The sequence below is a fragment of the Ischnura elegans genome (assembly GCF_921293095.1).
Source record: "Ischnura elegans chromosome 13 unlocalized genomic scaffold, ioIscEleg1.1 SUPER_13_unloc_1, whole genome shotgun sequence".
Lineage (NCBI taxonomy): Eukaryota > Metazoa > Arthropoda > Insecta > Odonata > Coenagrionidae > Ischnura > Ischnura elegans.
The window spans coordinates 6,273,274-6,334,221 of NW_025791657.1; the positions used below are offsets into that span (position 1 = coordinate 6,273,274).

At 36.8% G+C, this 60,948-nt stretch overlaps 4 protein-coding genes across 4 annotated transcripts in view; 2 read left to right on the plus strand and 2 right to left on the minus strand.

The window, feature by feature from the left end:
• Nucleotides 1-12,591, minus strand: part of LOC124172528 (zinc finger protein 2 homolog) — a 20,585-nt gene extending 7,994 nt beyond the window's left edge. Inside the window, exons 1-7 of the mRNA XM_046551975.1 lie at nucleotides 12,520-12,591; nucleotides 9,599-9,709; nucleotides 8,755-8,874; nucleotides 7,552-7,683; nucleotides 6,256-6,387; nucleotides 4,675-4,800; nucleotides 3,590-3,662 (exon numbers count right to left, since the gene is read on the minus strand). Coding sequence (XP_046407931.1) covers nucleotides 3,590-3,662; nucleotides 4,675-4,800; nucleotides 6,256-6,387; nucleotides 7,552-7,683; nucleotides 8,755-8,874; nucleotides 9,599-9,709; nucleotides 12,520-12,591 — 766 coding nt within the window. The remainder of the gene's footprint in view (nucleotides 1-3,589; nucleotides 3,663-4,674; nucleotides 4,801-6,255; nucleotides 6,388-7,551; nucleotides 7,684-8,754; nucleotides 8,875-9,598; nucleotides 9,710-12,519) is intronic.
• Nucleotides 12,592-24,157: 11,566 nt separating this feature from the next.
• Nucleotides 24,158-43,876, plus strand: LOC124172529 (zinc finger protein 852-like; the record flags this gene model as incomplete). Its single annotated transcript, XM_046551976.1, has 6 exons — nucleotides 24,158-24,220; nucleotides 26,753-26,908; nucleotides 30,206-30,373; nucleotides 34,144-34,263; nucleotides 39,556-39,628; nucleotides 41,952-43,876. Coding segments are annotated over exons 1-6 (2,505 nt in total), but the record flags the coding sequence as incomplete, so codon positions are not given.
• A 9,255-nt stretch (nucleotides 43,877-53,131) lies between these two features.
• On the minus strand, nucleotides 53,132-55,962 carry LOC124172394. Its single transcript, XM_046551848.1, has 7 exons — nucleotides 55,858-55,962; nucleotides 55,456-55,593; nucleotides 54,946-55,330; nucleotides 54,772-54,848; nucleotides 53,978-54,197; nucleotides 53,677-53,833; nucleotides 53,132-53,419 (listed from the first exon to the last, which is right to left on the minus strand). The coding sequence occupies exons 2-7, from the start codon at nucleotides 55,522-55,524 to the stop codon at nucleotides 53,404-53,406; spliced, it is 924 nt and encodes a 307-aa protein (XP_046407804.1). The 5' UTR covers nucleotides 55,525-55,593; nucleotides 55,858-55,962; the 3' UTR covers nucleotides 53,132-53,403.
• Nucleotides 55,963-56,211: 249 nt separating this feature from the next.
• Nucleotides 56,212-59,075, plus strand: LOC124172398. Its single transcript, XM_046551853.1, has 4 exons — nucleotides 56,212-56,496; nucleotides 56,728-56,844; nucleotides 57,065-57,181; nucleotides 57,751-59,075. The coding sequence occupies exons 1-4, from the start codon at nucleotides 56,311-56,313 to the stop codon at nucleotides 58,114-58,116; spliced, it is 786 nt and encodes a 261-aa protein (XP_046407809.1). The 5' UTR covers nucleotides 56,212-56,310; the 3' UTR covers nucleotides 58,117-59,075.
• The last annotated feature ends 1,873 nt before the right edge of the window (nucleotides 59,076-60,948 follow it).

A 60,948-nucleotide genomic window follows, 5' to 3' on the forward strand; every position in this document is an offset into this window, starting at 1 on the left:
CTATTGTAGACATGGTAAGATGCTTATTATTTCAGTCAGGTTTGCCTACATCATTTTGGTGTGAAGCTGCCAACACAGCATGTTTCATATGCAATTTAAGTCCTTCACGAGCGACAAATAATAGAATCCCTTTTCAATAGTGGAAGGGACAGAGAGTGGATAAAGAGTTGAGCAGACAAAGAATATTTGGGTGTGCTGCCTGGTTAGCAAAAAAACAGGGTAAATTCCTACCCAGAGCAGTGCAATGTGTATTCTTAGGATATGAGAACCATGTTAAAGGTTACAGATTGTATAATTGAATGTTAAATTCCAAGAAAACAAGTTTCCCTTCAAAGAAAGGACTACATCAAAAGACAGAATGATGGTTTATGATTGTGACTATGATGATGAGAATTTAGATGTGATTGCAGATGATGATTTTGTGAATGAATTTGGAGATGTGATTGCAGATGATGATTTTGTGAATGAAGTTGGGGATAGGAATGAGGTCATAACTGAAGTTGGGGCCAATGAGAATGATTTGGTTAGTGGCATGGATGATGAAGGTGAGGATTTAGATATTGCCCCATTACGTAGAAGTGAAAGGGAACATAAGGTAAAAAATGTTCTTGTTGCAATTTCTCAGCATTAATATCTGATTTTATTGAGGAACCCTTAAGCCCAGTAGAAGCTTTAAGTGGAGAATATGCTGATGAGTGGAGGGCAGCTATGGAGAGTGAGTTAGAAAGTATTAGAGCTGCAGGTACTTATGTATTGGTAGATAGACCTGTTGATAAGAACATTCTAGGATGCAAGTGGGTTCTGAAACTAAAGAAAAATCCAGATGGCAGTGTGAATAGGTTCAAGGCCAGATTGGTGGCACAGGGGTTTAAGCAAGTACAGAGTGTAGATTTTCATGATACTTATGCCCCAGTTATCAAAAAAAAAGACAATTAGGCTGATGATGGCACTGGCAGTTCAAAACAATTGGGTGGAAGAACACATTGACGTTCTTACAGCGTACTTGCACAGAGAACTTTCTGAAGAAGTGTAAATGGACCAACCAAGGTTCTTTACAATAGATAAGGGAAAGGTGTGGAAACTTTTAAAAAGCTTATATGGTTTAAAACAAAGCGCTAGGGAGTGGCATGTGACTTTGCATAACGTCTTGAATGATTTGGGTTTGAAGAAGCTGGTAAAGGATCCATGCCTGTATGTGAATGAGAGTAGAGATCAATGTATTGGTATTTACGTTGATGATTTGGCATGTTGGGGGAAGATTGAACAAGTAGAACGTTTTAAGAAAGAATTAGGATGCAAACTCGAGATTAGAGTCCTAGGGAAGATGACACATTTTTTGTCAATGAGTATCAAGTATGGGAACCATGAGATGTTTATTCACCAAACTCCTTACATACAACAAATACTAAAGGAATTCAGACTTGAAGAAGGGAAGGGAGGTCGTCTCCATTAGAGATAGATAGAAATGACAGACATTATGATCAAGAATCCAAAAGGTTCAATGAGTATGTGTACAGGAAAGCTGTTGGTATGTTGTTATATGTAGCCACTACTACAAGGCCTGACATATATTCTGCTGTATGTTAAGCTCGTCAAAGCAATAGTAATCCATCTAATAGAAACTGGCAAGATGTAAAGCACATTATGTTTTACTTGAAAAGGACTTCGGATGTAAAATTGAAATTTTGTCGTTCAGAATGTCCTATTTTGCTGTTTTGTGATGCAGATTTTGCCAATTCCTTGGAGAGAAAATCTGTTACTGTTTACATATCTATGTTTGCAAATGCTCCAGTGAGTTGGAATAGCAAATTACCCAAGAAGTCAGACACTGTATCAGCATCTACTTGCGAAGCAGAGTATGTATCTAAAGCTGATAACATGAGTGCAATGTGGCTTGCTAAGCATTATGGGGATACAGAGCTGTCTAAGCATTTGTAAATAAAGTACAACTTATGTAGAGATTATGTTAAAAAGGGTATTTTAAGATATGAATATATATGTAGTAGTGATAACGTGTCAGATGAATTTCTTATGAAGTTACATCAATATTCAAGAGTGGAATATTGAAAGAATTTTTTTTGTGTGGACCATTTTTTTGTTTATGATTGTTTGTATTGCGTAAATGATGTCACAGCAAAGGAGGGAGTTTTGTAATGTTTGTTTTTTCTGTGACATCATCTTGGCCAATTGCCGCGGTGCATTTTGTTATTCTTTTTTTTTAACATCTTCTCCCTGCTGGTTGTATATGACATGTAAGTATTTTTTCGGAAGTCCAGATTAAAGTCAACCTCGTAGAAGTAAGAATGTGTGTAATTCCATGCAAAATTCACCATGAACAATAAGCTATACCTGGCGTTAGGTGTATGGCATGAAAATGCCCGTTGGCTCCGACCCACGTTTGACATGAAAGTGTTAAAAGGGGAAAGTGACTGCCCCTGAATTTACATCCTGCAGTGAGATAGATAAAACTTACAGCTAGAATCATTACCTTACTAACCAAAGTTAGCATGACACCCACTATCAATACTATGCTGTTTTATAACACCAAAATCCTACAATTAAGGGAATGAAACGAAGTTTGGTTGTTCTTAGCCATACTGATTCCATTACTGGCGCATTACTATCGATTTTATATTATGTAAACAGTATTTTCTCCACCAAGGAAGCTTCATGCTTGGCTCTCTGTAAAACCTAAAAAAGCACCATAGCCTATTGTAGGGAAAGAAGGGCGAAAAGGAATGCGCCCATTTAAAATATTTTCCATAATTTTCCCACTAACTTAAAATGGGCCAAAAGCAAAGATAATTTTTCCATTCACATGACCAGTTTCCATATTCACATTTTCAATTAAGAATTTTCAATACTCGATTCTCAAGCCAAGTGCTCCTTTATGGTGATATGTTTCTATTTTTTTTCAATAAACTGGTCTCAAAACATGGCTGGTTAAATGTTAAAAATTTCAATACAACAAAAAATTTTGTCAGGCATTAAAAATGATACAGATGACCACAAAAGCAAGTAAAGGCAACTCTTCTTCCCTATCAATTTGACACTTAAACCAAAGAAAACAAAAAATATGGATGGATGAATAATAAGTCACAAGAAGGCCACTTTCAGGAAATATGACATCACAGTACCATCCCCCATTCACGGCATGGCATCATGAAATCTAGCAAGGCGTCACATTTGAAATCGGCATCAATTTTTGGGCCCGTTCATGGTGCCAATGGCACGGTTCCATTCCGGAATGAAATGGGTGCTGCGGAGACCATGGTATAATTAGACTCATCTGAAGGCATCCATAGAGACATATGGTTATTTGAAAGCATGCTGGCACACAGGATAGTGGCCAGTGAAAAGACATCCCATCAGAAAGCAGCCTAAGCCTTATCTATATACCGCTATTTGTAGCCCTTGAGAGCACTAACCCACTGATTCCATTGCAGACTCATCGGCCACTATCGCATTCTCAACTATGTCCCTCGTAACAGCAACAGTTGACAAAATAAAAGCATAAACATGTACATCCTCTACATGAACATCATTTCCTCCATGTATAGAGTTATTTGCAATCCTAAACAGTACTCACCAAATGCCTTCGTAGCGGAATCATGGGCAATAGTTGATCTCTCAATTGGGTCCCCATCCTCGCCTAAAGTAAGCTGTAAGTAATCATCAACAAATGAATCATGTATGCACAAAGGATTCAGAAATTTTTTTAAGGATTCACTAAAACTACTTCATGCATCATATTGCATCAAAAGTTGGTATTCCTAACAAATATTTTCCACTCACAATAAATCCTTTTTCAACACTCTCAGCCAATTGAATATATTCGCATTTCTTTCAACATCAAAGTGGTCTTTGATTTATGTTATGCCGGCTTTAAAATATTATCTTTATTAGTTAACTCTGCAATTGATGTCATTTTATTTTCATAGGATAATATAAAAAAATTAAAGTTTCTTTGGTAATCACAGAACCAAAATAACATATTTGAAATTAGGCATCCGTGTCAAAAAATGGGATAAAACCTAACGCAGCCACATTGCACAAGAAGATACCGACACTGAAAACTAAATTTTTCAGTGAAAATCATGGAGCCAATAATAAACATATAATATTTGTAAAATGAAAAGTAGGAATTAATTATGAAAAGTGCTCCATGTGAAAATTGAACCTAGAAGTTCCAGGTAGTAGCCACACATCATAACCGCGGGGCTATCGCTCCTACATGAAGGCAGACCATTTATGAGGGAGTAAAATAGACCTGTAAATGTTGACCCCCTTTTCTTGTTTTAGCCATTGGTTATGTAAACCTACATTTGGGTGATTTGTGGGCAGCTTCTAACATATTATATCACTAAAAAGTTTGATTTGAATGTAAGACCTGATATTCTTAATGAGATGATTAATACCAGCATTTTCTTTCGTAAAATATAAGGAAAGCATTATATAACACATAAATAAAACATAAAAAGGAATGAAAACGGTTTCTTTTGAGATATGAATACTACTTCAGGAATTAGAAAATTTGAATCAAATGGGTAACCTTAACAGCTGTGCAGAAAGCTAAACGTCCTACCATTTACAATGAAAAATGTTTACATTTTTACCTACTACATATCGCCATCATCAATTAATTAAATTCCATAGCAAGAATTCCTAATATACCTGGGCATTCTCTTCTAGAGATGATTCCTTCTTTACCCCAATCAGCGTCCACTCCAGGTCTACCACTACGGCTCCTGTGCCCTGAGTTTCCACCTTTTCACCTTGGGAAGCAGTTAAGGTTATGGGCTGCAACATTATGCCAAATCATCATCATACATGATTTAGATACAAAAAAAAGAAATGCTTTTGAGAATTTGTCTTTCGAATAAAATTAAAGTTCATTCAAGATGGATACATTCTTCATGCTACCCTGCAAGCATCCTCAAAGTAAATAATGTCAGCATTTTATATTGTTTATGCTTATGTTTATTAAAGTTACCACTTTAATACAGACTTAAAACCTCTTTTTTGCATTGCAAAATCCCTTCTAAAGCCACATAATGATCCTCAGGGCAATGGTTTCTGGAAATGTTAAACTCCAGATGTAATCCTATTCTTATTAGAAACCTATTTTATGGGAGAAATTTCCATGAGAGTCCAGAGCACAAATGTAATAACACACATTCATGAAAAATTAATAGGGTCAATAAAGGAGAATAATTTATGGTGCTTTGCTAAAGAAGTCAGTTTGTCAAACATTTTGATTAATAAAAATAAGTTACTCAGACTAGATATAACAGGAGGCAATTCCAAGTTAATGAAGAAAGTTATATATACATGAACTCCTTATAGGACAAGAGATGCTTAACTTCAATGGGAAAATATGAAGGTTTATGTTACCCTGGACAAACAATTGATGAGTGGTGTGTAATTGAGCTGTTCTTACTTCCAGGGACTAAATGAAAATTACATAATGTATATTCAAGTAGAACGTCATCAGTTTTCCCAGAAATAACTGAACCTTTAACAACATATTTGCTCAGAAGGTATACAACAGTGCTTTCAAGGATGTGAAAAATTTTTCTGGTATAAATGCAATATATCCGTGATAAATATGAACAACAAAAGACAACTGGAAATGTATACCTCCACTACTGACCATGGTTTCATCACTATCTCATTTTCACTTCACATAACCTTAAAAACTGACAGACATGTTATACTAAGGGAAGCAGAATAACCAGTGATGGATGAAGCGGGAAAGAAATAGTAAGTAGAATAGCACAGGTACAGAGAGCATTCTACAAAAAAAGAATAATCTACTCAGAGCTGAGAATTGAAATACAGCTGTAAGGAAACAATTCATCAAACACTACATATGGAACATATTTATAAATAGTAGCAAGGTTTCAAAATTGACAGCTGAAGAAAAGTCAAAAGAAGAGTGGGAGATAAGATGACTTCTAAAAATCTTAACTTAATCGGCTACATCATGAGATATGATGGCCTAGTAAGAAGAATAGACAGACAACGAGGAGGACAGGTGGACTGAAAGTAGGGAAAAAATGGCTCAATGTTTTAATAAGTCAGGTTATTAAGGATACACAAAAAGAAGAGCATTAACATGAAAAGATAAGCAGATGTTAGTTAAGATTTGAGGACTCTATGAAATGAATTTTAGGAACGTGGGTTTATGATGGCAACATAGTTCATATGCAATTCAAGTTCACTGGAAAATAAATAGTTCATAAATAGTATTACCTGAATAGAAGAGTCTTGATGCACCTGTTTGCTTGTAAAACCATCAGAGCAATCATTCAACACATATTCTTCTTCATCATCGCTTATCTCATCATTTTTAACAGAGGAGCACTCGTACGTTACCAGATCACTCTATTGGAAAGAGGAACACACTTTGATACACATTTTCATCTATTGGTGCACAAGCATAAGTGATCATGAACGAAGCTTGAATTACAGGGTGTCTGTAGTAAACAAGTAATCCCTGATCAAGTATTCTGGCCTATTTGTAAAAAACAGAGTAACTTAATTGACTAACAAGATTCAGCCAGTTAACTTATTCTTCCTTCTCATACAATCCAATAAAAGCCTTAAGAAAAGGGAGAAACGACTTCATTGGGTACATAATGAGAATGAATATCTTTTAAAAGTGGGGACTTCCCCTATCATTGTAGTTAACTTCCCAAAAGCAGCAGAGCAAAGAGCACTGAGCTTTTAAGAAGAATGTCATTATCTTGCACGAAAATAACTGAAACCTTTACATACATATTTGCTCAAAAGCTATACAACAGTGCTTTCAAGTGTATGAAATTGTTTCAGGTGTAAATACAATTATTATCTATGATAAAATATGAACAACAAATGATAACTTCCACACTTTCACATATATCTCCACTCCTGACCATGGTTTCAACAGTGTCATTTTCATGTCTCATAACCTTAAAAGCACACAAGCTACATGAGGCCTAGTTATCAGTGATGGATGAAGCAAGAAAGAAATAGTGAATAGAATAGCTTCGGCACAAAGAGAACTCTAAAGAAAACGGGAATCTCCACACAGCTGAGAGTAATAATACTAAAATATGGAAAATATTCATTGGACACTACATTCTGAGCATATTTAAAAATGATAGCAAGATTCTAAATCGACGGCCGCATGAAAGTCAAAAGTGAAAGAATTGAAAATGTGTTGCTCATGGATAATGTAGAAGGTAAAAGGGATCGAATGAGGAAGTACCAAGGAAGTACAGAAAATAGATGGAGAAGTCTTCGAAAAAACAAAACTTCATCAGCCACAGCATGAGATATGATACACTTATAAAGACATTAGTCAAAAGGGAAATGGAGAAATGGATGGGAAGAAGGGATAAGAATGCTTCTAGATGTACATATATCATTAGTTAGATTAATAAGGATTTATAACAGAAAAAGAAAATAAATATTTAAAGATAAGAAAAACCAATTTTAGGAAGATGCCAATCAGTTTATGTTTAACTCAAGGTCAACAGACAATACATAGTTCATAAATAGTATTACCTGACCAGAAATGTCTTGATGAATCAGTTTGCTTGATGCACCATCAGTGCAATCATTGAGTCTATATCTATCTTCATCATCGCTGATATGATCTTCTTTAACAGAAGGGCACTTGTATGTTACCGCATTGCTCTATTGGAAAAAGGAACCTCCATTGATACATAATATAATCAATTGGTACAAGAAGCAAAAGTGATCATGAAGAATGCTTTAATTACAGGATGTCGGTACAAAATAAATTATTCCCAATGAACGATTCTTGCCTCTTAGCAGAAATAGATTTACTTAATCAACCAACAACATTTGGATAATAATGTTCTTATTGTTTCAATATAATCTAATGAAATTCTTAGTGAGAAGAAGGAACCCCTTTATTGGGAATATCTTGAGAGTAAATAGTTCTTAAAATTGCAGACTTCCCCTGGCATTAAATTAATTTTCAAAAATGAGCAAGGCAAAGAGCACTGATTTCTAAGAAAATAATATAAATCCAAGAATAAGCAAAATATTAATATTACATTAATAGTGGAAGAGTTTCAAGACTATGAACAACAACAGCAGAAAATTGAGTCAAAGTAAATAAAAATCAGTTCATCTCACTAAAATTTGATGTCTTTTGGTAACGGATTTGCATTGCCAACGTGCAACACCCCATTCAAAAATGGTAAAGGACAAATCCCTAGTCCTTGTTATATATTCCTATTCACTTTCATCACGAACTCCATATCTGATCTGATTCCTGTGAATATCAATCTCTCATAAGGAACGAGCTATGTTGTTCGACCGGGCTAGCAGCTGCATCATGATGTCATGGTCATGCTATTAAACTGTTCCAAACTCAACAGTACTCCTCTCAACTCTCAATTCCTAATCACCCTTCCAATCTGTCAAAACCAGATTTAAATACTGTGTTACACTATCAAAACATTAATAACTGCTCAGTGATGTAATGGCAGTGCTCTCACTTGCTCAGTAAATAAATTTGTGCTGTCAGTTTTGCATAAAAAAGCAAAAAAAAGGTTCATTACAATAAATAATTCATTTAAAATTATTCATTCATGAAATGTATGCTGTAGCTGGTCATTATTGATCAGGAGTAGGAGAATGCTTTACGTTTGTTCTAAGAGGTGTTGGGAATAATCCACTAAGGAATGATATTGTGCCGTAGAAAATTAGAACTATAAAAGGCAAAAGTCAACTCACCAATTCATCAGTGGCCAATGGGTCTGACACATCAGTTGAAATTCCTGCTGGATCTGATGTGTACAGCATAGGATAAATCCCTTCACTGAGGTTACCTTCATCCTCGCCCTTCACTTGAAACTGGAAGATAGTAATAGGCTTCACTCAATTAAAGAAAAAACAATACTAAGCCCATTCGATCATAAAAAATACTCATTTTCTTGAAATCATTCCAGCTGGCCAATGTACTCATGATATTTTTGCGACTCCGGCATAATACTCCAGAATATCAACGTTCAACTAGGGAGGGAGAGTTATGTCACAAAGGGCGTGTGATTTGAATGAGAGTTTTGGCCACTTACAGCAGAGGCAAAATAGCTGAAACGACAGATTGAGGTTCCACTGTACATTGAATTGTCTTAATATTTTCTTTACCCATGCTTGTAATGAGGTGTCACAACAGTTAAAGCTGGATCCTTCATTGAAATTAAGGAGAAACATGGCTTAAAACAAAGAGAGGGCAATAATGAGACACTCCCCAATTATAGCCAAGACAAATGACTTAAACAGACATTTCACATCGTTATCTACAAGCCTACTCCATCAGATACAAGTAATTTCTATCAGGAGATTACCAGTGTTGTACAGGTGAAATTGACTGAAAAATATTAGTGTGGTTCAGTTTTCTGCCTCATATGTTACAACTAGAAAATCCCTCAACTGACGGTGGCATTACTTTGAGTGACTTCCCATAAATATACTTATATTTATGACAGACACACCGTCTTCTTTATTGCTACGGAGAAATTTGTATAACTGAAGGTGGTTCAAATCAGGTTTCACTGTGTACTAGAACATAACTTACCAACTCATTTTCCCTGGGCAGTACCAGGTCTGGCACAGGAATGTATATTTCAGTGGTTTGGGCTGAGCATGTGAGCTGTGAATTCTTTTCAATCACATCTTGAGTGCAACCCTTAGTCTCCACAGAAGGCCCCGAATTGTCATCAGCTGCCCCTCCTCCTTCAAAACTCTGCAGAAAAGGTAACAGTGAAAAAACACTCATCTCCTTAAAAATACATGCATGGGATGCTCTGAAGTAATACCAAGATGAATGTTAAACATACTGTCTATGTTTTCATATAAAAATGGAGTGGTGTCAGCATGCTTGTTAATCACGTTTTGGGTCTGGTAAATATGGATCTCTGTGGTCGAATAGGTGATGTCTTAGTTGGCGGGACAAAAAACATGTTTGTGGTTGTTGATGATTATTCCATGAAGCCATTTTGCTATTTTTTTGAAATCCAGAAGTGAAACATTTGATAGATTCAATGAATTTAAAGCTTGGGCTGAGAACAGGACAGATCTAAGGATTAAGGTTGTAAGATCTGACAATGGTCTTGAATTACCTAATCAAAAGTTTGATTCTTTGAAAGGTTACATGGAATAGACCATCAGACTAGCACCCCATACACCCCAGAACAGAATGGTGTGGCAGAATGTGCTAATCGCACAATATGTGTACAGACTAGATGTACATTGTTTGATTCAGGCTTACCAAAGGGCTATTGGGTGGAGACCTGTAACACTGCAGTCCACATTAAAAACTATGTACCACATAGAGCTATTCAAGGTAAGACTCCGCAAGAGTTGTGGGGAGGAAAAATGTCATCATTCAAACATTTAAGGGTTTTTCGGAGTCCTGCATATGATCTTGTTCCAGATCAGAAAAGAAGTAAGTGTGATGCTAAGGGAAAAAGGTTAATTTTGTTGGGTATTGTGAAACAAGAAAATGTTAAAGACAAATTGATCCACATAATCCCACAAAAGTCATTAATGCAAGAAATGTTTTCTTAGAAAATTATGAGAGGCCTAATGTAAGGAATGAAAGTGTACCAAATAAGGGTAAGAATGGTGCAGTGTACCATTTTTTATCATTTTATTCTAGGAATGAATCTAGTTTGCCTTTAAATAATGTTAAGTCAATTGGGTTTAATGAGATTAGAATGGAAGGACCAATGACAGAAAGTCAAGATTGTGTTTTGGATGGGGAAGTAGACTCCAATAACGATGTCCTTGGTATTGAAAATTGTGGTGAATCCATTGAAGTCGGGGAATCCAGTAGTGTGAGAGAGAGAAAATACCCTTTAAGAAATAGGACCCCTAAGCTTTACCCTGACTTTGTACCTTCATTTTAGCTTCGAGTAGTTCTGAAAGTGGCAAGGATCATATTTCCATCGATGAGGCCTTGGCTGGCCCAGAAAGGTCATACTGGAAAAGGGCACTGGATCAGGAAATGCAGTCCTCTAAGTGTAACAAAGTGTGGGACCTGGTGACCTTGCCAGATGAAGTAAAAGCTAAAGCTTGTTGAAACTCATCTCATATTATGGCTTTGTCACAAAATCCTTGGAGCCAGGAGAAGGCCTTCAAATTGTCCCATTCACAGAAAATTCTCGTTACCCCTGGAATATCATGCTCATACAAAGTATCCTAACATCCTTCTTTTCAAGTTACAAGCTTGTACTTTAAATAGAGATTTAGGGTAACAATTATCACTGTTTAATGAACAAAAAAACTAAGTTTTGTAATGCTGAACTTGTATCTGCAATAATAATTGTCAGAGAAGTTGCGTTTATAAGGATAAAATCACTAACTAATAATTTTACACAGTGGTGTCTCAGAAACTGAAGTGGATGTGTTTATTTTGTTGATGACCTCTTTACATATGTAAACATGTCATATTGAAGAAAATATTCGGTCTAACATGAAGACATTTAGGTTCTAAATAGATTAGTCTCCGATTACCATAGCCTTACTCCATACGGCATGTGATATTTCTGACAGAAGATAAGCAGTTTTGTGAAGCTAGGATTTGCTTAAAGGAGAATAGGTAAGCATGGCTATGCTTTTTGCCTTTTACGATATTTACGTGTTTTAAACGATAGTTACAGTAGAGAAATATTAAAAAACTCAAATGTTGAAAAAAAAAAATTGTACTGACATTGTAAAACATAAGAACCTGACAACATAACATTGATCAAGGGTAAATTCCACTATAAAAAAGCTTTTCAAAGCAAAGAAAATTGATAATAAACAACAATAACTCCTTGCATGAACAATGAAACTACCAAAAAACATAATGATTTGGATAGAGACCATAAACCAGTTCTTAGTTTCATACACAGATCTACCTACTCGTGAGAGCATTTAATTCATTTAAAAAATCATTTATAACGTATCATTATATGAATACAGCATTACGTTTCCTTAGATTTCTCTAATGAAATGAATCAAGTAAGAGTTCCTTTACATTATTCAAATAGACTTTGCTCCATTGAAGTTAAATCACTTCTTATAACTGTATAAAACAGAAGTTAATCATTAAAAGCCGTTGACAAAAATAGGAGATAACAATGCAGATTACAATTATGAGGAAACAAGATTTGTAAAAATTATGTTATGTTAATGTCGACTATGGCTGTTTAATGAAAGCATAGTTAATTGATTTCAAATAAAAAATGGGATCCCCTGAGGCAACCTGATATCAACATTAAGTATCTCTTACAGTCTCATGGAGGTTTTGTGCAAGTGATGTCAAGAAAGAAGATGACACCTTTTCTATTTGAAAGTAGACAATTAGATATGAATACTGTTGAAGGGTTTTGTCCATACACGCCCGGGTTTGAGGGAAAAAAGCATTTAAAATTAAAAAATACAATCACATTGAATATAATTAAATAGTTTGGCTCATTGTTTCAAAGCCAGTTTGGCCTAGTGGTAGCGTACCGCACTTTCATTTTGAAGGACCAGGGTTCGAGACTCTGAGAGAGTAAATTTTTTCCAGTCTGCCGCCGCCATTTTTTGTCATCTTTTCCATCTTATTCAGATTTGTGGCTTTCAGACGTTTCACATTTTTTTACTTGACTGCTTCTTGAGAATAAGCCCTGTATTGACACTGATATCGCCAAGATTCATCCAAGCAGGAGTGGTAAAACTGTGGTACTGGCATCAAAATGAAGGGAACTTATTTCCAGAGCAAAAGATTTGAAACATACTGTCTTTGAAGAGTTGCCCAGTTTCCATGTGGGAGAAAGACATAAAATCAGGGAGAATGAAAATTGACAATCTTGAAGTGATCGACAGATGGGTATACGATCGCTTTGTGGAAGCCAGGAACAGGAATGAACTGGTGATGATGCGGACTTCACAAGAATAGGCTATTTAAGGGTAATTTCAGCTCATGTCTCCAGGACTTGACTTCTAAGCCAGTGCTTAATGGGTTGCATCTTTCAAGAAGAGATACCGAAACGTGCAATGCAAAATTACATGTCAACGAGCGAGCGTCTGCTGAAGAAATATTGCACAAAGCAAAGTAACACACTCATACACAACACAGTATGATATTTTGGCCTCAGAAAAACGGCTTTCTAAAGTTTTTATTGTGTGTGTTATAACCTGGTGGTGATTTTGAAAAGACAGCCATTAAAATTATAATGCCAGCTATCCCAAAAATATACAAGGAAAGAAGACTTTCCAATTCAAGTAGTACATTCCAGTTTCTACTCCAACAATTTTTCCATGCACTTCAAATTCATTAAACAAAATAGATCTGTAAAATGAAATACATCCCATTCCCTACGCCATGAAGCTATTTGCAAAAACATTATGTCTACAAACAATAAGAATATTCAAAAAAATTAACCGAAAAAATACACGATGAATCAAAACCATCACCTCATATTTTTAAGGCCTGTTTACACCACACAATATCATTAAACTTGATTGTTTCTGGCTTTACTTTGTGAAAATCCATTCTTAATAATAAAACGTTATTGTACTTTTCCACACGATTTAATTAATACGACCGGTTTCGTCGCAGAGGCGACATCATCAGGTACAGAATCCGTTATAATAACAGTTATTTTGTTCTTGTTTATCTGGTTGCTATTACGTTGGTAGGGGAGGGTTGCGTTGGGGTTGGAGCGTCACTCAGCCTCAGGGGAATCTCCAAGAGTGGGGAATAGTTTACAAAAATATTTTCATTTGCTAAAATGAAAATATTTTTGATATGGAATTTTAGCAAATGAAAATATTTTTGTAAACTATTCCCCGCTCTTGGAGATTCCCCTGAGGCTGAGTGACGCTCCAACCCCAACGCAACCCTCCCCTACCAACGTAATAGCAACCAGATAAACAAGAACAAAATAACTGTTATTATAACGGATTCTGTACCTGATGATGTCGCCTCTGCGACGAAACCGGTCGTATTAATTAAATCGTGTGGAAAAGTACAATAACGTTTTATTATTAACACAATATCATACTTAAGTTAATGTGTGAATGCATGAATAATGAATGCAAGGACCAAATCAGAAAGGTTCTATTTTCTATTCATGCATTCACACAAGTTGGGTGTGTTACCCAATGCATTCTTGTGTACATTTCTGGATTCATTTATTTAGACAATAACTAGCACAGGTAAATTCATGGAGTAGACAGGCCTTTACGCAAGAACCGTAATGCAACAACCCCTACCGATTTAAAAAGCAATACAGTGTTCAATATCCCCAGCCACAATTATGACGATTCTTACATGGGAAAAACATCTCAATACATAAAAATTAGTATTTCACAATGAAAAACATCTCTTAAAATTAGGATACCTTTAAAAATGTACCCATTTTTACAGTGTAATAACTAAAAACCAAACTCTCACGAAATAAAAACCACACTCTCAATAAATAGAAAACACACTTTTGTGTACATGATTTTGGATAGTACCAAAATCATGTACACAAAATGTTATTATTGAAGAATTGTATGAATTAACGGTTTATATAAGCAAAGACATAAAACATTTGATAAACAGCTGACAAAGATAATTTTAGCAAATAATATTGTTATCAAATCAATCAGATATGTTACAAATAAAAAAATGCATAGGCTTAATATTGTAACATTGCAACGAACAATTAGACTAAATAGCCAGGTATGTATAATAAATTTTCTTAACCTGTTCTAAACATTTTCGATCGATTTGTTGACATATTTCATTGGATATATCTTCGTGTATTAAAACTTAAAAATGGTAAATAAACTTCTTAAAGTCCGCAAGTACGATTCTATAAATTATCTTAACTGTAAGTGTTGGAATTTAAAACCAAACAGGAGGTAAAAAGCAAAAGAAATACATCGAAAACATATTCCACAAAAATGTTCATATTCATTGATATCTTTTTTGAGTTAGTCATTCATGAATTCAAATGATTCACTTTTTTGGCTATGATTGAATTGCAAACAGGTATACAAAAAGAAAAAAACGACTTCACTCGTCACCATTGAGAAACCAAATGCGAGTTAACTAATACCTCGTCAGGATTAACTAATTCGGAAACACTATGTGGGATATTGGACTCTTTTCACTGCTCAGTTGATCATGCACAAGGGCCTTTAGCACCATCTACTGTGGTTCATTACTAAATTTAATACCCCATTAACTTTTGATGCCTAATCAAAGCGATTTTTAACAAACGTTGCACGTACCATTTTGTTGCAGTCATAAAGCATTATACTTTGCCCGTCGTGGCAAGTGATTCATCAAATACACAATTAAGTTACTTTTTCAAGTTACTGGTATAACCAGTTCTACCAACAAATACAAACATCTTGCTATATTTTTCATTCTCGTTGATATGAACTTAAAACTACTAATACCGGGCAGCACGGTACATAATCACGAACAAGTTTGCGAGAATGATTTAACATCATGTGGATGTTACACGAGGCTTCCAATGAAAAAAAAATAAGAAGCACTCACCCTGAAGTTATTTCTGGACGAAATTTTTCTCAGTTCTGCGTCCGATTCATGACAAATATTCCTGAAATCGTAGAATTTGATGAGCTTTTTTAAGCACAGTGGACATAAAGTTGCAGGCAGGCCATCTCCCACAACAACCTAAGAAAGGAATGAAAAAAATTGCAAGACATTTCAGACGTACCGTGGAAAATATGTTCATAGAACGGAATAAAACAAGAGGCAAGGAAATCGATAACATGTAACCCGCCACTTACTTTTAAGTCGACTAAATCATATAAGGCATCCTCCACAGTTGTCTGGCTAGCTACAATAGAAGTGAATATGTTATAATAATAATCATTTTTCTTCATGCAAAGTCTGCACGGGGTGCCCTCGGAAATCCTGTCTAAAGACTCTAAGTAATTCCCAGTGGTAGCACTCATGTTTTCTCAGCAATAACTAATTATTAGTCTCTAAACCAGTTCACTCCTCAAGCTAAGCATCCACACAGCACTCAGTGATTACTAAATTACGATCATTGCCATGAAGTACACCAATGTAAATACATTGGAATTATTAAGAAATAGGGCGTTTTTAAGCTCACATTAAAATATGACCTCAAAAAGAAATCACATCGCAGCAGAGTAATCAGCAAATATTTCAACGAATTCCATGTTTATTGACGCACTACATTATAATAGACCAGATAAGCAAGATTTAGCTCAGATACCGAACTTAAGTTGCATCTTTTAGCGCTAGAGGATAACGTACGCAGTAGGCCTACAATCGATAGATGAGGTATTTGCAACGATGAGTGATAAATTATTGAGCTTAATTGCATTTTTTTAGACAGGAATGTTTCAATAATTTTTATAATACATTGTTAAAGATATTTTGTACCCTTTTCCATTTGTAAAGACCGTAAATGTACTGTTACCGTGTGGAAGCTGAAGTCGGCCTTAAATTCAGTTTCTAGCCTAAGCATTGAATAATAATCCAATATAAACTATAATACTACCATTAATTGAAATAAAATTGACGAATATAAATTAAATGTCCTTTTATTTTTTCAAATGGAAAGAAAATTGTCTTGAAACTCGGATGTCTGGCCTGTTCTATAGGTGTGCTCTTTGCGGATAAAATTGCTACTAGGTATCATCGATTCCATGTTGAGGCTTGATTGCATGTTCTTGTATTAACAAATAAACGTTGCGGATCGATCTTTGTCGTGCAAGTTGTGTTCGTAAGATTTATTATCATGTCAGAAATTGTTGGAAATATTCTCAGCCCATGCTATTGAGTGGTGAAATATCTCTCAGGTGACTGTTGTTTGTTGTGTGCGCTGTTGGTCCTTTCGTTGAGCATAATAATCATAAGTATTTTCATTTTTAAACATCAACGTAGTGAATGTAGTTTCCTTGTGAGATTTTGAGATCTTTGTCAGTGAGTAGATGATGTCTTTGACGATATAACTGATTTAAACAGTGAATGAGATTTTTAAGTGAAAACATGAGTCGCACCAGCGGGATTTTCACGGAATCTTCAGGGAGGAATTGCAGACTTTGTACGAAGGATCATGATTATTATTATAACATATTCACTTCGAATGTAGCATGCAATATAGCGGTAAAGGATGCCATACATGATTTAGTGGGCTTACATGTGAGTGGCATGTCAAATGCAATCGATCTACTTTGTTGCTTACTTCATTTTGCTTTTTCCAAGATAATTACGACTTCTGTTGACGCATCATTTGTTTATTAATATCTCAGATTGCTGTGGGAGATGGCCTGCCCACTACCATGTGTCCACTGTGTTTGAAGAAACTTACGGAATTCAGTGTCTTCAAAAAGATTTGTTTAGAATCAGACGCATTTCTTAGAAAATGTTTGCCGAGTAATTGCTGCAGGGTGAGTACTTCTTCTTTTTTCTTATTTGATGACTGGCGTAGTATAAGTATGGCACAGTTAAAGGTGACACTCTTCGGTTTTTGTCGACAACAGTAGGAATTTAGATAGATAAATTTTGCGGACTGAAATAGTTATGGTATGAAGTTTTGAGGATAAACTCTATATTGTAATCGATTAACTTCTTGGTGACACATTTGGAGAAATATAATGTTGTAGACCTACCGGTGGCCATTAAATCGAATACTAACTAAAAAGGTACGTCGATTAACGGTCAATAGATAATTTAGCATACATTTTGTTAATCTACAATAAAAGGGTACATGAAAGGCCCTCGTCCTTGGTAAACGGAAAAGTCTAATTTCCCTGAAACGGTTTTTCCCTATATGTGAGCCCTTGGCAAGATGCTATTTATGTTGCAGTTGGTTTTTCAGTGTCAAAGACTGAAGACATGTCGTCTTTTGGCAAAACTTAGTGTTTACTAGACAATAATATTCAGGAAGAATGAGATTTAAATTCACCATTTATTGACTTAGAAAGGTAATCCACACACTTGGCTCTTGGTGATTCCATTTCAACTCAACCAGGCCATGACACCCACCGATTCGGATTTTCTTGAAACTTGCCATGGTCATGCATTCAATATTCACTGCATGAATTGCTTCATGCAGTGAATATTTAATGATAATCGTGGGATCATTATGGGACACTTAGCTTTAGGAAAAAATCTTGCCTTTTCATCTCACAAGAATGGAGTTATGGATGAAAATAAAAAATCACCATGTGTTGCACGTTGCGGCACTTAAGGTGTCACTCCTAAATTGCAATTGCTCATATTTCATTAACAATTGAAAATTGGAGGCAAATGTTGTACACAATTTCTAATTATACCAGGAAGTATGGAAAGTTTCAGGAAAATCTGAGTCGTTGAGTGTCATTTGGACAAAATATTGGTTGATTTGACATGGAATGACTCCTCTACCATACTCCTTGTTTTAAGAACAAAGAATTCCCTGACCTATGCTGTTAAATAATAAAATGTGAGAGAACTTGAAAATAGTTTGTTGGTCGGTTGTTAAATATAGTCCCGAGTGCATGCAAACATATTATATTTCTTTTTGCTGACCTCTTTTTTAGATTTAACTATGATCTTATGAGGCTAAGGTTATGTACAACTAAAAACATCTTAGCAACATTTGAGAAATTGGTTGTTTATTTTCAATTCATCTTACATGAATAGATGGTGGGTACAATGAAGGGGTAGCGATTTACTACACTGAATAATACTTCTGTACGCTAAATGACGAACTTGTGTCATTTCCATTATGAATCAATTATTCTCACTTCGTAGTACAGACTCAACCAACTGAATCATTGTTGGCCGAGATCGCTTGTTTATATACTACGGCAAACGCGGAACGCTGCTTTGGGAGTTCCTGGAATATTCCCAATTTTCTCTACTGCGTGTTGTGGTGGATATTGCGCCACAAAGGCAAGATTTGGCAAAGTATAAGAAATTAATTTTAGTGCGCCAAAATTATCCATGAAAATAATTTCATCAAAATAGTAAAAATTAGAAAGAAATCAGGAATTTTGATGTGATGTATCTTTTCTATAGCTGATTAGTTAATTTGTAAATACTACTTTCTAATATTTGAATATAAATTTAATATTCACAACAATTTTGATTGATTACATCCCAAATATATATGGCTAAATACATAGATAAGATTCATTCCTGTTCATGCCTTTTATGAAATTATTTGTTTCTGTAAATAATTTAAAAGATGAACACTATCCTCTTTTAAAAATGCATCATAATTTGTGAAAGTATTCTATTAATATTGTTGTTAACAAGTTTATTTTATATATTATGTTAAATTATATTGTGGTTAAAGTTTAAATATGACCTCAGTATTAATAAGTTACCTGTACCTTGGTTGTTACCATTGTTGGGAAATACATTTTTTAGGTACTGCGATGCTTATCCTACATAACAGCCTTAAAAATCTTGGCTAAGGATATGGTGTGCAGAGGGTTACCCAGGAATTACACGGGGCCAGATTCTTCAACTCAATTTTCTATGAACCAGTTGCCCAGGTGCCCTGATGACGATGGGCAACTTGTTCATCGAAACTTTGGCTGATTGTTATATGGAGTTTGATAACCTGACCCAGTGGAATTCCCGACTTACGTTACACAGTACTATACACTGGGAAAACGTGTGATAATTCTTTATATGCTATGCATGCCTGACAGGTTAATTGCATTCTTAATTTTTCTTGGGCTACCAATTTGAAGGGTGTGTACGGAACGGAGCAATAATAATAATAAACGGAGCAAATAATAATCAGATGGTACAATGTCTGTGGAATTTGACTGGTGCGTTCAGCCTTTGTTTTACAGTGTTTCCAAATAGGTTTTCATGTTTAATGTTTTAGGTTTTCTAACATTAGCTCAAGCATTTTATGCTGTGGAATCACTATAGAATCATTGGGAACCCAAGTTTCTCGCTTAATATTTGATTCCCAACACATGCAATCACTAGGAAATGGCTTGGTTGGTAACTCCAACTAAAAAGCAAACTCTTCTTGAGTTTAGCATTGATCTTCCTCAAGAAATGTCTCCAATAATGACTCTTTGAAGGTGTTTGGCCTTCCTTTACGTGGACAGTTGTAGTCATTGAAATTACTGTCGTTGAAGCAGTGATACCAATCATGTCACATTGTCTCTCTTAGATCAGCATCATGGTTAAATTTATAGGGCTCTTGATGCACTTTATCCCGTTTTATTTAAATGACAGAAGGAAATCAACTGCTCATGCAAATGATGGTTAATTGGCTCAAACCCAGAAATTTTCTCACAACACTAAGTATCCATTGCCAAGACAAATTCATCATGGTCGTCGAGCAGCTTGTTTTCCAAATGCCTAGGCTTAAGTAATGATGCTACTAATATTTCAAAATCGACCATCTGTCAGTGCGATATCCATCTATTTACTAACAGCAGGAACTTTGTTTAGAGGGTAATACATAATTGTTGCATGATTGTTTTTGCAAGTTTTAAGGATAATAATATCAGGGTTATTTAAAAACAGTTTCATGAAATGGTTTTGTAAGAGAAGATGATTTTAAGGTTTCTTTTCTTCTACATAACCCAGTACCTATTGCAACGAGTATTCTCTTCCAGAGTTAATATTTAAATGTTAGCAGAAGGTCTAGAATGTAATAAATACATTGACATTATGTTCACCATGTTTTTTCCTCTACTTCTCTTTCGAGAAAAGAATAAATTGACATTTCAGCCTTTTAGAAGCCACTTATACAAAAAGTATGACTTCAGAAGAAAGAATCAGAAGTATAAAAATCAAAAACTGTGTCATTTTATTTTCTGAACGGCAAAAATTTTAAATCCTCATTCTCTAATTTGATTTTGTGTAATTTGAAAAAAAAACTGAAAATAATACCGCTGGATGATCCCCATTCTCTATCGTATATTTTGCAGTGAAGGACCAGCTACTATGGTCCCAAATAAATTTAAAATAGGCACAGCAGTAACTCAGAATATTAGGGATCTACCTGCGAGAATTTGTTTCATTCAGAAAGATAGATTTTCAGTGATTGATTAACAGGCAGGCAGACACCACTCTATTTTTATATGAAAGCATGGACAGTATGTTGAACATCCTTCTTCATATTGCTTAAGAGCATCCCATATATTTATTTTTAAGGAGATAATTGTTTTTTCTATTACTTTTTCTGCAGAGTTTTAAAGAACGAGGGGCAGGTGATGACCATTCGGGGCCTTATGTGGAGACTAAGGGCTGCATTCAAGATGTGATTGAAAACAATTCACAGCTCACTTGCTCATCCCAAACCACTGAAATATACCTTCCTGTGCCAGACTTGGTACTGCCCAGGGACAATGAGTTGGTAAGTTATGGTGTAGTACACAGTGAAACCTGATTTGAACCACCTTCAGTTATACAAATTTCTCAGTTGCAATAAGAAAGAGAGTATGCCTGTTATAAAAATGAGTATATTTATGGGAAGTTACTCACAGTAATGCCACTGTCAGTTGAGGTCTTTTCCAGTTGTAATGTATGAGGCAGAAAGCTGAACCGCACTAAATTTTTCTGTCAATATCACTTGTACAACACCGGAAATCCTCGGATAGAGTATCTGATGGAGTAGACTTGTTGATAACTATGTGAAATGTCTGCTTAAGCCATTTGTCTTAGCTATAAGTGGGCTTTGTCTCATTATTGCCCTGTCTTTGTTTTAAGCCACCTTCCTCCTTCATTTCAATGAAGGATCCAGCTCTAACTCTTGTGGCACCTCTTTATAAGACTGAGTAACAAAAGATGAAGACAATTAAATGTACAGTGGAACATTGATTTATCGTTCCAGCTGTTTTACCTCTGCTCTAAGTGACCATAACTCTCATTCAAACCGCATTCCCTTTGTGGTATAACTCCCCCTCCTTAGATGAACGTTGATATTCTGGAGTTTGATCTGTGAGTGGCAAGAATCTCATGACTACATGTGGTGGTTTCAAGCAAAAGAGGATTTTTTATTATTGAATTAGGTTCTTATTGTTTTCCTTTTATTGAGTGAAGCCCATTATTCTGTCCTAGTTTCATGTGAAAGACGAGGACGAAGGTAACCTCAGTGAAGGGAATTATCCTGTGCTGTACACATCAGATCCAACAGGAATTTCAACTGATGTGTCAGATCCATTAGCCACTGATGAATTGGTGAGTTTACTTGTGCCTTGTACAGTTCTATTTTTCTACTGCATAATATCATTCCTTTGTGGAATATTCGCAACACCTCTCAGCAGAAACGGAAACCATTCTCCCTCAGCTGATCAATAATGACCAACTACAGAATAATTTTACGAGTGAGTCATTTAAAATTAATTAATCGTAATAATGAACGTTTTTTTTGCTAAAGTGACACTTCAAATTTGTTTACTAAGCGAGTGAGCACACTGTCTTCACATTGGTGAGCAGTTATTGTTCTCTTGATTATATAACACAGTTTTCACTTCTGTTCATGACAGAGTAGATGTGTGATTAGGAATTGAGAGTTAAGCGGATTACTGTTGAGTTTGGAACAGTTTAATAGCATGACCATGACATCATGATGCAGCTGCTAGCCCGGTCTAACAACATAGCTTGTTCCTTATGAGAGATTGATATTCACAGGAATCAGATCAGGTTTGGATATTTTGATGAAAGTGAACAGGAGTTTAAAACAAGGACTAGGGATTTGTCCTTCTTTACCACTTTTGTATGGGGTGTTGTACGTTTTGCAATTCAAATGGATTACCAAAAGACGTCAAAAGTTAGTGACATTAACTAATTTTTATATACTTTGACTCAATTTTCTGCTGCTGTTGTTCATAGTCTTGAGACTCTTCCACTATGATTTTAATATTTTGCTTATTGTTGGATATTTATTAGACATTTTTGTACACACTCATCTTTCATTCCTGGCATAAGGCCGGAATATCCTTCATTTTGGTAAAATGACTGAACTGAGTCCACAGTAGTTTGTTCTATGTTTTTGCCCCTCCTTGGATCTGGTATAGCATTCCATATTCACTAACATTAAATCTGGTGGCTACGTTTTTTGTGCTCCACAAAGTAGGAGCTAGTGTTAGTATCTGAATTATCTCTCCCCGACTGCCTGCTGTCACCAGTTTTTCTTTTAGTAACCCCACTGGCACATCCATATCACTTGCTTTATCAACAACTTTTAATTCATGCTCTGGAAGGAAATCTTTATCCAATAGTTTGCAAGCCTTTTTGTTCAGAGTAGAAGTTGCAACATTCAGTTACCTTTAGGAGACATTGATTTGCTGTGAGATGCAACTGCATGGAGATTCAAAGGAGATGCATCCATTTCCTTGAACGATGAATTCATTTCCTCCAATACTTTTCTTTCGATGAATCTTTGTCAAAATCTACTATGCTATCATCACTGCCAGCAATTGGGATTAGCTCTTAAATGCCAGTTTTCTTCAATATGTATGGTGTATGTATTTATCCACTTTTTCTCTACATGAATCACGTATCTTTTGTCCCGGAATTTCTTTTAACAGTTTCTAGTATGCTACTTATCATGAATGAAAATGCTGGTTTACAGGCTGAATAAAAATGCTGGAAAATGCTGGCTGTTTGTAGTGATTTACTCCTTTTTTTTATGACATTTCAATGGATCACAGCAAATTATTTAATACGTTTTACATTTTTCTAAGAAGTAGGTTTTTTGGTGCTCAGAATTACTCAAAAGAAGTCCAGAACTTATTCCATGCCTGTGTTCACTCATTTCTCTTTCCAGTGTACTTAATTCTTCAAATTTTAGGAGATTCACTTAGTGTAGCTAGTTTATGGTACTCTGTACCACTAATTGTAAGTTCTCCTCAACTACAGTTACCAGGCTCTTGATACTGGGCCATTATAAAGACATCAGTCTGAATGATAAATCAATATATGAGAGTGAAAAATTATTGTTAACTGAGACAGAAAAAACAAATTTTGTCAAAATATTTTCCATAAGGCTTACATACCTGGTTTCTAGAGATGGACACAAATATTAACTACAGAACTTGTTGGAAAAAAACTTGATGATCACAATGCCAAAGTTGGAGGGCAACTGGGGAAGACAAAGGGTAAACAATAGTTATCTTCCGAGAGAAAAACTACATTGTAGAAATGGTGAAAGTGGCAGGCCTTACTCAGCTCATTTTCACTTTCTGTTCAATGAACCCTGTTCAGGTAAAAAAAATGTGGTTACATTGCTGCCATATTCCAATGTAATCTGATCATTTTCTAAGCTCCACTATGAAGTTAAAAAGTATCATTTCTTCAAAGGAGATACAGCAACAAGTTAATATCTAATCCTCATTAGAGTAAATGCTTGTCAAGGTTAGACAATGTATCTTCTCACATTATTCTTATAAGTTGCACTTCATTCATAAAGTAAAACATATTGGTGAAGTTTTTGTCAATACAAAATGGAGAAAGTTAACTTGTACTGACATGTATCCAGTATTTTGATGTGTTCTATAAAGCAACGATCAAGTTATCCCCAGCAATGATGGGTAAGTGCTATGAATTCCTTAAAATATCCTGTTTCTAAAGTATATTTCTCTTATCGGGAGAAAAGCAACGTGCACATAAAAAATGGTTTAATGATGGAACTTATTATGTGCAAGATTCATGTCATAAATATTTACTTAGATAAAGAAAACAGTTAACACAAGCATTTCATCACACTTGAAGTAGAACCCAACACAGACTGCCAGAGTTGTGAAAATGGATTTATTTTAAATAATTTTTTTAACAACAAAACAAGCAAAAAGCCATGAATTTTATTTTTATAGGTGGTGGGTCATACATTAAGGAATATTAGAAAAATAACATAGCTCTATTCAAATATTGCCTCAGGTCAAAGTAGAACCATATTTTTTTAGGAAAAAATTTCTAAAATCTTATGAAACATGAGTTTAGAGAATTTCCTTTATTCCTTAGGATATTTTCAATTGGTTTTTGGAATCCTCATGACTTCTACAGTAAACCTGTAAATGTTCATAGTGAATCAGATGAAAAATATGGCTGAGGCAAATTATTTCCCTGTGTAGGTACTATCATTTGCAAAAGTTGTGTAACAAATCGAGCAAATTGGAAAGTAGAATATTAGTCACATTAGCTTCCTTAATGTTGACAAACAAACATTTATCACACTATGGCGGAACAAAACTATGGCTTTGGACTTACTTATCAATGCTACTTTTAGTCTACAGTTGTTAGGGCATCTGCTGCGAGGTCATCATTGTCTAGATCTTCTATTTAATCATCCAAATATAATTGTGTTGTCTTTCTCCTCTACCAAGTTCTCTTGTGCCATTGTTATGACTACATACATTGTTGGTTCATTGGCTCTAGAGTATATTGTGTCTCTCACAGTATGCAGTTTTTATCCTTTCCATGCAGAATATCACTTTACATTTAGGTTTCTTCATTCTTAGGATATTTTTCAATTAGTTTTTGTAATCCTCATGACTTCTATAGTAAACCTGTAAATTTTCATAGTGAATCTGATGAAAAATATGGCTGAGACAAATTATTTCCCTCTGGAGGTACAAGTGCCTCTGGAGACCGCATTCATTGAAAAACTGCAGTTTCACCCAAACTTCAGATAGTCGCGAAAGAACTATAAGAGAAAGACAAGAAATATTTTACACTGTTTTATTCCTACATGGAAGGATGAAAATTTTCAAGTGTCATCAAAATACGAGTCGGTGGGTGTCATGCCTGGATGAACTGACCCAATGATGATTTAAGTTTCAATTACCCGGTTTCACTGCTCTGCGACTCCACTCAAACGACCCTTCTTAATGAATTAGCTGCAAAAAAGCTCTGTACGAAGGGGACTGAAGAGCCTCTTTGGGCTCAATGTAGCAGTAATGCTATGGCGAAAACTCCACCATCTGGAAATGGTTGAAGGTTGAATGAATATTTATTTTCCTTAATAATCTTTTGTACTGTTATGGCAGGTTAGCAGAAGAAAGTATTTTTAATGTGAGGCAGGTGACATGATAATTTGAGGTATTGCTGATGGAGTATTCAGAATGTAATTTGAAGTTATTTCCCACCAGCTTTATTTCTATAGCTTCCTTTGTGAGGCCGGCGCAAGGGTAGTTGGACCCCATGGTCAGCGCACGATAAACTTTTTGAAAAATATGTAAAATTACTGCAAAAATACATTTTTAATACATAATTTTATTTTTACCTACACCAAAAAGAAATAATGAGAAATTAATAATTTTACAGAAAAAAAATTCAATGAATTTGACTTTGATTTTGTGCAATGAAACCTTCTTTCCCTTCTTTCATACACAAATCTAACACATACTTTTGACCTTATACACGCAACAATGCGAAATATCCGCTAGAATATTTCACCTCTTTCAAAAAACATTGATCCAAATTCTACTTATAATCCACAGATTCTCTCAAAATCATGCTCAAACGTTTTATAAATGGGTCACTTTGATAATAAATCCGAGATTTGTTGAAAATAATGAGGTAACCATGAGGTAACTGGGGGATATGAAGCTTTAAAATTAGTCAAACACAGAGAAGAAACCTATCGAGAAAATGGTTCTAGAAACCGCCGCCAATCCACCAATGGTCGCATAAGGGGTTCCAACTCCGTTTCACCCGTGAGGCAATCCCAAAAACCTTTGGTGTGGTCTTTGAACTCGTTGAACTTTAATAAATGCTGAATACCTTGTGCATTGACAGGCCCTTGAAGGTTGTGCGGAGGCGGATGGACCTGAAGGTGATCTTCCTGAGAAGCAGCAATCTCAGGAAGACGATGAGGAGAGCTTCTGTCCAAAGCTGGAGAGCGATTTGGATGAAGGGGATGAGTGCAGAAATAGTGATGCCGGAACCAGTGTGGTGAGTTGGGGATACTCCCTGATCAACGGTTTTTTAGTAGACTAAGTACAGCAGACTTGTGATTATCCGGCCTCGAATTATCCATGCATGATTTTCACTCTCGCTCAGTATTCAATGAAATAAAATGCATTTGTATCCAAAAATATCCGATCCAAAAGATCCGGCTCCGAGAATCAAGAATTTGATCTGAATCTGGATAAGAAAAAAATCCTGGATCGGTCCATCCATGATTAAAAGCATGGCGTTACAGTTTGCTATTAGCGTCCATACTTTTTCTTTGGCAGAAAGACAGTTCTGTAGATGATTAGAGGGACGGAAAAGGGGCATGTCGAGTGACAGAAAAAGGAATGCGTACAAGGAGGTTGTAAATGCAACAGACTCCCGATTATCCGGCTGCAGTATCTGTGTTGTGGATTACGTGCGTGATTTCACACTTGCTCAATATTTTTAGCGACCTTTTTAAAAAAAGAAAATTGGATGCAAAATCATTGGAATAACTTCATTAATACTAGGATACACCAAGCATATTATTTCTGTTGGAATCCCCTTCGAAATGGAAGCAATAGTGAGCTAGCTGCATTCACGGGTGTACCGTGTTCCTGCTTTCCAAGCCTTGCAGCGCACGACCGCGCTCCGTGATCATGGATACAAGTCCCGCTGCAATTGCAAGCAGGGAAACTTGTGTGATAGGCGACTACGTGGCGTGGTGTCTGACAGTGTAATTACAGACATCGAGCAGTGGTTTTGAAGCATTAGTTCAAACCACTTTTCTGTATCCTTGATCACACAGCCACGGATGTATGGTATTCACAACCATATATAGCATTATATGGAGCATTAATAACTCGAGCACAACCATGTTATCACTGCTAAAAAGATCGCGAACTGGCGAAGAAAGCTGTAATTGTGTCAAGGGAGCACTTTAAAATAGCGGAATTATGTCATTAATAATAATATATTTTGTGTTTTGATGTAAAGTATGAAAATAACAATACATTGAAGTGAAAGTTTGGGTTATCCGTGTTCTCCGATTATTCGTGCCGTCTCTTCCCATCAGTTGTATGTCCCCTTTTGCGTTTCCTTATGGCTGCATGGATCACAACCAAAGCAGACAGAAAGGTGCATAGCATGTGCCCGAGCCCCCTAGTGCAACTTTTGGTTGCGTCTTGACACATCTTTTGCGTCGTTATCTCATTACCCTTTGTTACATCACATCGCACAATTTCTGGTAATCCAGACACGTAGGCACACCTCTTGACACGCTCAAAGACGAATGAAACATTTAAATCCTATATGATCGAGGAGGTTATTAATATCTGGAGGCTAAGACATGCATAGGATTAAGTACTATGCAAATGTTAGAGATTTTCTAAAACATTTTTTCCTCCATTAGATATGATGTCTAATCATAATTTAAATGGCAAAAGTAAAATATTTTGTAATGGACGATATACAGTATCCTTGATGTATTGTGTAGCAGCTTTGTTTGTTTTCCTTCCAACAAACAGCACAAATATCTTTATCCTTCTCAGCACTGCTCAACCCATTAACAACCTTATCTAATATTTCCATGTTTTCATAACTAAGGTGAGCCCTTCTTCTATGCTTAAGTACAGTACTTGAAGTACCTGTTTAAGTATTCCCTATTCCAAGCTTGTCATTGTCTTTTTTCTTAGACATCATTAGTTTCCAAGGTGGCTTATTGATTGTGTCAATTCAATTTATTCCTAGAATTCTTGATAATTTACTGGATGTAGTGTAGATGAATGGGAGGCAAGCCCTCACGACTGGTTTCCTTTTTTTTTTGTTCTATTAATGATGGACATATTTTCATCATAGGGTTTCTTAAGAGCAGGATGGATGTCCCTTTCACAACTGAAACTTTTATTTCACTTTGCTATCACAAAGGACTACATAATGTGTAAAAATCGTGTATTTTTATCCAGTCCCATCTGAGATATGCAGCCTCAAACTTAACAAAAATTTAAAAAAACCAAATTTTAAAAATTCATTAACAATTAACGAGTGAGTTGTCAATTCTTATACTCTATAAAATGTGTGTACCCAATGATATCTTACTATAAAAAAATGTTAACTCTGATAAATTTCTCCTTAATGGTTTTTTTTAATTTCTAAAGAGTGGAATTCTTCAATTTTCGACCCCCTACTTTGGAGACCATTTAGACAGGTAAGATTTGCATGGGGAATTATGGCTATGAAACACTATTGTATGGAAGAAAGTACTGAAAAAAACGATGCCAGTTTCGATCTTATAGCATGATGCAGTCCAGGGATAATCAATTGAACACAAACGTCTTCAAAGGAAAAAAACGCTCCGTGATTCAAAACAAAAATGACCACCCCATGTAAACGGTGTAAAATGAAATTTTTTTAAATCGGTTTTGAACTTCCCATTTGTGTAGTAAAAACATATTAAAAAATTAAAAATATGAAAAATGGTTAAGCAACCTACCTTGGATCACTTCAAATGGATTGACCATTAGGGTGCCTCGTTTTGCCATTTTTTTTAGGAGCGAATCGTAATACCCGGGTAAGTTGCGTACCCGGGTGGGTATTACAGATATGATTTTTTTTCAAAATCGGTTATTATCTTCTGTTTGCCATTTTGTCTTGAAATTTCGAATTTTTAACAAAAAACGTTAAAAATGTAAATAATTTAAATTTGGTTTTGGCAAGCACTCATTTTTTCCAATTGTGTATAACATTGGTCTTTCGTTGATATTTTAGACCAAACGCGGCAGCTCTATTCCTTCTAATTATCGAGAAAATGACCTTTTCTCGTGTCCCCGAAAGCAGTTTTGAAGGTAGGCAACCCGCAACAAACCCTCTCATTTTACGCTATGCATGCGATAAACGACGCGAAATAGAGATGTTTTTCAGTTAAAAACGTGTAATGAATGTAAAACGATGAATCAATTCCTCGGTGTCGATGTCAATTCTGCGGTCCCTCACGAGGCCCTTAAGTCACCTACCTCTCTTCTAATTCACAGCACTATTATTTCACACACTGCACTACAACTACGCACACTGCACCTACAAATTCGCTCAGATAATTATTGACTTAAGTCGCATTGGACTACTAGATGTCCCTGTGCAGCTATATAATATCGTCGTGTGAGCACCAAGCGAGCATAAAGTATCTATTTAATTTTTTTCATTTTGGGGAGGATCAATCCCCCTTGATCCCCTCCCTTGCTACGGCCTTGCCTGATGATACTGACTAATTTGTTAATTTTGATGTAGGTGACTTGTTTACCACTTTTACTTTCTGCACAGATCATCAAAGAGGAGGAGGCAGCTAATGACAGTGCGGGATCTTCTGCTGGCACAAAAGAATGTATTCGAGATGCGATTGAAGAAACTTCACAGTTTGCATGCTCCGTTCAAATGACTGAAATATACATTCCTGTTCAAGACTGCCAATTACCCGGAGCCAATATTGTGGTAAGTTTTATTCTCATCTAGGAGTAGCATGGCCTTTATTTGAGTAAAATTCTTAGTTGTATGACAAAATTAGGATTGCGTTGAGTGTATGTATGCGTTTGTATGGGATGTCACCCTCAAATGTGCGAGTTTCTGTTGTGCAACTTTTCCAGTTGTACAATATAATACAAAACCATTGAGATCTTTATCGATTTTCATGTAAATCAATCCTTTTTGTACAGCATCACTATTCTTCTGACAGAAAAGTGTTTCAATCCATTGAGTACTCCAGTGGTGAACTTTATTTTGTCTACTTTCAAGGTAAAAGTCTTTGCTATGTCAGAGAGCCTAAACACGAATCTTTTTCACCTGATTAGATCCTTGTTGTAAAATCCTGCTAATTTTCTCATAGAAAGGTGATGCTTCCCATTCCTTTAATTATGTTTTGCTCTGGTTGAAACCTTGCATCTCTATTAATTCCATTCTTTGAGAGTCCAATTCCAATCACCTCTTTGTTGAGCCGATCCCAATATCCATCTGCATAGATGAAAGATATGGCTTCATTAATCAGAATGGCGTAATTGTATGCGATACAGTGGTTGGCTACAGTAGATCCCTCTGGGTATCTAAGTCTTATGCAACGTTTGTGCTCTGACATCTTGGTTTAAATAGTTATTCCAGTTTCACCAATCTGTATGTCTCCACACTCATGAGGCATGTGATAGTAGTCGCCAGAGATCTTTAACCCTTATATGCATTCGCTGCACCTTAGCGGTGCTCGTGGTTTTAAAATTGGTGTAAAAATTTTCCATTCCGATGGAAAGGTGATGATGAAAGATTTAGATGTTCAGAGACTCTCGTTAATACGAACAACGTTATTACGAAGTACTCGTTTTTACAAAGAAAATCGTTGGCCTCAACGAAAAGGCCTATCCTAGCTATAGAAAAAGAAACTTTGTTACGAAATTTTCGTTTTTACGATATTACGAGCTTACGGTCCTGGCGGTTACAAAATGAACTTTATTACGAAGTTCCACGCATAAGCTATGGCATTTAGATCGATATTCACTACGCTAAGTTTTAATAATCACGCCACGTTTAAGTTGTCCTCGTGTACTGTGACCGAGAGCGTCATTTATGGTAATTCTTCACCATTCGCGCAACGTTATACCATAAGCTTCATTCCTTGGGGATCATGGTGACAGACTCATTACAGCTCGTCAATTTGATGTACAGTTAGTGCTCTTCCTACGCACATTCGATTTACGAATTTTCAGGTATGACAGCATTAAAAATTTCAAAATTGGAATTTGGCGCCTTTTGATTTGACCGTTTTACGCCGTGCGGCGTAGAGGAAATCGTACTCTGGATATAATTTGAACAAAGTATCATTCATTCTGGTGTGAAGTTAGGAACTAATTAGCGTTTCGCCCGTTATTCCTTGCCGCGGAGAATGATTTTTTCGGCTCCGGCTGCGTTGCACGCCCATTTAGTTCACTTCGTCACAATCGTCATTTAGCGCATGATTTTTGTGAAGTGTTGCATTGTGCAGGATAACCGTACTCCTCAATGCCTTCCATACAGTACGACCGGTCCCGTGACGGCACAATAGGGGGTGCGGATAACCCTTCGCCAGCACGGTTTGCAGCCAATTGCTGTCCCCCAAACGCACCTCACATTATCGCCTAGTCATATAACGTTGTCAAATGCAAACAGAGCAGCGAAATAAGCCTGATCCACTAAAACATGCCTTTTCTTCGAATCCCCAAAACAAGTGATTCTTCCGCTGGGTCCTTCACGCTCGTCGTCCTTTTCGTCTCCTTTCTTCACGGAAGCCATTATAGGCGTTTCACTTTCTCACCTGGCAACGCTGCCCCTACCTAGCCTATTCTGCCAGTCATCAGACAACTCTCGGCGGCCGGACCGTGGGTTTATCAACTTAGGAACAAGGTCGTGGAACGCATCGAGTTCGTAAATGGTACTTACTGTGTTCGGGAGGATATCAACCCTCGATTACGTCATGCCGCATGCCGAAACTGAAACGAATTTTCCTGTTTATATATATTTCCGCGTAATTCAATCGCATTTATCATCCACGGAGTTTTCGACGATTCCTGAAAGACTCGTTCATACGAACTTCGTTATTACGAATCTCCATATTTTCGGTCCCGTGACTTCGCAATAACGAGAGTACTGTTTTTACCATTATCAGTAGAAAATTTTTAAATAAACGCTAACTTTGAAAGAAATTAACTAAAAATGAAACACCATCTCTGCGGCACCGTTAATCCTGTGACGTAACTAAATTCGTAAATCCATATGAGGGTGAAACTCTGGACTTAAGCTCCGTAGATTTTCAGGATGCATGTGGATTGTCTCAATGTTTCCATTTTTACGAATTGCATGACAATTTTCCGGAAATAGTGGAAAGAAATGAAACAGCGAAAAGGGAATTGGTGTCAAGACCACCAGCATCTTTCGCCAACATTGAGAATGTTGAAACATCTAGGTTGGTGAAGCTGGAAGAACAAAATATACAACCCCTTGGTGGCCAGGCGACGATGTTTGCTTGCTGTGGCTGAGTCAGCAAGTGTATTAACCCTTTCACTGCCATCGGGCCGATATATCTGCCCTCGCTGGTTGAGCGAAAAATACCAGGGGCCAATTTATTGGCCCTAATGGGGAGCATGCACAATTTTTTTAAAGTACTGGAATAAGAAGGCCTCTACCTCAAATGTACTTGCCGAAAATTTTGCCTATGAATAATGCTTCTCAGCTGAGTTATGAGTCTTTAAAAATTGATCTTCATCGGCTGCTTGAAAAGAAGACGTCATCGGAGCGTGACGTCACGGCACGGTATCCACTGATGACACACTGAGGAAGTGGATAGAAAATCGATCTACGAGGGCTCAAATGCAAATTCGGCGAAAATAATTGCTGTTGTAAGGACAAAATGCAGACTGTGAATATTTTGGGTTGCCAAGGCGTTGTTGAAATAAATAAAGGGGATTGTTTGGGGAGATTTGGAATGAAAAAAACTAGCGCCCATAAGGGAATTGAGCTAAATTAAGCTGATGTATTTTGGTTTCTTATATCGCTCTTGAGTCAATTTGTCCTTTTAGGAACTACTACACAGCGCGACGAAGATTTTTACTTTGATATCTTGCATTCAAGGCTCTACAACTCTAAGACTCTCTTTAGCGAAGTGAATGGTGTACCGTGCGGTGACGTCAGGAGACGTTTCAGGTCACGTGACTTCAAGCGATATTCGATCATTTTTAATTAGCAATTATTGACGTAAGCAGAGTACTAGGAGAGTTTTGGCTCATATATTTGGACTCGTGAGAACATTTTCTATTCAATGAGACTAACTATCATGATGAACAAATTTCATGCATGTTCCCCATTACTTCACTTTTTTCCTGATTGTGGCCTTTTCAATGGCTGTAATTTATGTAAACCCCCATAATCTATCTATGATTATAAGATGTAAATATATCTTAAGAATTGGGAAAAAATCTATACGTATTAAATAAAATTGAGTAGCTGTAAATTTTTTTTAAATCTGAAATGATGCTAATTTCAGAAAATAGCCTTGGAAGTCTTCGTACATCCCACTTGAAATTGGCTGGCAGTGAAAGGGTTAAGTTTGGTCATAAGAATCTCAGGCATCCACAGTTTCGACCAGCTTGAGTGGTCTCTGGAGTAGAACATGGTTCTATTATTATGGATTAGAGATGTTATAATTATTATATAGCTTTCATTGAGTGGCACTCAACATTCCCTTTTAGTTTAATGAGAAAGAGGAGAAGGAAGAGCTCCTCAATGAGGAGAATTATCCTGCATTTATCTCACCGAATGCAGTTGGCACCTCAAGTGATGCTGTGGACCCCCTGGAAGTTGATGACGAGGTAAGTGCACTTTTACCATGTTAAGTTTTTCTGTCTCAAAAATTCATTCCTCTCTGAAACCTTCAAGACATCATTCAGTAGAAGCACTCATTTTTTGTCTCACATGGTAATGTAAACTGTCCCTTTTGTTCATTACCTACATGTTTGAATTTTGCTCCTGAAAAAGCAGTGAAATCCATTTATTTGCCGATGATAATGTCATAAGCTAGTGTTTGCTCTGACTTTTAAATTCTGCGTTTGGATTTGAATAATGTTTATCTGAGGAGAAAAGAGTGGAGCATAGGAGTTAATCTGAGTAAATCCCACTTAACTCGTGGGGCTGGGTCTGTGAAAACTTTGCATGGTTGGCACTTGAAGGAGCATGCATCCTTTGCATTCACAGTACCAAGAGCTTCGGCTCACATATCATCGCCACAAGGCCACCTCACACGATGGCAGCGGGAACCAGAATGAAGTCACGTGGGATTTTCCCATCATTCAGACTTAGCTGTCACACTTTTGCACACTTGAAAATTTTCACTTCATTCAATCCCAAAAAATAGATATTGTCATATAAAAATCCAAAAGTGTTATATGCGTACTCCAGAGGTATAATCTTTCGATTAGGCAATAAAAAATAATACGAAACCACCCTTTTGCTGTTCAGATGATGGTGTAGGCATAAGGTGTTACTGACCATGGTTAAGACCGCGGTTGGGTGAACAATTAAGTGAATGATTTTCTTAAATAAATATGGCGTCTCCTAGTTGTATATACTGTGAGTCCTCGTCTACGTCACCCCATTTAACGTCATTTCGCGATAACGTCACGAAAATTTTGAGACCGTCATTCGTTTATCGCACCTTTGCTTTGCGATAACGTCAGGTCTGGTCAGGTCTTTTAAATTTCGCGCGAGAAAAAATGCAAAGCGGCGGGCGTTGCAGGTTGTTCGTTTTGTGGGCGGTAATGCAGTCAGTCTAAACGAAGTGTAAAACGGTGTGTTTATTGTCAATTTCGATTACGTTTATAGCAAATTTTATGCAAAATGAATTCTTAGGTAGGTGCGCAAATGTTAAGTGCGTAAATGTCAAGTAAAGTTTTAGCAAATTTTACTTGACATAACGGTTTTCTGGAACCTGAAAAGTGATTTCTAGGAAATTTTCCGTGTAGAACTAGGAGTATTTGTCGTCACTTTTTCGCCGTTTTTTCAATAATCTTGGTTCCTGTAACTGCGACGATGTTTCAGCGATGATGATGCCCAGGTGACCACCATAGCGAAGCCGAAAAAACAAACGCGGAAAGATACAAAAATGGAGAAGTATGTACGTCGCTGCTGGTATTGCCGTCAATGAAGACAGGGACTCGTGTTTACGCCATAGTTTGGCATTCCCATCATAAGAAATGGCCCAAATATGATACTCTAACATTTTTTCGCGCAGGAATTGTGAGGTCTAGGAGCCGATATTCACTTCTAACAGTGTTTCTTATGGGATATTGTGCTTCGATTGACGTCATTTCGTTTATCGTCACATTTTTCAGGAACGGTAAGTGATGTTAAACGAGGACTCACTTTAGGTCCAAAAAAGAAGAATTGTTGCTTCGTTTACACAGATATTTACTTTACAAAAGGATTGCCCTGTGCCAAATTATAGCCTTTATTCTTTGCAGCACAGGAGTTATTACTGTTGAATAAAAACTTTTGGGCTATGTCACGCATAAATTACTGGGATGACCCAACATAACTGACCGATTCTGGTCGCTTTCTCAAGGGAGTCTGATGTGTACCCACAGAAGTAATGAAGAATCAGGAATTATAACCTTTTTAGGGTTGGTAATGTTATTAATGTATATCGCTTCCATGGACAGTGGCTACTTTTCCATTGGGTAATGGAATTACTATCTGCTATAAAAGTAAATCTACACTCGGTATGAATCATTAGAAAATGAAGTCAACATAAAAATTGTATAAATGATTACATGAATGGCACAGTATTTAAGGCACAGTTATTCAATTTAGAATGAGAGTTATTCAAAAACTGTCTCATTGTTGAAAGAAATTACTAAGTGTTCATTGCTGTATATGTGTGGATGATAGTTCTATGTTGTAAAAGAATCGTTTATTAAAATAATACTGATTCTTATGTGCATTCATGATTAACACCTTGAGTGCGGCATGACGTGATATCACGTCATGGTGCGCTATCCCCTGGTGCTGATGACGTGATATCACGTCATGCGTACCCCGAGGGTTCCGGCCCTCTGTAAGAGCTCGGTTCAGTTCTATTATGACATTTTTCGACTCTAAGTTGCTCAGCAGGGATCTAGCAGCGTATTTGTGAACGCCGTTTCAAGCAACCTTTCCTGGGAGGATCGGGAGAAATTTTTTCTTTTATCTTAAGGTAAGCCAATTTCCATTCATTTTCCCCCTGTATTTTATGCTATTATTTTTATTTCTTTCTATTAATGCGTGAGTATAACAAATTTTATTTGAGTTATACTTTACAACTAATATGTATTTACTATCTGGAACTTAATTATGTGTGTTTATTAATTGTTTATTACGTTTTTATAATATTTAGCGATAATATAGATATTTTTTTCCATCCTTCCTTTTTTTAGCTCTCTGCCTTCTCTAGGCGAATGTACACGAAGGAGGATTGCGGGAGCTCCTGGAAGAGATGGGCATCAGGCATTCTCTGAAGACTCCGAGCTAGAAATTTTGAGAGGAGGAGGGTGGGGAGGAGGTTGAACCCTCAAATTCTGGTACTCCGTTGCCTCCTCCTACTCCCGATCCCTTTATGTCAATCCCTGGCCCATCCCCTTTGTCCTATTCTTTCCCTGAACCTTCTAACAATACCGTCAGTCCTTCTCCATCCCAACGTCCTTTGCGGTAGTCCCATGGACCCGTAGTTCAGTGACCCCTCAAAATATCACTTTCATAGAAAACCCAGCTCTCACCATTCCACCCCCTTCCAACGACCCAAGTGTTTTTGCGTCTCCTTTTCCCAGACACCCTCTTTCGTATACAGACATACTTTTTTGTAATCTCCGAAAGAATAGGTTAGGAATTGGAAACAATGACCTATGAAGAGTTTTACCTTCATAGGCCTAATATTTCACAAGGTAGGTATTCCTATAACCAATATATCCGACTAATGGAGCATTGCTATCTTGTTTGACCTGCTTTGCTTTCATGAGTCGTGATTGATTCTTTAGCATTCTTCAAGCACTTCATTTTTCACCGAAAACCGGCCAAAACGATTCAGAGCCTGAGTGTTTCCTCTAAATATCCGTCAATTTAGATACATTTCACTCCTCCATTGATTCCCTAATAATTCCTTCTTGAAACTATGCACGCTTTTTCATGTATCGTGAACCCGCCTAAAAGATTTCCCTTTATAAATTCCGTCTTTCTGTCATTAGATCCTTTATTCTTCCATCCTACATTCCTTATCCCAAGCCACTTTTACCATCATTATCTCAATCCCACTTCCCTGAACTCATCCAAGAGGCAGAAAGAAGTATCGATGGTGCACTATTGCACTATTGCGGTGCAAGCACTCTCGAGCGTAGGAAAGAGACCGCAGATATCTACACTGGCTGCAAGGATTCTTGTCTACTCTGTCCCGAGTTTTTTTCTTTCTTTCATCAGAAGGCATAAATAGTATTATATATTTTTGTATCATATTTTGCAAATAGAATTATAGGCTAAATATATTGTTATAAAATTTGTGAGGGAGGTATTTCCTACATTGGTAAAACATACATGGCTGTACGTAGTTGTATATAATATATAATTTGAAAATGGTTATCATTTCGATTGTAATGAATTTGTTTTGGGTAAATATAATATTTTTTTCATGTCATGTGATTTTTTTTTCAATAGAATAGGGCTGCGTCATAAATAAGAAGTAACTAGAGATTTCTAAGCACGATGGAATTAGTTTTTCCCTCGTGTAATTAGAAAGAAAACGTTGCTTTCGGTAATCGGGTACGTAATAATGGGCATAGATGCTGAAAATCTATTCCTAGCAGTACGTATTATTGAATGGTTTACTCGAATTGATATTATTATGCACCAAATGAAAAAAATATTATAGCTGTAAAAATTTACATCATTTTCAGATTTTCGCAGAATATTCGTAGTCAGAACCGCGATACGTGGCCTAAATGAAGATTACTTGTGAGATATTTGCTTGTAAATAGGTACTATTAGTTCCAGTTTTTATGTATTAACTTTTAACTCGGTCACATCATATTGCATAAATATGTCATTTGCTTGAGTTCAGAAGATAGTAATGAGGAAGTTATGGGTTGATTATTTCTGTTTCCACATCCATTATTATTTCGGCACCGGAATCTCCACCCCAACGACCCAAAAAGGACACGTGTCATCAAAATCTTTCCTCATACCTTCCTCGTCTTTTTGATGTGCCGATGGCACTCCCGAAAAAGCTATTCCTTGTTCTTACAAGCGGACCGACTAAATTTTACTCTCACCCCTCGCCTCATCTCCGTACCCCCTCCAACCTTAGAACAGCCGGCAGGAGTGGTGCACGTCAAGAGACACCATAATACACCGTCGGAAAATAATCTCGAAAGCGGAGTGCCAACCATCTCAAGCACCTGCAGTGAAGGGAATGCATAATGGTATGTGAAAACCATTTTCGTTAAATATCTGATGCTTACAGTTAGTCGTATGTGAAGAAAGGAATTGGAGCTGAAAACAAGAAACGAGTAAAGGAATTTGTGACGAGAATAGTGGCTTCAGAGGAAAATGTAAAAATTATTCAATATTATAGAACCCTACCCCGACACTTAGGATTACTAGTACAAGGAATACGCCGAAATATCTTGCCCAGAACTACCATCACAATCAAACAGCTGTTCACGGCGATTCCTTGTACTTATAACTTGCAATACATTCATCTAAGCCAAAAGTTTCCCTATGGCAGTGGCAAAATACCAATGGCGATACCAGTAGAACATTACAAACTCATTTTCCTCGTATTTTCTTGGATACATAGCGCAGAAAAAAAATTGAAAGAAAACGGTGGCGCGGGGAAAAAGCCGACAGTATGCAACCCGCATTACGTTTATATCCCGCGGTGCGGGTGACGTGATATCACGTCATAAATAAAAAAATTCATAGCTAACAAATTAGGGCCAAGAAAATTTTTTCATTATTTTTCCCAGCTCTTTTGGCAGCCATGCATGCGTTTTGCATTAAAAAACGACAGCCGCACCGGGGGTCAATTTTGAGTTTTACATGGTCAGCATTGAAAGTGTTAATGAGTTGATTCCTACTTTCAGCCTTTGTTTACAGAGGACAAGAAACTGATCGGTAATTCTGAAATGACCAATGACTCTATGACTGAGTCTATAGGTGAGTAAACTCTAGGTCTTGCAATTATATGCGTAGAGAGGTTGTTGTAACTTTTTTGAAGGATGAAGAACCTAATTTAGTCATCCATGCGTAACTTTTGTTTAATTTAGTTTACATGTCACTTAAATATGAGAGAACGTTTATCTTTACATTTGTGTGGTCTGGATTTCTAATAATATGAAGTGTAATGTATTCTATAGAAATATTATAATTTCCTTCAACATTTATTTATAGTATAAGTCCTTTTAATGTAAAATATTTTGTTCTGCTGAAGTCGATCGATTTTTGACTTAGATTGGCTACTAAAATTTCATTTATATTTAGTGACATACTGCATTTATGGCAGTGAAAGATGCATATAAGATCTCCTCTCTAGTTCAGTCAATGATCTTCAACAAATGAGTTTTTATGACTGGTGTTATAGACAAAAATTTCTAATTATTAATGGTCCATTACTGGGGCTTAGCATGAGGTACCAGTGCCTGTACACTGAAGTCTGTATTTGTATAAACCTTTGGGTGGAATTCGGTGAAATGACTGTATGAAATTGTTACCCACTTCTTTTGGTAGAAATGAGATTTGTCCATGTTGAAATATACAACACCAGTAGTATTTTTCACCCATTTATGTACTACTCCACTGCCTATTTTTTGCCTAGTTTTGACACTCAAATGTCATTCTGAATTCTTTCCCGCCTGTGTCTACAGAAGGAAAACGCTTTCTGTGCTATGGGTAGCATAAGAATATTTGAAACCTCACTGTGCGGCGTTTTTTTTCGGGGGGGTTGAGTTACCCTAGTTTTCTTTTTCTTCTTATTTGGGACCCAACCGTTCCCAAATGAGAAGAAAGAGAAAACCAGGGTGCATATCATTTAGATTATTAATACCATGGTATATTATTAATATTCTTTAAGCATTGTTGGATTTTAAATAGATTTCTAGCATTAATTACAGCCAAATTAGTGATCACAAGTTACTGAAAATGCAAGGCCAGAAGTGGTATTAGCATATCGAATTTATTAGCATGGACTTTGGAACCCACTCTGTCTTATTCATTTATTTTTGTGGGCTTGGCAACTGTGCTTGGTTAGGTTTAATGGTGAATCATGTCAGAAAATACTTTGTAACAGAAAGTAAGTAGATATATTATGGATTTCAGATATAACGCCAGAAGACAAATCAATGCAGCTAAGATGCAGCACAACTCAATATTAATAACTTATGTGTAGCAGCTTGCTGTTATTGATAAAAAAATTATAATCCCTTATATTTCTATGTACTTATGTGGATCTCATCAGGAGGTTGATCAGGAAATGATTTAGATGGATATCATATTCAACCTGGAAAAATGTAATTGCTCCCATTATGACTTTTTAACTGTTATCCTCAAACGGACGAAAGTAGGAAATTGTTTAATTTGTAACAAATTTTATTTTTTTAATCAAAATTTCCATCTGATTGTAAACTAGGCTTGATTCATGGTTGATGTATTCCTTCTTTTTCAACAAAAATGTGCTGTGAATTTCGAAATAAAAATGCATGAATGGCCTCTTCCATGGCATATGTGATATCAGTTGCTAAGTAATTTATGAAAAATATTTACTTATTGGTGTCAAAAGTATTAGCTGCTAAAAGTAAACTGATATTGAAAAATCTGTAGCAACTTTAACATTCAAGAAATTATATTCCTTCAAGATTTTGGTAATTGTTGTTCTGTCACATAGGAGGATAAGGGCAACAGTATTTTCTCTTCAAGTATTTTCAAAAGAAAATTATATGCCATTTTAAATATTAACTTAAGGAACATTATGATGTGTATAATCGATATGCACGGAACACACGTTTTTGTCGTTTAAATGAATATTTTTCAAAAGGGCTTGATTTTGTTTTTCTTCAGCAATTTTCAAGCTTGATATGACATAATTTTTTATGCCTGACTTTTCATTTTGGACAAAATTGTAGCAATATTGAAATGTCCAAAAAAGATCTGATCTACTTGCATACGAGTGAAAGGAAAACATAATTCTCTCCTTAAGTTTTCCTAAATGAAAAATTATTGTAATAAAATATCAGTTTTTGGAACATTACAATATGCATAACACAAAATTACTGAACACACCTTTGTCTTTTTGGTGAACAAATTTTTATAGGGGACGATTTCTTTTTTCATCGACAATTTCAAGATAGTTCTTATTATGGATCCTGCATTTCCTTAAGGAACAGGTATAGGAATATGTATAGGAAGGAATAGGTTTCTATCTATCAAATGGTTTTTAAAAATTAGATCTGTGAGTCCTAGATTGTAATATGATTTTCTTTTCTAGGGCTGTCAACTCCTGACCAAGTGCTGGTAGAAACAACAGCAACTTCATACCTGCTGGAAGAAAGAAATGTATGGAATGACCTTAACGATGACTGTATTGGTTCATCAGCCTCTGTGACACACATTCAATCCAAGACTGTGGCATCCCCATGTTGGGATGGAACGAGTGTGATGGACAAAGATTTGAAAGAAGGCATTGCTCATCATGCTGATAAGGTACTGCCTAACTCAATTCCTGATGATGGACACAGTTATATGAAACACATTCCAGCATCTAGAAACAGTGGAAATGGAGTCACAATGAATGTTTTTGGGGGTAGAGGTGACGTACCAAATATCACTGATAGCCTTAGGTTAATCAGAGTAGGTGAAAGCAGAAGAAGTAGAGTTGAGGCGGTCAGGGGAGACAATGAAGCGATAAGTAATCGCTTCATAAAAAGTCCTAGAAATGGTAAAAATTCAAACGAAAACTTAAATTATTGCTCCCGCTGCAGATATGGATTCAACACCAATGATGATCTGATCAAACACATGGAAATTCATTCTGGTACCAGCAATTTGGATCCTAATGATGAATCATCTACGGGAAAAGATGAGTCTTTTACAGTCCCCGCATCAAGAGAAGAAAGTAATAATTCTTGTGAGTCGTCCACCTCCGAGACATTGATGGGGTTGAAAAGGAAAAGACGAGGGCCGATGCAAAAAGTAAATACGCCTGTTTTAGAAATCTGTGGTGGAATTGGAGAGAGGAAAACTGCGGAACGAGTGGGAAGTTCTGATGGGGATGGGAAACCATACACGAAGAATATGTCCTCAGAGTCCACCACCTCTTGCGCGAGAAACCTCAGAAATGACGCGCTAGGAGGCGCAAAAGGAGGGCGTTTCAATTGCAGCGTCTGCAACAAGTCGTTCCGGCTGAGGAGCGGTCTTAGCAATCACATGCGTTCGCACAAGGAAAGAAAACATTATCCGTGTACGATCTGCACAAAGTCTTTCGCTTCGAAGTCTCGCATAACCCAACACATGCGCACGCACACGGAAGAGAAGCCTTTTTCATGTAGTGATTGCGCGAAGTCTTTCTCTCTTAAATGCAACCTCATAACGCATTTGCGCACCCACAAGGGGGAGAAGCCCTTTTCGTGCAATTATTGCGCAAAGGCTTTTGCTAGTAAGGCGAAACTCATACAACATTTGCGCACCCACACAGGGGAGAAGCCTTTTTCTTGCAATTATTGCGCAAAGGCTTTCAGCATAAATGAGAAACTCATCCTACACTTGCGTGTACACACAGGAGAGAAGCCGTTTTCGTGCAATTATTGCTCAAAGGCTTACACTGCAAAAAATGCACTCGTCCAACACATGCATATGCACACAGGGGAGAAGCCTTTTTCGTGCAATTATTGTGCGAAGGCTTTCAGTATAAAGGAGAAACTCATCCTACACTTGCGTCTACACACAGGGGAGAAGCCCTTTTCGTGCAATTATTGCTCAAAGGCTTACACTAGAAAAAATACACTCATCCAACACATGTATACGCACACAGGGGAGAAGCCTTTTTCATGTAATTATTGTGCAAAGACTTTCACTAGAAAGGACAGTCTCATCCTGCACTCGCGTGTACACACAGGGGAGAGACCGTTTACATGCGAGATCTGCAGCAAGTCTTTTGCCTCGAAGTCTCACATTACTAAACACATGCGCTCGCACACGCAAGAGAAACCATTTTCATGCAGTGATTGCGCAAAGTCTTTCTCTCTTAAATGCAGCCTCATGAAACATTTGCGCACCCACACAGGGGAGAAGCCTTTTTCGTGCAATCATTGCGCAAAGGCTTTCGCCAGAAAGGACAAACTCATCCAACACTCGCGTGTACACACAGGGGAGAAGCCTTTTTCATGTAAATTTTGTGCTAAGACTTTCACTAGAAAGGAAAATCTCATCCAACACTCGCGTGCACACACAGGGGAGAAGCCTTTTTCATGTAAATTTTGTGCTAAGACTTTCACTAGAAAGGAAAAACTCATCCAACACTCGCGTGTACACACAGGAGAGAAGCCTTTTTCATGTAGTGATTGCATGAAGTCTTTTTCTCTTAAAGGAACCCTCATGACGCATTTGCGCACCCACATGGGGGAGAAGCCTTTTTCGTGCAATTATTGCACAAAGGCTTTCACTAGAAAGGAGAAACTCATCCTACACTCGCGTGTACACACAGGAGAGAAGCCTTTTTCATGTAATTATTGTGCAAAGACTTTCACTAGAAAGGACAGTCTCATCCAACACATCCATATGCACACAGGATAGAAATGTTTTTCATGTTATCACTAAATCTTTCAATAGAAAAGAAAGTCTCATCAACACTTGCGTACACACACAGACAAGAGACCGTTTACATGCAAGATTTGTGGCAAGTCTTTCACTTCGAGTTCTTCTCTCTCCAATCACATGCAAAAACACTCACGAGAGAAACCGTCTTTGTAGAGATGTGCAAACAGTATCCGCAAATGCTCAAATGCTAGAAAGTATTCCATATTCGAGATCTCGATTAATTATGCTACAGCTAAAATCTTGAATGCTTTGAATTTTGCACCATACACTGTCGCACGCACATAATTGGTATTGGCGAATGATAGCAACGATAGCAACTCAAGCCACGTTTCCTTATTTAGAACATGGTGAAATGCACAATGAGCTGATTACCGCCTTCAGCCATTTTGTCATCTCTGTATATCCCTACTCTGTGGTATAGTGCTGCTGTGAAGTTAGAATAAAGATATCAGTAGTATTGATCTTTCGCACAGTGTAATTTATCCTCACTAATGCTATTCCAACATAAGAAACTATGTTCATGAATGTAGTCTTATGACAAAATTACTCAGTGTATTTACCTAAGTTATTTACCTACCTTAGTTTGCTTTACCTAAGTTAATTGGCATTCTGGTAGTTAATAACATGAGAAATCTTGGTAACTCTTACTTTTATGTGCATGGTCTTTTATTTATAAGATAACTGAAAACAAAAGTAAAATAATATCAATTACAATACGACATATTGGAAGTGAATTCACTTGAAGTTCACAATTCCATGGACATTTGACATGCACATGCATCATAAGTGACAACAGTTTGTTGCAATGAGATATAGATAGTTAGCGGAATGCAATCATCACAGAAAATTTCAAAAATAACTGTTGTGACTCAAATGATAAATGACAACCTCCACATGATAGGAGACCAATACGATCACTAAGTAAACATGCCACACGTTGAGACAGGGTTACAGGATATGAGGTGAGATATGTCTCACTACAGCTATGGGACTGGAAATTGAAGCAATGTTGGAGCAATAAACAATTTAGTAGACAATGAGCATGAAGTTTGGGCATCAATTCGTAGAAGAAAAAAATCTGGAAGATATGAAATAATTAAGAGAAAATTAAATAATAAGGAGAAGCACTACATGTATGTGGAAGTACGTCATGATGAGCCACATGAAATGCACATACTAGGTAAACTGACTTTAAATGAATGGTACATAGTAGTTACTATCTTTACCTCATAAGTAAGATAGTATGTGAGCGCAAACACAATACAGAGAGAAAACTAATGCATTTTGATGCAACTGTAGTTGAATTTAAATCCTAACTTCCCAATAGGAGAGGTTTCTTGAGACGACCAAAATAATCTTGTGATCCAGTCTCTGACAAGAGGCGACACAGGCTACAGCAGTGCCACTTTGTGGGGTTTGCCTTCAGGACATTTGAGAGCTTAACAGAAGTTTTTCTAAAACATTTTACATAAGATATATCACCGTAAATAATAATTAGGTAACAGTAACATGATTAGAAACAGGTGAAATGAGTTTTGGCTATTTCTTTCGTTGATTTAAGGAAGGAAGATTGCAGGAACAAATGCATAGTTAGTTAGCTATCTTGAGATTCAGTCCATTTGAAGCCATAATCATGTTTAGGGAATGTGGAATGTGTCAAGCATGGGATATCTCAATGGTGAACTTCTAAATTAGAAAGATTTATCTGCTGAAGTGTAGGATATTTTTTACCATCATCCTGGAACCAAATCTTCCTTTCAGGTCGAGCAAAAGCAATATAAGACTATTCTGTGATGGAACCGTCAGTAAAATTAGGTTTTGGCAAGAGACTAATAGGTATGTAGGAAAAAGTGATTAAGTTTGTGAAAGAGTGCAAGTGTTTCATTATGCAGTGGTGAGGTGAGTGTCACATGTTCCTCTTGTGTGGACTGCAAAGGGTAAGGACAACTTTGGAATGCTTAACTTTATTTGCTTGACAGAATATGGAGGAACACATTTCAAATTCCATGAGAAGGTAGATGATTTTATTGCAGAGAATTTCGGATGCTGCAGGGAAATTCTCCCTTTAGTGAATATACCCAAAAGTATTTGTTCCCTAATGAGATAAAGTATTATTCAAATTTCACTGTTGCCTTCTGAGATCGTTCCAATTTTTTCTTTTCTAATGATTCATTCATGATGCATTCCTTGAAGGAGGATACGTTGGAATCTGAGAAAGTTGAGATACCTTTGCATGGTGAACTGGTAATTGAAAAGGAAGGGAATGAGGTGAGTTTTCCTCTTGCATTCACAATCTGTTGTGCAGACTAATGCAATGGTTTTGGTGGTTTAGTACTTAAAATCATGCTTGTGATTTCTCTCACACCCTTGTGTGACACATCCTTGCTTGTCAAAGATGCACTTTCATCATAATAACTTGCAAATAATTAATTCTTCAATATTTTGTTGACACCTGATAATTCTAATCTTTTTGTACCTGTTGAAGTCATCATAGCGATCCCCAAGCCTAAAAATAACCCCACACAGAGAGTACACCCAAGGAGAATTACATCACAACCTGACAGAACACCACTCAGCATGAATGATTATGGTGTACTGAAATGCATTTCTTCGAATCCCCATCAACGGAGACCTGGGTAAATGGTGATGATTCCAATTAGCAGAAGACTGCAAAGTTATTTATGGCGAAGCAATCATTAACTTACATCCATTCTGAAGGGAGTTACAAGGTTTAGATATTAAGGAAAAATGGTTTGGCACCGCTGGGATGAGAAGAAAATTTCAAAGGTTAAAATTGTTGCATCTTTGAATCCAGTGAATCGAGATGTGTTGTAGAGTTGTTTCAAAAAGGAAAAAAAATTAATGAGATTTATGAGATCGAAAGAACTAATTAATAATGCCATAGGACTATCTAAAAGATATTTATAGATTATATTTTATGTTATTTATATAGCTTCCTTTGTAAACATTGTGAATAATTTATAGTGTGTATATGATTGCCTACATAATAAGTAAATAAGTGCAGATTCCATGCTCTTACCCCCTACTCCCTTATTTGTACCTCTGTAAATTAGAGGTGTCTCACCAGAACCTTTTTATGTGAAAATCTGGGTAAGAAAGAAACCCCCAGAAGCGATAAAATAAGGCCGATCCTTTGACCTCCTATTTATCAGTGTTTTCGACTGTACTCACATTTTTCTCATTACGACTGTAAAAAATAAACCACTGATTTTTTGCACATTGCAAAAACCCATGACAAAATACCTAGCATATCCTGAATGCTATGCAGTCCAGTCTGGCCTACGAATTTAACAGTGTTGCATTTTATAAGAATGACCACTCGTGGCTGGAAATTGCAGGCCCGATTGTAGATGTATTTTTTTCAACAAAATGTTACACATATGGCATATTTGACCCCTCAACGCTGTGATGTGTACCCAGTACGCTTACTAATGTTCTCCATGCAAAAATTTTTCACATTGAGATATTTTATTTTGAATTTAAAGAAAATCCTGTGTTTTTTTGAAGGTATTTAAATAGTAATTCGTGCTTTGTTTTTCTGACCCCCAAGTCAAAAGTATTTGGTATTTTCCATTCATAATACATTTAGAGCGGTATTTTGTATTTTTTGTAGATTTTTTCTTGTTATGCCAGTAAAAAATAAACCACTGATGTGGTGCACATTACAAAAACCCTTGATGAAACATCAAGCATATCCTGAATCTTATGCACTCAAGCCTTTCCTACGAATATAGGAGGGTTGCATATTATACGGATGACAACTAGTGGCTGGAAAATGCAGACCTGTTTGTTCGCTTATTTTTTTTCAATTAAAATGTTACAGTTACGGCATATTTGACCCCTCAACACTGTGATGTGTACCCAGTACGCTTACCGATCTTCTTCATGCAAAAGTTTTTCTCATTGAGATATTTTATTTTGAATTTTAACAAATTACTGTGTTTTTTAAGGAATGTTTTTTTCTTTCCAATAAAGTTTCATTGTGATTTTATTTATAAAAATTTTATTTTGTAATTTGCTATGACTTACGATTTCACACTAGTGAGTTGGCGAATTTGGTCTGAAAAGTAAACGCCTTCCTTCAACTGTAGCACCTTGAAAACTGCTGCCTCTCTGCTAGTGAGACGTCAAAAGGTGTCAACTCCATTAGCATGAGATAAGATGCCTTTCTTATTAGCTCACTGCCCTCTTTGTCTTTTGCTTGTGTGTCATCACCTTGAGACCCAATATATCCCTAGAACGACGGACTGGGTCCAACGGACCCAGTAGGTAGATTTGAAAGTTTATAATTATGTCAAAAATGCACGAAACTCATTTTGACTCCGTGACTTTTCCTAAATGTATGTCCTCTAAAACATAGCAAGAAATAACGAGAATAGGCTCATTACATTTTATAGTATACTACAAAGTTACATAGTGGACGGACTGGGTCCATCGGACCCAGTCGACTATTTTCAATGCTATGGGTAATTCATTTCAACTTACCAGGAATTTCTTATTTACTTTGTATTTTCGGGAGATTCAATGTTCATGTAGTTATAATCAAAGTCGTAGGCGATACCAATTACCAATTAGTGGGCAATTTTTATGGATTGGCTTGAAGCCTTTCATATGCTCTTACAATGCCACATTTAGAGTGGTACAGTCAGAAACATGTATCCTCATCGTTTCGTAATCGGTAGTATTTGCAACTTTCTCTGGTTTGAAGCATACACATTGTGAATTATCTACATTCAGTCCCATAATCTGTCAGTTTTATCTGTGAGACCGTTCATCTAGCGTCTGCGGTGCTTTCGTGGTGGTAATTCAGAAGTTACGCTCGAAAGCTGGTCTTGCTGCCTGCCGACATTTGCTGTTATTCCAACTATCTAACTGAAGGCATTGAAGAATTTGAATACCATCGTTGCATTTTGATGCCGTACATGGCAAGTACAAACGTTTATGGATTATATAAAAGATTATACTCTTTCATTCTAATGTAATATTTCAGTATTTACCTCATTTACCAAATCGTTTACTCCTCAGATGGATTAGTTAGATGAAGTGGTGTATTGATTTTCATCTACTATGATGTACAGCAATTTTATTATTCCTGTCTTTACCGGATGCTTAGTGGCACCAAATTTTGTGTAGTGAGATATTGATTTGACTGAATTCATAGAGGGACTATTTATATACTTACTGCGTAGTTGAGGAGCTAAGAAGTCGGCGTCGCCCTTTGGATATTACAGTCAAAATAACTTTCAAGATATTCTCCTCTTTGCTAATTATCTGTCCTAACGTCTTTGATGTGGTTAGAAAATGGGCCACCATTGAAAGGCATAAGCTTTGTAGAATGAAGAAAATGACTCTGAAATAAATAAGGTTCTGGGATTGCTAATATCTATCGTTTTTACAAGTCAAAAATGAAAATGTTTCACAGCTTTGGAGTAAATTAGACGGGCGACCAATATTCAACAGTATTATAGAGTCAAAATAATACTGCGGGTTATTCGATTTGATAATGCGACAGAAATGAGGAAAAGTAGAGGCGAAGACAACTTGCAGACTATTAGAGAGATATTTGATGGGCATAATGAATATTTGAAATATGCAATCGTGCCAGGATCCTGATGACAGTTGACGAACAGTTATTGATGTTCCGTGGGCGCTGTACCTCTATACAGTTTGTTTCATCAAAACCATGAAAGTATGGAATTAAAATTTTGAATAAAATTAAAATTTCAGCTGCAAGTGGTAGTAATGATTCATACAAGTGGAATATCCAAGTCTGCACAGGTAGATACTCTAATAAAAGGTGAGAGGTCAATCAAGGGAAAAGATTAGTTACAGGTATGGTTGAGGGACAAATCAGCCAGAAACATGATATGTGAAAGTAGACCGCCCGCTACTTTCCAAAGCTTTCGCGATTGTAGAGAACATGAGGTAAAATAAACGAGGGATTTCACTCGAGCTCACGTCTGTAAATGCCATAGAGCCTATAGGGTTTCCTAACAAAGTGGTATCTCATGAATCTCATGGAATCCATGAGAATATCAATATCGGAAGAATTTAAATCGCGAAAAAGAAAATGTGACACACTCCTTGACAACCTTAGCAACCTAGGAAAATAAGTGTCGTAAGTGCAACAACAAAAAGGATAGAAAGACATGAACATCCTCTTCACGATGTGCGAAAAATATATGTCTAGGGCATTCAGAAATTTTATGCAATCAAGGCTTGTTGTAGCACAGCAGTTTTTAAAACATTTGTAAATGCATCATACTTTTGTTTCATTAAATTTGTTACATATCTTATTTATCATTGACTAAAAATCAATTTTGTAATTTGTGTTAATGTAATTGTGCTAATGAATATTCATAAAAATGGGGTAGGTGAAGTGATATTTCTGGTAGAGGGAATAATATTATGCTTCCCTGCAGTACTATCTTCCAACAAAATAATTTAATAATAATAAAGACGTGAAGAAATATGTTGAGTAAGTAAATAAGATGGAAACCATCACTTAACTCAGCCTAAATTCATCATAAACTGGTAATATTGTGGAAAAAATGTTGCAGGGTCCATTGGACCCAGTCAGGCTACTACGCGATAATTTTTTTTCAGTCTTCCTAGGGATATACATGCAGCTAATAAACCACATGCACCAATACCACTCTATTTCTAAGACCGTGGCCAACACAGAAGAATATAAAACAAGTGAACACATTCAATTGAAAAGCAAATTGTTGCATGGTGATAGTAAGACATTAAACTACCACACAATGATAGAATTATTAGAGACATTTGAGTGAAGCAAGATTGAAGCAGGTAAGTAAATGGTGGCTGAAATGAAGGACTGTCTATGTAAATCATTCACAATAGTTCAATTAATAAATACGAGAAAAGAACGTCTATGACACAATGCTTGAAAATTTGAAAGAAAGTCCTAGAAATCTATGCTTTTATTTCAACTTATGTAATGATCTTTGAACAAAGATTTTTGAAAATAGAGAAATAGGAATAAAATTTCAAATACTTAGAAACTAAAAAAACATAACTAATTTATTTAATTGACAAACTCAGTATATTTTTACTATGCAAAATAATACATTATCACCAACAAACACAAATATTTTGTTTATTTCAACCAAATATGCTGCAAGCAAACATTATTAATTTCAGAAAAATTCAGAACCATTGCGGACATTACAATTTAGAATGGACTCCGAGGAAGACAACTTTGACAGAAAATTATGGGCATGCCTGCAACCAAAAATTGGTATGCATGCTTTACGATCCCGATCTGCTAGCCTGGGCGTGTCCTATAATGCTACCGCTGTCCTTCAATATTCATTATGGAAAATGAAAAAAATGATTTGGTATGTACTTCATGAAAATATATAGATGGCCCATCATCCCTGTTGGCACTATACTATCATTTATTCCTCGTTGTGAAGGCGAGAATCAACAATTGGCCTCCTCAGTATAGACATGCATGAGGCTGAATTAGAAAATTTGTAACAAAATATGAACTATCCTGTCCGTGAGCAAACATGTCGCACGCGCAAAGGTGACTTATCTCAGTGAAAGTATCACCACTTACACTACATGAATTGTGCCTCTAACTGTGTGTGTGGAAGTGGCAGTTGAGGTTAGAACTAAGAGACATCAGCATAAAATCAGCATAGAAAATGTTTCACAACTGTACGTGCACACATGTAGAAGTCAGAGCTATTCCTTGGAGTGATGGACTTGCTGCAGACTATGCATGAATAATTTTTCCTCTCATGTAAATGTTAAATTGATAAGATTCATCTCGTGCGTGTGTAGGAATGTTTCTAGGTCGCAATAATAAGTTAGAGACTTACTGCAGACGTACCAGAAATAAGGCTCCTCAAGGGTTTGTGTATTTATGTCTATACTACGAGGATCTTTGTCGAGAAAGAATTCCAAATTCGCCACACTAAGGAAGTTTTTTTCCACTGTGCGTACGCATATGTGTCACTAAGATGCCCTTTGTCCAGAAAGATTTCCCACACCTGTAGCATGTATAACGTTTCTCTCCCGTGTGCATACGCAAATGTGTAACTAAGATGTCCTTCGTTGAGAACGACCTTTTGCATTTCTTGCACCAATAACGTTTTTCTCCACTGTGCGTACGCAAATGTGTCACTAAGATGCCCTTTGTCGAGAAAGACTTTCCACACTCGAAGCATGAAAAAGGCTTTTCTCCCGTGTGCGTACGTAGATGACTAACTAAGTGGCTCTTATTAGAGTAACATTTTTCACACAAGTTGCAAGAAAACGGTTTCACTCCCGTGTGTGTATGCAAATGTGTCACTAAGATACCCTTTGTCGAGAACGACCTTCCCCAGCTGAAAATTTGTCCAACCGGTTTCGGTTACTAAGCTGCTTTTTGAAACACTTAACCGGGTTCGGTAGCTGAACCGAATAAATACTGGATTTAACCGGGTTCAGTAGCTGAACCGAATACATACGGGATTTAACCGGGTTCGGTTGATGTACCGAAAACATACTGGATTTAACCGGGTTCGGTTGATGTACCGAAAACATACTGGATTTAACCGGGTTCGGTTGATGTACCGAAAACATACTGGATTTAACCGGGTTCGGTAGCTGAACTGAAAATACACTGTATTTCATAACTGAACCGAAAACATACTGTACATAACCGGGTACGGTAGCTGGACTGAACATCTACTGAACTCTACCAGTTTAACAGCTGAACCATTCATACAATGTATCGTAGCGGATTCAGTAGCTGAAACAAACACTCTCTGTTTCCAATTGGGATAATGTCCCTTCGAATAGAGTTCGACATCAAATCAATCCCTTACTATTTCCCCATGCAACTCCCTTTAAAAATTTGCACACTTACGTGCAATACACTTAATGAATGGGTAAAATACCACTGTTTAAACAAATAAAAGCTTCAAAAGTAAACATCAAAATATATTTATCAGAAAATTATACAGTACCCCAGGTGAAAATTAACTGCTCTCTCTGACAAATTTCCTGGACCGTTCATGATCATATACTTACATGGTTTTAAACATATGGTGAAGATAATAACTGCAAATAATTTTAATCCTACAATAAGTTTAATCCTGCAAGTCCCTGAAAAGAATAAATTAGCTCAATTAATTACCTGTGGTAAGCATTTTAATCAACTTATTATTAAAAATAATAAAAAATCTCTAACTGAATTATTACCATGTAGTTATAAACTCATGTGATACTTATTATTCATAACAGCTTACTAACCCTTTTTTAAAGGAGCAAACTTTGGCAAAGGATGTATGTACCAGGAGTAGCAATTGTTTATGCCAATGAATATCTTCAATGTAATATTCAACATTTTCGTAAATACTCACGTTACTTCCAAATTGTTGCCTTCTCTTTCATTCAAGGACCGGTCCTTCCGATTCAGATACATAATCTTATCTGATATATACGACTTGTATTTCTTGGATCGTGCCATTAACTCCGCACCTTCCACTCCTTGCTTCTCCAGCCAATCTTCAAAAGTTGCTACAGACAGAGTTAAACAAAAATGTTGGACACATGCTACATAAGACATGAAACATTTAAGCCTTTTAATTACTGGTCTATATTAATTGAAATGCAATTGTAAAGCCACTAATTTTCGAACTGGAAATCAATCATCATGCTCACCTCTAATATCATTCAGTTTTGCTGAAGTCAGAGGTGGCTTGCTGACAGCACCTTTTGACATTAACCGCCGGCAAGGAATTCCAACTACACTCCTTCCTTTCAACGCTTCACTTCCCCACACTGCCACTGCGAGGTCTTTTATGAAAATGGAATCCTTTGTATTCCTCATTACCAAATCCCACTTTTCTTTGGGAAGGGAAATAACCTTTCCAAGGGTGACCTAAAGAAAAATAGGATTAATCTAACTTCTCATGCAATAAAGATTCCCTTCCCTTCCAACTATGTACCTAAGGTTTGAGAAATAATCACCATTAACCACATATGGAACAATGAAATCCTTGGAATGCGTCTATTAGTAAAGGTACATGAAGTTCTGAGAGGAAATAATTTTACAAAGGAAAGGAAACAAGGTGAAGTAGGTAAATTCAGGGGTACAGCTAGGAATTAAGGCTGGGAGGGGTTTAGGTGCAATTAATACAGGGGCATGTGGGGGTTTGGTATACCCACCAGGATAAGCAGTAGGTGTGAGATTAATAAATTGCAGAATTTTTAGGTTCAAAATGGCAAGTTTTATGGCTTTCTAAGGGATATATTATTCAACCTTAAACTATTCTATTATTAGTATCAATCCAATTAAGTGAAATGGAAATTCTATGAGCTCTGAGGAGGTTATTCCCAAAACCCACCCTCGCAGCACCACTGGGTAAATTAGTTGCATAGGAGTGTTCCCTCAAAACTCTACCTAGTAAATCACCACTAACATAAGCAATACATTACTATAACGACATACTTACATTTCCATCTTCGACATCGTGTTGATTATTTTTCAGCATCTGCCCACCAGCTGTCTCTTGTGGAGCTCCAGGGGAGGCTTTGATTAAACACAGAGAAAAATTAAGGACATGAGCACATACTATTTTTTAATATTTGTTCCTGACAAATGATTCATATACATATAAAATACATACCGGACGAAAATCTGTTGATAACCTTCTCTTGAAGTTCATAATTTAGCTTCTTCAAAATTTTATTCTCCTCCTTGACCTCACAGAGCTTCTTCTTCAATAACTGCATCTCCTCGCTAGCCACTGAAAACTCTCCTTCTCTTTTTTTCAACACCACCATACTTTTCTTGAGACGGGTATATCTCGCCTCCAGTTCCAATAGTAATTTTTTGGGGACGACATCGCCGCCATCAGAGCTCGAGTCCGAACCGTAATCTAAGTCGGATTCGCGCTGTATCCCCGGACTTAGATGGACGAGGGGAGACTTTAACAAAGACTTCTTCTTCTCGGCAAGAATCGCCCAACAATTTTCCTCCGCTGATTGCTGGCACTTTAATTTCTTCTCCACCTAGACGGATGAAGAAGTCAAGGTAAGACAGATGGAACAAGAGAGAGAAGCACAAATACTCATGTAAAGGTGTGATAAAGTGGCCATGATCCTTCAGCAATAAACATAAATTATAACTAATTAACCTTCTCAGCATGTATCGCCTTTCGCTTCTTCGTTAAAATACGCCTTTCTCCCCTCATCCGATTCTTCATCCATGCCCCTAATTTTGGTGACAGGAACCCTTGATGTGGATATCAGCTTCTGTAGCTTCTCTTCAGTCTCTGTGAAGAAGCAAAGGCTATGGACTTACACATGCTACACAAAAAATTGCAGTGCGATCACAGTGACTACATCCACTATTAGTGGTAACAATCGATATGCAACTTTCGCATTTATATCTGAAAGCCTTTTGGATTAACGTCGGCAGAAAAGTGATGGATTAAAGGTTCAACATGTTTATACGTGTATAGATGAATGGTAAAAAAGATGTATGAGCCATATAATTTCTCTGAGAATATACCGATATACTAATCCTAAGTACTTACCAGCTAAAATCAGAATTTGGGACTTGTAAAAATCACCATCCGTGTCTCCAACCTGCCGTTCCCTCATTCTTTCCTCCTCGCTCGGACTCCAGAAGACCAAGTAAATTATGTTTCAGGAAGTCGTCCGTTGACTTTGGAGCGAAATTTAAAATTTGCGAGGAATGGACGATTGCCCGCACATCGTCCTGAACGTACTTCACGTACGCAAACATAGTGTGAGTACTCCTACGAAACTTTCCACGCAGCTACACATAAAATGTTTACGTCTCTTGGAAAAAGCAATGGCGGCGAAATTACCCACCAGAGTGGTTGAACTGAAAGAACAGAAACATATGAATATCAGAATTCGTTCTTGTGTGATCTTGTGCTCGGATATCGTGAAACGGAATGTGAACGCATGAAAAAAGCCGATTGTTACTCGAATAGCCCACTGCTTTGCGAAATTCAATCAGCATGCCGAGGGTAAGAGTGCGAGAAAATTACAAGGCTTATCTTGAGCCTGACTCGCAAGATTCCTACAGCGCACAAGTTCCTCGATGCACTTGTTGGAGGAAAACAAAAGGCAATCATGCTGGTGTGCAGTTCAAAGCTACAGTTGAAGACGGAGAAGTTTTCCCCGCTAATCCTGCGGACCATAACGTAAGTTCTTCAATGCATAAATGTCTGATGAGAAAATTTTTACAGATCGGCTCTTTATCTATCCCCATCGGTACATCTTCATCCATACCCAATTTCTACTCATCATACGTTCTGGCGATTTCACTATTTTCATCTGTTCAAAACGGAAAATGGTTGCATGATTTTGATGGTTAATCTATAGAAAATTCGAGGTTAATATTTCTAGTTATTATTTCATCGAATTTTATTTAGGTTCGTGGTCAAGATGTTGACGATCTGGAAGAGGTGGATGTCAATGTCAACCTTGTTGGTTGTGAAGTAGAGAAAGATGATGTTCCATCTTTCACCTTGAATTTTGCTGAAGTACATGTAAGTATTTGAGAGATTCTTGGTAAACTGTTTATTATAATCGAACTTCCATAGAGTATTATTGTAGGTGCATTCAGTCTAGATGGAAGATATTTATCAGATGAGGGCTTATTCCTATATCAATGGACAAGAGTGGAGATGGTTGCATGATTTTGATGGGTCATCTATCGAAAATTTGAGATTAATATTTCTAATAATTATTTGGTCGAATTGTATTTAGGTTCGTGGTCAAGATGTTGACGATCTGGAAGAGGTGGATGTCAGTGTCAACCCTGTTGGTTGTGAAGTAGAGAAGGTTGATGTTCCATCTTTCACTGTGAACTCTGCTGAAGTATATGTAAGTATTTAAGAGGTACTTGGTGAACTGTAAATTATAATCTAACCTCGTAAAATATTGGTAGAAGGGGGATTTCATCTCAAATCAGGCTGAGGGGTGTCTGATGATCATCACCGATTTCTTTGAAATTTATACATGTGAAAGCAATATGCTTATTACGAATAATTATCACTTTATCTCAGCTCAAAAGTGAGCCGTTTAAAGTTATTGTGCTTAAGCATTGCTGAGTCAGGTCTCTGAGTAAAAACTGAAAAATCAGATAAATGCTGATTACTAAGGAACCATGGCCCATAGTAATTTTCAATGTAAATTTCAATTTTCATTTTAATTGTCAAATTAATCACAATTTTAGTGATTTCATGTACTTGGCATTACTGAATTATGTCCTTCATAAAATTTGAACAATAGTATATTTTAGCATTGAATTTTGAAGCTTTAAATGGTTATGATGCCTTTTTATTAAAAGTATGGAAGAGTCACGAGTGCAAAGGCAAATTGTAAAGTGAATTATGAAGGGTTTGATGCAGTTCCAAATTGGGTTTAATGTGATAAATACTTTCTATTTTCAGGATAGTAAGGCTCCTAGTGAATTCTCTGAGAGTGTTGAAAACTCTTCCTTCAGTGATGACACCTATTATGTTCATCTGTTATCAGCGAGCTGCGATTCCGAAGATGGGAGTGACGACAGCAGCAAATCTGAAACAGGTGACCAAGATTCAAGTGGTGACTTCTATGACTTCATATTGTGGAAGTCAAGGAAACAGTTACTCTCAGTTGTATCTGCTGGTGAAATTTTTTTGATGGCAATTGTGTTTTCCGTTAGACATTCATTGCCATATCTGGCCATAATTGATCTGCTGAAGTTAGTGGACACCATTTTTGGAGAAGCAGTAGTACCAGGCTCTAAGTTCTTGTTTGATAAGATTTGTTATTAGTTGATGGGTGGAATGGTGCAAAATTACTATTGCAAGTTCTGCTTCACATACTTTGGTGAAAGTCTAAATTTTGAAAGTGGATTCATTACATGCCCTACTTGCAAAAGAAGTCTTGTAAAACAGCAAACAGACTTTTTTCTAACGCTACCCATTGAAGAGCAGCTGAGACTTATTCTTGAGAGACAGGATGTATCTGGTAGTAACTTCCGCAATTCTCGTGTAAAGAAACATCCGGAAGCGTTTGAGGACATATTTGATGGTCATCTTTATAAGGAGCTAATGGAACCGGGACAGTTCTTACACGACACTAACAATTACTCCTACATCTTTAATACCGATGGTTGCCCTATTTTTAAGAGCTCAAAATGCTCAGTGTGGCCAATTTACATGCAAGTAAATGAACTTCCACCAGGAGAAAGGTACAAAAATCTTGTTTTGTGTGGTGTATGGGTGGGCACTAGTGATCCAAAAATGAACATATTCCTACAGGAGTTTGTTAAGCAGGGTAAAAAGTTATTTAATGAAGGAATAACTTGGAGAAGGGATTCAAAAAATATATGCAGCAAATTTGTATGCTTGTGTTGCTGTGTTGATTCTGTTGCTAGGCCATTATTACAGGGCACTACTCAATTCAATGGCTATTATGGCTGCAGTTGGTGCCTTCACAAAGGGGAGCTTGTGGAGGGTCAAGTGAAGTACCCCGTGATTGAGGGAGAGGTCAAAGCCAGGACGGATAGGCAGCTGGAAAAGCATATGAGCATTGCTTTTCATTCCAAGAGTAAAGTGAAAGGTGTCAAGGGGCCATCACCTCTCATCAATTTGCCCCTTTTTAAAATAGTGCGTGGCTTTGTGCCGGACTATATGCATTCAATATGCCTTGGTGTGGTACGCCAATTGACCAATTTATGGTTTGAAGATGTAGGGAAAGCCTATTACATAGGTCGACCAGGTCTTCTAGACTTAATAAATCAGAAGTTGATGGCAGTGACACCACCTAATGGCATTGCAAGATTGCCGAGGTCAATACGAGAAAGAAAATTTTGGAAGGCTAATGAATGGAAAAATTGGCTTTTGTTTTATAGTCTACCATGCCTGCGAGACATCTTGCCTGCCATCTATCTAAATCACTGGGTATTGCTGGCTCAAGGTGTGTTTAAACTATTATGTCAGTCATTGATGCCCGAAGATATCAATTGGGCTCATATTAATTTAACGGAGTTTGTGTATAATGTGCAAATCCTATACGGGAAGTCAAAGATGACATTCAATGTTCATCAAGTGCTTCACCTAGCACCCAGTGTAAGGGACTGGGGTCCACTCTGGGCACACTCTGGATTTGCGTTTGAGAGTGGAAATGGGCAACTCCTTAAATACGTAAAGGGACCTAAAGGAGTTGCTTCACAAATTGCAAAGCGCTTTTTGCTCCAACAGTCTGTGGCAGTATTGAAAACCATGCCATGTGTTTCACCCACAGTAGAAAAGTTCCTCAAGGAAGTAATTGGTTACCCCTTGGTAAAAACATGTGTTCAGGTTGGTAGTGCACATTTTCTTGGTTGTGGCAAACCTTTTCAATGTCAAGACGAGGGTATAAAAAGGGCTTTAGAGATACTAGGGGTGGATCTATTTAATTTGACTGAGTTTAAAAGAGCTGTGGTCGGAGACCTGATAGTTGAAAGTGCCCAATACAGAAGGCCCAAAAGAAGAAATAATGGTGTTGTGCACTTAATAGACAGAAGAATCATGAGGATATTGCATTTATGTCATGATGAAATTAAAGGCATTTGCTTGGCAATAGGTTGCCCTTTCAAAATTATTGGAGAGGAGATGGAGGGTAGCATGGTGATGTGCGTGCCTTATATGAGACAGTATGTCTATGATGATAGTGTGGTAGCATTTTCGCTGAATGAAATTGAGGGAAAATGCATTTTAATTAAAAATGAAAACTGTTTTTACATTTCCAGTTTGCCTAACAATTATGAAAATGAATAATAAATAGAATGATTAATATGAACTTTGGTGATTAATTCATTTTAAATTTATCGATATGACACTGTTGTAAAATTTATACTTTTATATAGTGTAGCCTCACATTACTTAATTTTTCAGTGAACAAGACTATTACTTTCCCAAAGATAATAAAGGAGAGGGCGAGGTTTTATAATGATACTATGTAGAAAATTTATCATTAACGTTCATGCAGCAATTTTCAATTATGTATTCTTCACTTGATCATATCATTTTCAGTCTTCCTTGCATGCTTTACTTTAGTACATGTTTGATGGAACTCGTACCATTTCTAAGTGTGAAATGAATTTTCAATTCAAAGAGTGAAAAACCCTCTCAACACTCCTTAATGGTGACTCGTGTAACACATTAAAAACTGCTGTGACACATTAAGAATTAGTTCATTCATAATGTGTTGCTATGCTGCAGCCTATACCTTATCAGAGATGAAAGTGCCTTTAAATGTATTTGGGCAACCGAACAGTGTACAGTAGAGTTCAGTTGGACAAGTATGTATACAGTAAGGTACAGTTCATTTCGGTTGGAGGTATGTTGTGTTCGGTTGAATGCAGATGGGTTCGGTTGAAAACATTAACGGAACCCGGTTGAAATTTTTAGCTGGGTCCACACTCGAAGCATGAAAAAGGCTTTTCTCCCGTGTGCTTACGTAATGACTAACTAAGTGGCTCTTATACAAGAAAGTCTTTTCACACTCATTACATGAATACGGATTTTCTTTTGCATGTGTACGCAAATGTGTCACTAAGATGCCCTTTGCCTAAAACGACCTTTCACACTCGTTGCATGAATAAAGTTTTTCTCCCACCT

What these genes read in the sequence shown, in the direction of transcription:
- LOC124172394 (XM_046551848.1), bottom strand. Translation starts at nt 55,524, where the DNA reads ATGAAGAATCGGATGAGGGGAGAAAGGCGTATTTTAACGAAGAAGCGA. An exon ending in AGGCGATACATGCTGAGAAG is followed by an intron (nt 55,331 to 55,455) that starts GTTAATTAGTTA and finishes TCATCCGTCTAG; the next exon opens with GTGGAGAAGAAATTAAAGTG. An exon ending in ACGATGTCGAAGATGGAAAT is followed by an intron (nt 54,198 to 54,771) that starts GTAAGTATGTCG and finishes ATTTTTCTTTAG; the next exon opens with GTCACCCTTGGAAAGGTTAT.
- LOC124172398 (XM_046551853.1), top strand. Translation starts at nt 56,311, where the DNA reads ATGCCGAGGGTAAGAGTGCGAGAAAATTACAAGGCTTATCTTGAGCCT. An exon ending in CTAATCCTGCGGACCATAAC is followed by an intron (nt 56,497 to 56,727) that starts GTAAGTTCTTCA and finishes AATTTTATTTAG; the next exon opens with GTTCGTGGTCAAGATGTTGA. An exon ending in TGAACTCTGCTGAAGTATAT is followed by an intron (nt 57,182 to 57,750) that starts GTAAGTATTTAA and finishes TTCTATTTTCAG; the next exon opens with GATAGTAAGGCTCCTAGTGA.